The sequence below is a fragment of the Miscanthus floridulus genome, chromosome 7 (genome assembly GCF_019320115.1).
Source record: "Miscanthus floridulus cultivar M001 chromosome 7, ASM1932011v1, whole genome shotgun sequence".
Taxonomy (NCBI): Eukaryota; Viridiplantae; Streptophyta; class Magnoliopsida; order Poales; family Poaceae; genus Miscanthus; species Miscanthus floridulus.
This window is the reverse complement of record NC_089586.1, coordinates 115,645,041-115,717,129: the sequence shown is the minus strand read 5'-3', so window position 1 is coordinate 115,717,129 and position 72,089 is coordinate 115,645,041. Positions and strand designations below refer to the sequence as shown.

Sequence of the window (72,089 nt, the reverse complement as noted above, 5' to 3'; positions counted from 1 at the left end):
TGCTGCACTTAATGTTACTCGGAGCGAGTTCAACGCTGCCCGGTGAAAATTTTGGACCGTCTTTGTTTGCACTCGGTGGATAGAAGATTATCTCACGTCTTTGACAAACTCAAACCAAAGATTTTGTGCGTGTAGCTTGGCCAACAATGCGTTAATGTTCACCAATCGTTTTTGGGTCATGTCCACATGCTCCTTCGTTTATACCTTTTTAAATTTAAAAGAAGTGTAGATAGCGTTTGGGAGAGAAACTACACGAAATCGAAGGAACAAGCACAGGCCACCCTACTCCCAGTCCCAGATCCCGACAGAGCCAGAAATGTATATGTTTACGTATAAAATAAAATCGTTGGAATCGCAGACATAAACGGAGAAAACCAAGCAGGACGCTTCCAGGTAAGATGTATGCCTAGAATCTGATGATGTGGTGCCACATGGTTGGGAGGCAATTAAAATTTTGAAATCCATAGATTAACTCGGCCCCAGAATTGAGTAGTACGTGTAGGCTCGGTTCGCTTCGCTAAAAAAATAAAGTCGAAATACTATTTTGATTAATTTATCGTGAGAGAAAAACACTGTTTTAGCTAAAAAAAAACAAGCTAAAAAATACGGATGATAAGACAAACGAACGGGACCGTAGCACTGTACCACTCCATCAGTGTCCAGTGTACAGCATCTGTCAGAATTTACACGCGGCATCGTACGGACTGCGGAGACGCTCAGAGCTGACGGATATAAGGGGGTGTTTGGTTGCCGCTCCTAAATTTTAGTCGTTGTCCTATCAGATGTTTAGACACATGCATGGAGTATTAAATATAGACTAATTACGAAACTAATTACATAAGTTTGCGACTAATTTGCGAGACGAATCTTTCGAGCCTAATTAGTCAATGATTTGACAAAGTTTGCTATAGTAAACATGTGCTAATGACGGATTACTTAGGCTTAAAAATTCGTCTCGTGGAGTACTAATTTATTTTTTTATTAGTATCCCGAACACCCCATACAACATGTTCCCGACACACCTTCTAAATTTTAGTAGGCGGATCCAAACACCCCATAACTTAAGCGAAGTCTTTGGAGTTGGTGAGCAAGTAATCAAAGACTTCAAATGTATGCACCCAGTTCATCGTCGATTCGTTCTGGATGCCGTGATTTCACGTCTGATGGCAAGTAGGTCGGTACGTGCTTGGATTCGAAGCTTTTACCCTCGGCTGATTCCAAACCCCCTAAGCAAGCTCCCCTGTCAGCCTCTATAACCTCACCGCCTCCTCCTTTTATATGCTTTTAAACCTCCTTTTATTTCTAGAAGAATATGCCATTGCCATCGTTCGTCTACCTAGCACACATTGTTTGGTCGAAAAAGAAACGAGGGGATTGGGAGACCTTGCTTTCGGACCATCGGCTACTATGACCGGACGGGGGCGTCTATGAGCGCGATGCTCCTCCAACTAAAGTCCCGGGAGAAAAACTTGGGACTTGGGAGTGGCCCTCGAACCACCAACCAGGAGAAGATCCTGATGCACCGGTGCTGCATCATCTGTAGCAGTGGACTAAAACTGTGACGGTGCTTTTCGTGTGTTCGTGTGCCTGCTGAAACTTCCACCAAGAAATTTCTGCGTTGCAAACTGCAATCGGGCATCGCTTTCGCTTTCCGAACACCGTATCAGAATTGTGCTCGCATAGTCGCATGGCGGGCGACAGAGTTAAAATAATAATAATAATGTAAGCATGCTTCAGCTTAGCATAAATCTCTGTGGTGACGTGGACTGATGGCCAATAATGAATAATTAACCAGCAGGAGTAAGTAAGTGATTTTGGCGCATCAATCAGTCATGCTGCCGGAGCCGGACCAACCGGAGCCTCCGACGTGCGCAAAAGTTGGGCTCCCGTCACATCCGCTCCCCGGCCGGGCATGGCGACGTCGCTGTCGGCGGCCGGGACCCGTCCGCACAGGACGACGCTGCCGACGCCGGACGGCGGAGGCGGGCGTTGAGCTTTCTTTAAACTTGAATAATCCAGCGTACGGTCGCGGGCGGTGCTGTGCTGGCCGAGAATATCTTCTTCTCCATCGTCTTCTAGCCGCTGGCCGCTGTTCGCTTTAAATGATGGATTATAAGCAGAATTATATTTCAGCCGAAACGAACAGGCTTTTCGTCTTCCCCCGGCAGGCGGCAGGCGCCCATATTCTTGGGCCACAGGTCACACAGCCACTCATTCGTATTACAGTAGGTGTGAGTGTGTGACTTGTGTGCTCGTGCAGAGACCTGTTGTGCTTCCTGTGGCTGCTGACTAACCAACAGTCGGACACTCCGGTAAGCGTAGCTAGGGCTGCTGAGATTTTCGATAAGTTTGATTTCTTGGGTATAAACCACGTCGTCGTCAACTCGTCATGCGTGCGCTCGTGCCCTACGTGTGATTATTTATATTAACCTACTATAATTAGTAGTACGTATATATATGCATGTGCGATTGGCACGTCGGCTTCGCTTCATTTAATTTGCGGAAATTCTGTAAACAAACTGATATTATCAACTCGTGTGAACAGTATCCTGCCTGGTATACTACCTATCCGGTATGCGGTCGACTTTTTCGTTGGTTGGTTCGGTGATCCCCTCGAATAATTAATTGGGGTTAGCTGTTTAGAGCAAGTATAATAAGAATGTTGTAAGCCGGTTGAATGCTGAGGTGGAGGTGAGAGAAAAGGAGAAAGAGGAGAAGCGGACTATAAGCTTACAGCCGATTTAAATACAAGAACCGAGAACTCTGTGAGGAAGACAAGTGAACCATGTATTAATGCTGAAGAGCTAACTATTTACGGATGAACTGAGGGGTAAGCTGTAAGAATCTTTGCGGCCAGCAACCGACTATATTATTATCATTACTCTTATTTGTGGCCAGAGAAAGCTGGACGCGAAACAGGTTTGGTGTATTATTTGGTGGTTTGGGCTGTACTACTAAATGGTATTATGGAGGCTGGGTGATATGATAATGGAGAGAGCATAGAGGTTCGCCCTCACCTTTTTACATAAAACTAGACCGTGTTAAGCCTTTAAGCAGCTATAGCATCTTCGGGTGGTTTTGCGGAAAGAACCCCTAATACATCGCCGGTTGGCCACTAATAACTAAAGACGAGAACCGCGTGTAAAAGGGGCGTTGGCTTCTGGTTAGTGACTGTGATATGCGTTCCGTTGCAACCACGCACCGGAAAGAGTGAGCGCGCGATTCATGATCGTTCTCATGCAACACCCAACAGTTGTCCGTTTGGCCAATCAATATGTGTAAAGGCGTCGAAATTCTACAATGGTTATTTAGTTCGAAAACCACGTGCGCGTGCATGGAAATGGAACACGAATAGTCTCCAGATCTCCGATAATACCAGTCGTGGAAGGAAGCCCATAAATAAAACTCTGCCCGCCTGCAGTTCCTAGGCGCTAGGTCGCCTGTCGGAAAGCCACCGGAACACAGGGAGCTGAACGGACGACTCGTCGGGATCGTGGGGGCTGGCTAGGTCTACTACTGCCAGAGTCTCCGAAGGGGCCACCAGAATCATTGAGCCTTTCCATTCGTTCGCGAGGGTTTGGATTCGGCTTATAAGCCATATCGGAAAGTGTTATTAAGGATTTGATGTATCAGAAAAAAATATTTTCGTTAACATGATTACTAGAGCTTATAAACCAAATACGACCCAGCGAATAGGCGTGCCTATCTCTCGAGCTGTGACCAAACAGCCATGCATGGACTCAACTGGTCTGGGACACTGGATCGGGTTGCTTTGGCTTTTGTTTGATTGCAATCCCAATCCCAAGAACTCGGCTGTTCCCCATCCTGAAGCTAAACGTAGACGTGTACGGGGTACTCCGTACCTGCAACTCATCTGAGCATGGCCGGCCCCCGAATCCCGATTAACACGAGCCACATGCTCCGACGCGTGAAGGACGGAGCGGAGGAGTCCGAATGGATAACTCCCGGGCAAAGCAAGCTTGCCGTTTCATTTCGTCGATCGATCTGCTGGCTAGGCCCACATGCCGGATGGTACTTCCTCCTAGCTGTACTATAACCGGACTGCCGACTTACAGTAGCGAGGACGACTCATTCAGGCAGGGCGGCCAGTCGTCTGCAACGATCAGTCGTTGGTCTACTAACTACTACTCGGGCCATATGGATCGATCGTCCGGTCAATTCTCTTGAACAAAGCGAGAGGTTCTCAGAGGCCCGGCAGATCGCGGCGCTCTTACCCCCCCACGACCGTACCCTGCGTGACTGCATCGCCGATCGCGACGGAGCACGACGACGACCGACGAATTGATGGGCACGTCGATCCCAGCCCCAGTCTTCCGTCCAGTTTGGTACTTGTCGGGGACCTACCAGCATATCCGAACGAGGAGCTAATAACCATAACATTAATTTATTCGATTAGTTAAGAGTATAACTAGAGCTCCAACCGACCTTAGGTGCGCAAGCTCCACCTCGTCCGGTCTCTAGAGGTGGGCTCCGTCTCGCCCGACCGAGGCCACGGGCTCCGTCTCGCCCGACACCGAGGCCACGGGCTCCGTCTCGCCCGACACCGAGGCCGTGGGCTCCGCCTCACCCGACCTCTGAGGGCGGGCTTCACCTCGCTCGACACCGAGGCCGCGGACTCCGCCTCGCTCAACCTCTTAGGGCTGGCTCCGCCTCGCCGGCCTCTGGGGAGGACTCCGCCTCGACCGACCCCAGGCCAGGGGATCCGTCTCGCCCAACAGAGACCCATACCGCCGTCAACTACTCCAGGTCCAAGCGAATGGGCCTAGGTCAAAGCTCTGACACCAGAGAGGTAACCGGCACGCCCCGATATAACTCGTGGCCATGACGGACCATACCTGGGGATTCACATCAGGAACAACGTCGGGCGTACTGGTGCTGTTCTGTCTAACCCTCGTACGAGGACTGACAGGCGCGTCAGTTCACCACGACGTCTGCCAGGACGGAGTGGAGCGCCACGACCGGGAGACGACGCCTGCGCATGGCACCAGTGATGGACAGGGCCGCGACGTGGAGCTGTCCCTGTTAACGTCTATAGGGTCAGCGGGACCCGCATGAAGGAAAAGAAGGACTCAGTGATCCTGGAGGACTTCTTCTTCTTCTCATTCTCCTCTTTTTCCTTTACTGTAACATGTGCTTTCCCTTGGTCTATAAAAGGAAAAACATGACGTTCAATAAGGGGCATCGTAATACATCGCATCGATTCGGATGGGAATTCATCGAACCCCGAACCGATCAGAACACACAAGCACACAACCGGGAAGCGACTGAGCTCTCAGCATCCGTTCGCTCCTTTCACCAGAGACTTGGGACCTGTCCATCTCTTGACCGTTTGTAACCCCTACTATGAACTTTTGGTGCTAGTAACACGAGCAGCAGCAACAAACTGGACATAGGGACATTCTATCCGAACCAGTATAAACCTCGTGTCCTCTTAGCACACCATCCGAGCCAGACGTGCAATATTAGAAATTTACTAGTCGGTGGTAACTCAAAACACCGACGGTTGGCACGTCAGGTAGGGGCCTTTTGCACGTCTCGACATCCACACCAAGCCTCGGATGGCTAGACACAACCTCAGCTAGGTCCCGGGCGTGCACGTACGCTTCGGGGACCTGCACTTCCTCGTCACGACGGAAGAAGAGTTGGCGATGGCTCCCGCCGTCGTCCGACCTCTTCACTCCGCCGGCCTCGACGCGATCGCCGAGGCGCTTGAGGAGCTACAGCTGCACGCATCGGAGGCACGCACCCTCGGAAGCGACCAGCTCATCGACTTCGATTACGGAGGGTTAGAGCGCCAGCTTGGCGCCTTCCTAGGACCCCGACCGTCCTGGGAGGACCTACGCCACCTCACCTTCTCGTTCCCCAATGTCGTGGTGCATCTTGCCGGAGGGGAGCCGCTCTCTCCGGAATACCTCATCCAGAGCATCCCGACAGCGCTCCCGTTCGGTCTCCGCAACGCCATAGAGACCGATGGCCACCTTGTGGCACAACGCACGACTCCGTCCCCCATGAACGACAGGTTCGTGGGGGTGACCGAATATGTCACAGAATCTTTTCATGACCTCCTCGCGAGAGAAACAGAGTCGCCCTCCACTTCTGATTCTAGTAGGGGGAGCCATCACCCCTTTCGTGAGTGTTTCATGGCTGGCACCCCCGAGGGACACGTCAGAAGCATCCACGAGGAAGAGGCTACCCCAACGAACGACCTTGACGACGAAGTTGAGAGGGATGTAGGGGCTCCACCACGCCTGCGGGTGGAGCAGCTGAAGGCCCGGCACCAAGAGCTCGAGGAAGCGCGACTCCAGCTCGAGCAGGAACGTGTGGAGCTCGAGCGCCACGGAGATGGTGGCGCACACGCGCCACGGCCTACGAGGTGAACCGAAGGATCATCGAGGATGATGAAGCGCTCTCACACTTCGCTCGGGCTAGCTAGAACATTGCTGTTGTGTCCGCTTTGCTTTGGGGGCTTCCGGGACCCGCAACGCCCGAAGACCGTCGGGCCCATCACTAGATTCTCACGCTACTCGAGCGAGCGGCGACACAGCAGGCTAGGATCTCGCTGTCTCAGCGATGCGAGCTCGACGCCAGCCAGCCCACGCCCTCGGAGTGACCCGACAAGAACACGCCAGTCCACTAGGTGCCACAAGGCGGTAGGCTGCTCACCGCGATCCTGATACATCAGCGTCTCGGCCGCAACCATGACACGCGTGACACCCTCGACGCCTGCAGGTGTGTCCATGGTGATCCGAGGGAGGGAGCCAGCCACGGCTACCACCCTCATCGTGGCGGATGCTATGACAGCGGCGAGGACCGAAGCCCGAGTCCCAGCCTGCCGAGACCTCAGGCCTACCGACACATCCTCAACGCGAGTCCCTAGTTCACAAGCTAGGACGTAAGGGTCCTCGAACCACCAAGGAGCTCCTTAACATCGCCACCAGCCATGCCTTGAGTGAAGAGGCGGTCAAAGCGATCTTCGACCTCCTCAAAGGCAAGGCGAAGCGGGACGAAGACGCCGGAGAAGGTGCCTCCAACCATCCTAGCAAGAAGAAGAATAGGCAGCGGTGCGAGGGTTTGCTTGTGGCCGCCGCCGACCGTATAAGGGGTCGGAAGCCCGCCGAGGGTACCCCTATCCATTTTGAGGAGCTGCTCGAAGGGCCATGCCTAAACCATTCTTTCCCCGTCGAGCACCTATACAAGGACTATGACCTCTTGAAGCGATTCTTGTCCGAAGGCTCCAACAAGGGGGAGCACAGGAAGGAGCCTAGCTAGATGAAGCGCGCAACGTCGCCCTCCTCCGCTCAGCCAAGTACCAGCAAGCGTTGTACCGGTACCACAGCCGTCGAGTGTGGGGTCAGGCCTTCAACATCGGGGACCTAATGCTCGGCCTCGTCTAGAGCAACAAGAACCACCACAAGCTCTCTCCACCGTGGGAGGGACCATACGTCGTCGTGGAGGTGCTCCGACCAGGCGCCTACAAACTCAAGGCAATCGACGGTGAAGTCTTCGTCAATGCCTAGAACATCGAGCAGCTGTGTCACTTTTACCCTTAATAAACACACACTTTCTCTTATCAGTTTCACTTTCAAACTCCCCGATCTTTAGTGACACCTGACCCCAACAATGAAAAGGGTCAGGCCTCACTCGGAGGCTAATAAGAGCATATCTATCTGGTAGACAGTCTCTATGTCCGACCCTTTCTCACGATTAAGACCCAGAAGCAAAGTTTGCGAAAACAAACGCTGAGTAAAACTGGTCGGACTATGAGAAACCTACGCCTCCGAGTGTAATCAGAGTTTTTTCCGCACCCCGGGCTTTTTGGCCTTAGCTACGGAAAGAGTCGTTACACGTTTAAGAGTCTATCCACCTAGCAAACATTCTCTGTGCCCGACCCTCTCTCATGTTGAGACCTAGAAGCTAGGGTTGCGGAAACGAACACTGAGTAAAATTGGTCGGACTGCAAGAAACCTACGCCTCGGTGGCTACAGTGTTTTTGCTCACCAGCGTGATCAGAGTTTGTTCACCCGCACCCTAGGCTTTACGGCCTTAACAACAAAAGTGGTCAGAACGCACTAACCTTTTTATTCAAAAGGGGAGAAGGGATAAAAAGCTTTTTGGCTATAATGAAATTTAAGAGCTTGTCCATTTATTACAAGTTCACCACCTGGCTTATCTGCCTAACTAAATTCTTGCGTGGGATGTTCTCATCCTCTATCTCCACAAGTAAGTCATGTCCCAGCGGGGCACTACAAGTCAACCGAACAGCATGGCCACTACCGAGGGATGGGTAGGGAGCAGCAGGATGCCCCACGCGGGTTATACCAACCCCGTCATGAACGACGGACCCAGATTCCGCTCGAACATATCCAGTTACGCCAACTCCATCGCGAACGATGGATCCGGATGATGTAGACTAGGCCCGATCTTCTGAAATGTATGATAGCGTCGATTGGTGGAGACTCGACGTTCATGATCTAGGCTTCGAACCAAGATTGATTCGGACCCCCGCAACCGTTATACCACTACTCCGTTGGTTATCAACCACGCGAACGCGATTGACCTCGTCGAGAAGGCTTTCCTGCAAGCGAATCGAGAACACAAGCAAGAACGGGATGAATGCAATCTGAAATTGCAAATAAATATGAGGCTTATGATAATGAGGAGTTCAAGTCTTTATTCAAAAGGACTAATCGCCACAGGCGAACAAGATCAAGAACTGGGGCCCTGGTTCACAGCAAGCGGCCTTGGCGGCGACAGTTGCAGCAAAACGATGTCTGTTTCATGAGGAAATCAAGAACTAAACAAAACACAAACCCTAAGGAGAGCGACGGCTGCTATTTATTGAGTCTTGGGTATCACCCCCTAGACACGCCCCTTAATGGGCCCAAACACGATACACGGACCAAAAGACGGTGTCGCAGCACCCTGGTAGATTCTGGATGCTGACTTATTTTGACGATTCTCATTGATTCCAAAGGTCTTTTGACGTGAAACCACTTGGATTAGCTTCCTTATCAAATTAGCTTTTCAACCATATATGGATCGTCAAAAACGGAGTCCGGATGCATCCTGGGTGACCAGTTTAAGGCAGACTGATCCTGGAACCCGAGATAGACTCGAACTTGAGTTGCTTTGGGCCTCCACCTCGGGGACTCGAACCGAATTAGCCTCGGATCTCCTTCTTGACTTGGACACCCTTGCTGACCTCCTACCCCTCCATGCCATGCACCAAACATGGACATATGCATGGGTGTCATGTCCTCATCATCCCCCCCTTCTTGACGAAAAGCCGTCCTCGGCGTCGATTGTGCATGAAACTGATCCTGCACAACACAAAGGAGAACGGGGTTGCGAAGACAAAGGGAACTAAAATAATTGTGAGAAGGAATGTGACCATATTTCCAAGTTTCTAGCGTGTCATCTCTCATAAAAATTTCAGCAAGCATGTAGACTCCTTGATTCGAATGCACACGATGTATGTCAACACTATCCTGCAAAAGATTAGAACTAACCAAAAACAATGCAGGAATAGATGGTCTAGCAGACATAGGTAACAACCAACAATGCTCTCCTTCTTGGAAGTGAACTTGTTTCTTTGAGGAACATGAGAAAATGTTTGTATTATTATGGCTGCCCTCTAAACGATCATAATCTTATACAACAAAAGGAGAATTCATATTACTACGAATGTATACTCGATGTATCATATATTGTCCTTTGTTATTATATTTGCCAATAACATGATATGTATGTTTAGAAAACCAAGGCAAATCAGCATATTTAAATAGGCTCTCCTCCAAGCAATCTAGGTTACACAAAATATCAAATTTAATGTAACCTAAAGTATGTAAAGAAGACAACAGTTTGAGCTCATCAATTTTAGTAGCAATATGAATAACATGTTTATTTTCAGCATAAGTGGTTGGTTCCAAAACATATAAAACTAAACCATCATCAACCAATTTATTTTTATTATAAGGAACATCAAGCAAATTATCATGGGACAAAGATAAATCAAGAGAGGGTTCCACTAATAATTGCTCTATGATAGCATGGTTTATGGAAAAATTTAGTACATTAAAACAATTCTCACCTTCTGTGAGTGTAGCACCATGGGCATTACCTGTATTTTCAGCAGGAGTAATAGGTGCATTGTGTAATGATAGTTCTGAATTTGCATATGAGGTTGTGAGCCCCTCATTTTCTTTCACGTCATCCTCGCTCTTTTGTACATTGTCCTGCAAAAGGTTAGGCATAGCAGGAGGAATAACAAGAGATTGATCTAGTTGATGCACCTCATCATTTGAATTAATTACAAGAGATGGATTAACAAAATTTTCTCTCATAAGATGTTTCATATCATTCTAAGTTTGAGGTTTATCAGAAGGATCTAAAGACTCCCACCAAGATAAAGCAGAATGTCGTAAAACACTAGCTACATTTTTTACCTTCCTCCTTGGACACATAAAGCGATTAGCAAATATGTTATCTATGGCAATTTCCCACTCCATGTACTCATCAGCACCTATACCATCATAAGTCGGTGGATATGAACAACCTGTCATTGTTAGAAGACAGCAAAAGACAACACAAAAGTATTATCCCTACCAACTACTTAGGTTGTGGACAAGGAAAAACAAGGCACTCAACTCTCAAGCGTCTTACCTCGGTCTTATAAGTGTTCTTACCAAAGCAACAGGTGGTGCAATCGGTCGGTGACTGTGATACCATTGTAGCTTGAGTGTAACAGTTGCAAGACGAACCTGTACTTGTTTAGAAGAAAGTGGAGCTTGGACAGGCACAATATAGTAGCAAGGAATAGCAATAATTTAATTTAGAAATTACAAGATTAAAAAGTAGTCCCAAGCTAGTCTATGTCACTGGCCTAAACTCGTCCTGAACCTAGTTCAAGCAAGCAATACAATACAACTCAGCACAAGGACTCAAAAGGATGCAAGCACTTCTGAACTTTTTTTTCATGTTCTTTTTCTTTCCTTCTTTATTTTTCTCTCTCTTTTTTTAGGTGCGGCTTTTTTCCTTCTTTTGGTTTTTTGCACCTCTTTGCCTTTTTCTTTGTTTTATGTTTTTTTATCTCACAAAAGTGCTGCACATAAGAGATTAGACTTTAGATATTTCCACCGTGGAAGAAAAATACTTAATCGAGGAAGCCGTAGAAGGAATTGCTAGACAAAACAAACTCAATCACGCAACCCACTCCGTGACCATTTCAGATCCAAAGAAAAACTAGAGATCAATCCGATGCAAGCCACACTAGGAAACAAGACTTGACACTAGACCAAGAACAAGATCAGAACACAACGAACACTAAGACGCAGCGAGGGACGACAGTTCAATAAAGCAAACTGAAATTAAAAAAATTGCAAAGGCATAGCGGGGCTATAGGACTAGAGAATATGTGATGATGTATATTTTTTTGGCTTTTTGTGGACTATAGGTAATGCAAAAATAGAAATAATCTAAAGGGAAAAACAAAGTTAAACCTAACGGGCAACAAGGTCTCTGATATCACTTGATGTAGACTAGGCCCGATCTTCCGAAAGGTATGATAGCGTCGATTGGTGGAGACTCGACATTCACGATCTAGGCTTCGAACCAAGATTGATTTGGACCCCCGCAACCATTACACCACTGCTCCATTGGTTATCAACCACGCGAACACGATTGACCTCGCCGAGAAGGTTTTCCTGCAAGCGAATCGAGAACACAAGCAAGAATGGGATGAACACAATCTAAAATTGCAAATAAATATGAGGCTTATGATAATGAGGAGTTCAAGTCTTTATTCGAAAGGACTAATTACCACAGGCGAACAAGATCAAGAACTGGGGCCCTGGTTCACAGCAAGCGGCCTTAGCGGCGATAGTTGCAGCAAAACGATGTCTGTTTCACGAGGAAATTAAGAACTAAACAAAACCCAAACCCTAAGGAGAGCGATGGCTGCTATTTATAGAGTCTTGGGCGTTACCCCCTGGACGCGCCCCTTAATGGGCCTAAACACGATACACGGTCTAACGGACCAAAAAACGGTGTCGCAGCACCCTGACAGATTCTGGATGCTGACTTGTTTTGATGATTCTCATTGATTCTGAAGGTCTTTTGATGTGAAACCACTTGTATTGGCTTCCTTATCAAATTAGCTTTCCAACCATATGTGGATCGTCAAAAACGGAGTCCGGATGCGTCCTGGGTGACCAGTTTAAGGCAGACTGGTCCTGGAACCCGAGACAGACTTGAACTTGAGTTGCTTTGGGCCTCCACCTCGGGGACTCGAACCGAATTAGCCTCGGACCTCCTTCTTGACTTGGACACCCTTGCTGGCCTCCTACCCCTCCATGACATGCACCAAACATGGACATATGCATGGGTGTCATGTCCTCATCACCGGACCCCACACGGACATATCAAGAGCTCCTCTAACCCGTCACTTGAGCCATCGAGGTAACGTTACCAACCCCCACCTTTGTTTTCTAGTGCATGATCATTCATTCATCCATGCTCATGCTTGCATTCATCCATACATTCATTCCATACATCCGAGCATTGCATATGCAATTGCTGGATCATAATGCTTCACATCGTGTCATGAAGTGATAGTCGTCTCATTCGACATGAGCGGCGACCAACCGAGGTTCGAAGGCTGGCTCACGAAGGGATCGAGGCCACCTCGTGTCCACCAGAGCTAGGGGAGAAAAACATTGATGAGCCCCAGTGGCCTTGCCTGACCCCGCTTAGAAGCGGACATGGACATCTAGATCTTTCTCGTTCGATCCTAACCTCGAGCCAAGCCCACAGAATCTCTATCGAGGAGAGGCCAGCGGGCCACTTGAGTCGCTCTCTGAAGTGACATGGGCATCTGCCGGGAGGCGGGTTAAGGAGCAGTGGAATGCCATATAAGGGCTATGCTGACCCTGTTAGCGAATGATGGACCTGGATTCCACTCGGACATGCCCGTTAGTGAGCTCGCCGAGCGCAACACTCGAGCCATCGAGTCAAGTGTCGTTAGCTCAGCCCTTCCGGTTGCGAAAACCATAGACAGGGTGATGCATGAAACATGGCCAACCCCCACCAAGCCCCATGGGGCTCGGGGGCTCGAGCCGCCTGACCTAAACTCAGGATTCCGCCTAACTGGGGTTCGAAGGCCAGCCCACGAAGGGCTCGAGACTGCCTCACATCGAACAGAGCCAGGGGAGAAAATGTAGATGAGCCCTAGCGGCCTTTGCCTGACCCACTCAGAAGCGGACAGGGTCATCTCGACCTTTTCATTCAATCCTAAACTCAAGCCGATCCCATAGAATCTCCATCGAGGAGAGGTTAGTGGGTCACTTGAGTCGCTCTCTGGAGCAACACGGGCATCTACCGGGAGACGAGTTAAGGAGCAGTGGAATGCCACATGAGGGCTATGCTAACCCCGTCATGAACGACAGACCCGGATTTCACTCGAACATGCCCGATAGCGAGCTCACCAAGCGCATCACTCGAGCCATCAAGGCAAGTGACGTTAGCTTAACCCCTCTTGTTGTGGAAACCGCGGATGGGGTGACGATCACAAAGACGAGCTGACCCTCGACCGGACCCCTGCTATGCCCGGGGGCTTAAGGAAAGTTGGACTCATAAGGAGACCGAACGCGTGGTCGCAGAATGATGGCTTAGATCCTAGGGAGGGGGTATGCACAAAAACAAGAAACGCTTTCTCCTACTAGTTTCACTATCCTCTCCTCGATCTTTAGTGACACCCGACCCTAGCAATGGCAAGGGGTTAGGTCTCACTCGGGGGCTGATAAGGGTATACATACATCCTTTCTAAAATAGTTGCCATGCCCAACACCCTTCCTCACGTTAAACCTAGTATCAAGGTCTGTGGAAACGAATGACTCAGTAAGGCTGGTCGGACTATGAGAAACCTATGCCCCAGCGGCTACAGCACTCTTGCTTATCAGCATGATCAGAGTTTCCCTCCTACACCTTGAGCTCTACGGTCTTAACAAATGGATGGGTCGGAACGCATGAACCCATTTTCACACATAAAAGGGTGGAAAAACAAATCCATTCGCACAAAAACAAAAGAACAGACTTGGTCAAACGAAACAAAATAACAAGTTTATTTAAAATGATACACAAGGGTCGGCACTTGTTTGCTGATTACAAGAATGATCGACTGACCTATTGAACTAACTAACCCCTATGGGGGAGAACTATGCCTTCAATCCTGTCTGCTAGGTCCTGCAAAAGGGGAGCCACCGCCGCTTCCATCTCCTCCAGCTCGTGGACTTCATAGCCAGGTGCGAAGACATGGTTCATCATCTCCAGATCGATGTTGTCCCCATAGTGAGAATGAGTAATCATGAAGGATTGATTGACCCTGATGCAAAGGGCATTCCTCTTGAGCTGGCGCACCCGCACCATGATCTCAACGGCGTGGGCCGTGAGCAAGCTGGTCCCCTCTGACCGTACCACCTCAAGGTCATCACAGACCACTCTGACGGTGGTGCTCAGGATACTAAGCTCGTCACTCTTTGCCTGAAGATTCCTTCTTGCCTCACCGAGGTCAACGGCCAGCTCAGCAGAAATGCTCTCGGCCTCCAGCTTCTATATCATCGTATTCCCAAGCTCGGCCTAGAGGGAGCCAGCCTTCTGCTGCGCGTCGTCGCGCTCTTGGTAGGCTTGGTCATGCTCTCAGAAGGCCTGGTCGCGCTCCTCGTGAGCCACGCCATGCTCCGAGCAGAGCCTCTCCATGGTTTGGAGCAGCTCATCCCGCTCCTTGTGTAGCCGAGCGACCGCCGTGGCATCTAGGCTCGCCGTCTTCTCTAGGGCCATGAGCTTCTCCTTGGCCCCCAGCTTCAGCTCCCTTTCCTTCTCAACCTCGGCCAAAAGGTTGAGGATCTACTGGCGGGTCTCGGCATCCTTCTAGAGCAGCTCATCCTGCTCCTTCCTGACCTTGGTGGCTTCCTCGTCATCCCTCCATGACCTCGCCAACAAGGCCTCGAATGCCTTCTCAACCTTGACAGCTTGCCGACGGGCCTTGGCTACCCACGACCAAAGACCGTCCACCTCCTCGGCGAGGGGAGTCAGCTCAGCCACCCTCTGCTAGGTGGCAACAAGCTGAGCGGTCACCTTCCTGCATAGCTCTGCCTCCTCGATGAGGCGGTCCCAGGTTTCCTTCTGTTCATGAAGGAACCGAGACTTTCCCCAGCTGCGAGCGATGAGGGACTGAAGAGAGAGGATGGTTAGTATACAAAAAATATATAGAGAAAGAAAAGGGCGAGAGGCAGGATCAAGCAAATACCTGGCCGGAGGAAATGGCAACGTCGCGTAAGGCACCCCTGGCATGGTCCTGGGCTTCCAGCACGGACGCGATCCCCACGTCGAGGCTCTCCCACTCCATGCTCTCGACGGTGGCGTCGAGGGTGAAGAGCGTCGACGCCGGATCCTATGGATTTGTCCACTAGAGCAGGGGCTCGCCTCGCGCGGGCGAGTCACTACCTACCGACATTAGCGCCAGGGATGACTCCTCACTGGTCCCAAGCACCGTTGACCTCTCTGCCACTACCATGACTCCTGGGGACCCCTCGGCCATGTCCCCCTCCATCCGGCCCATGCTAGGCTCTGACGCTTGGGCCACCGGTGGCGCGGGTCATGCTGGTGCCTCAGGCACTACTGTGGTTGCGCCCGGTCATGACCCGTCTATCACGACCATTGCCACCTCCACCTACATTGGGGGGTCATGATCGGCTAAGTCATGCCTGCCATGGTCGGCGCCAAGAGCGCGGTCGGTAGCCCCGTCCACCCCATCGTCGGTAGCGGTATTCGCGGCCATGGCCAGCTGCTCCACGACCTCCGAAGGTGCCCTTTGAGCCCCTATGTTCATCCGTCCCACCGAGAGCATGGGCACCACCATGGGTAGGGTCCAACTGGCCGATGATGCGGTCACACTGGTGCCGCTCCTACCCGAAACAGGCGCGACACCAGCCAATGGTTGCCGCCTCAATTGGAGGGCGATGCTCTTCTTTGGCGCCAGTGCCAAAGGATTGCGCTACCTGCCAATGCTGCAAGGGATGAAAAGCATAAGTCATGATGAAATTCGACTAAAACAGGAAAAGTAGAGGAACTGATAACTCACCTTAGCGTCATCGGGTGGCATGTACTTTTGGGGGGGTGAACCCCACGACCTCTGCTCCATCTCATCGGGGCGAGGCCATTTTGAGCCCGCCCCCTTCTCCTGGGTAGAGGGGCTCGCTCCCCTTGACTCTTGGGGCATGACGGTGGAGCCGCCCACCTCCACCGACATCTCTGGCGTGGTAGCAGAGCCGCAAGCTCATGTTGACTCCTGAGGGAGGCCGACGGTACGTCCCACTTCCACCGGCTCCCCAGACGTACCCTCCCCTCCATGGAACGGCAAGGGTCCAAACTATTGCAAGGATGAACCAATACCAATCAGTGCATCCTCATTCTCTAGGATGTCCCACTCAATATCGTCAACTACCTCATTGTCATCGCCATCATCATCATCATCATCATCGCTGTTGGTGTCCTCCCCCTATTCCCACGCCTGCAGCTTCCGCTGCCTCTTTCTCTTCTTGTCCTCCTTCGCCTTCCTTAGCCGCTCGCCCTTGGCATGATTCGCCACCCTCACTAATGAATCCCTCAGCAACGGCGCCGGGTGATCCATGAAGATGAGGTCCCTCGGCCAGTCCTACCCCTCTCAAAGTTAGTATCAAGTGGTCGGGAAATCTATTGAAGAGAAGGCATGAGAAGGGTAAACTTACGAAGACGATGTGGCCTGGTTTCGGCCACATCGGAGGATGTCCTAGCATCGGGTAGACGAAATCGAGGAGGGCTCCTGTGTCATCCTGCGAGAGCTCCATTGCCTCCTTGATGCGTTGCGCGATCTTGGAGTTGGGGAGAGCCCCCTCGGCGAGCACCGTTCCATCGAGCGATGCCTCGGGCACCATCACGTATAGCGGGAGCGCGTGCGTCATCAACGACGCCACCCTCCTTGCATGGTAAGCCCCGATGACGCCCGACCCCTTCAAACCGTTCTCCTTGAGGATGTGGATGGCGATGATGTGGTCCCAGATCTTCTTCTTGTCCTTCTCTAGGACGCCCCACGTCCTCCATGACTCTAGGGCCTCTTCGATCAGGTGCCCGGTGAACTCTGGTAGAGGGGCGGTGGTGTTGTTCTTGAGGTAGAACCACTGCGAGTGCCACCCCTTGTTGGACGTTGATAGCCACATCGACAGGTACTCGCTAACCCGATTGTTTCGGAGCTGGATGTCGGTGCACCCCATCAGCATGTGCAGCTCCTGCCTGCCGCTCTTCTCACTCTTCTTCTAGAGGGTGATGACGAAGAAGTACCTCCACAAATCAAAGTGGGGCTGATCCCCAGGAACCCCTCGCATAGGGTGACGAACGTCGCCATGTGCTGGATCCCATTGGGATTGAGATGCTGCACTTCGATCTTGTAGTAGTGCAGCAGCCCCAAAGAAATATGTGGGTGGGGGTCACAAATCCACGCTCATGGAAGTGGGTGAACGACACCACATAGCCATTTGGCAGCGATGGCACATCCACCTCGTCGAGCAGCAGCCACTCCTCGGCCATGGTCCACGCGCGGAGAAGACCGCGACGAACGAGGCCCTCCATGCGCTAGAAGGTGATGTCAGAGCGGCACCACGGATCCATTGGAGATGGGGCGGGTGGATGCGAGCTCAATGGCGCCGGGGATGTAGAGATAGGAAATCTGAGCGATTGCCGGCAACAGTCGTGGCTGTGGAGGCAAGGATGCAAGGTATGGAATCTGGGGGAAGAACCCTTTGGTTTTATAGGGGCGACGGATGCGAGAAAACCAACCGCCTGCCTAGATCTCCGTGCCTGCCATGATCTGCTGCAACATCCCACCGCGGGACGTGCCCACGCAATCGCTGTCCGTTCCCTTAAAAAACTCACCGGACCTTTCACCTCTCCGGACGGGCCACGACTTGTCTTGAGTAAGGGGAATACAGATCTAAAAGCGCCTCTACGGCCCGACTACGCCCAGGAGTTCACAGGTCGGCCCATCGATGGGTTTGACAACCACTCTAGGGACCTTTAGGGTGAGAGGTGGAAAGAGATAGGCCCGCTAGTGGCTAGTACCTAGGCACACGAGCGCTGTGGGCATCCCAGCCCATGTTCAAGTCTCGACCGGTTGCGATCCATGTTTTTTTTTCAAAGAAAGGTACTTAGCCCTCGGGACCGATCGAATGGACCCGAGAACTATATGGATTGATCGCTAAGAATCTGGGGTTAGCCACCAAACTGACCCAAGCTGGATCCCCACGATCGGGATGCCCGGGACCCCACTCAGACTAGCCCATTAATAGCTCATCGGATGCCATGATTCATCCTTAGAGGAAAATCATGGCATGGCTCGACCCCTCCATTTTTATCAGAAAAAACACTTGAGGGAAGACAATCATAAAGATGGACTGATCCTCGACTGGGCCCCTGCTATGGGAGGGGGCTCGAGGAAAGGGAATCACCGCCCCTAGGTCATGCTATGGGCAACAAAAGAAGGCCAAGGCCTTTAGAGTCCTCCCATTCAGAAAAGCCTCCGAAGGAGTGTTCTAGTCCACCGCAGGCTCGGGGGATACTGTCGGGGACCATTACTAGGGTACTGAAGAAGATGAGGTAATAACCATCAACATTGATTCATCCGAGCAGTCAAGAGCACGACTACAGCTCCAATCGACCCCTTGGTGTGCAAGCTCCACCTCGCCCGGCCTCTGGGGGCAGGCTCCGCCTCGCTCGACCCCAAGGCCGCGCGCTCCACCTCACCTGACCTCTGAGGGCTGGCTCCGCCTCACCTGACATTGAGGCCATGGGCTCCACCTCACCTGACCTCTGAGGGCTGGCTCCACCTCACCCGGCCTCTGAGAGCGGGCTTCGCCTCGCCTAACCCTTGGGTTTGCGCCCCATCTCGCTCGACCTCTGAGGATGGGCTCCACCTCGCCCGACACCGCCTAACCTATGAGGGCTAGCTTTGCCTCGCCCAGCCTCTGGGGACGGGCTCCGCCTCGCCCAACCCTTGGGTTTACGCTCTGCCTCACCCGACCTCTGAGGGCGGGCTCTACCTCGCCCAACACCGAGGCCGTGGGCTCTGCCTCGCCCAACCTCTGATGGCTGGCTTCGCCTCGCCCGACCTCTGAGGGTAGACTTTGCCTCCCCCAACACCGAGGCCACAGGCTCTGCCTAGCCTGACCTCTTAGGGCGGGCTCCGTCTCGCCTGACACCGAGGCCACGGGCTCCACCTCGCCCGACCTCTGAGGGCTGGCTCCGCCTCGCCCGACCTCTAGGGAGGACTCCACCTCGACTAACCCCAAGGCCGGGGATCCATCTCGCCTGATGGAGACTCATACCGCCGCCAACCACTTTAGGTCCAAGCGAATATGCCTAGGTCAAAGCTCTGACACCAAGGAGGTGACCTACACACCCCGATATAACCTGTGGCCATAACGGGCCATACCAGGGGATCTACATCAGGAACAGCATCGGGCGTACCAGTGCTATTCTACCAAACCCTCGTACGAGGAGTGATAGGCGCGTCAGTTCACCATGACGTACGCCAGGGGGGAGTGGAGCGCCAGTGATGGATAGGGCCGCAATGTGGAGCTATCCCTATTGACATCTACAGGGTTAGCGGGCCCCGCGTGAAGGAAAAGAAGGACCCAGCGATCCTGGAGGACTTCTTCTCCTTCTCCTTCTCTTTTCCCTCTACTGTAACCCGTGCTTTCCCTTCACCTATAAAAGGGAAAGCAGGGCGTCCCATAAGGAGCATCGCAACACATCGCATCGATTCGGATGGGAACTCATTGAACTCCGAACTGATCAGAACACACAAGCACACAGCCGGGAAGCGACGGAGCTCTCGACACCCGTTCGCTCCTCTCACCAAAGACTTGGGACATATCCCTCTCTCGACCGTTTGTAACCCCTACTATGAACTTTTGGTGCTAGTAACACGAGCAGCAGCAATGAATTAGACATAGGGACATTCTGCCTGAACTAGTATAAACCTCGTGTTCTCTTAGCACACCATCCGAGCTAGACGCATAATATTAGAAATTTACTAGTCGGTGGTAACTCAAAACACCGACAGTACTCGTACTAGTCAAGGGCGATGCGCATGCACGGAGCTGACCCCCGCTCGCCCCCGTGCGTCGACATTGGCATCCCGGGCCAGTGGCCAGTGGGGCGGGCTAGGGTCGTAGTGTGTATGGGCGGTTGAGCGTCGTTGTCCGTTGCCGTACCATGCGATGCGGCCATCGCCATATCTATCTCCCAAATCGATCGGGTCACCCGCACCGATGTGGGAGTGCTATCCTGCCGCTACCGTCATCCCGGGGGGCCGCACCTGGCATCTCCTCGTCTCTAGCACCGATGGCCGATTCCCTCCCTGGCTGTGGGTCGGGCCATCCATGCGTGCGGGAAACGAGAACCCCAATCACAAGGCACCGCTGACGGAGACGAAGAATTATCTTTTTTTGAGTGGACGAAGAATTATCTTTCTTCTCAGCCTGCGTCATACATGGGCCATACGGCCGTGACCTGCGGTTCTGACTTCCTACGGGTTCTGAACTTCTGATTTTGCTTTAGCTGATTGTAGTTTTGTTTGTGGGTTTCCGTTCAATTTACTCGTTGCGGTTGCCCTTGCAAACTACGCGTCACATTAGCGGTGTATGGGAATTGGGGATGAATTAGGGTGTGTAAGAATGATGAATAGTTATGTACCTACTCGCCATGTTTCTGTTATCTGAACGTGTTTTGCTGAATTTGGGAGCGTAAACCCATCGTTTCCAATTTGGATTAAGGTGAGATTGTTCATAATCAAAATAATTCTAGCCTCCTGCAACTTGCTGTTATGAGTAGAAGTAGCTATGGGCTTGTGTCTTGGGCCTCGGCCTCGTAACGAATATGGGCCTCGGCCTGTTAGCTCATGGAGGGCACCATCGACTCCACGTGCGGGCGCTCCATGGATTTGATCCGGGCGGATTAGATTCCACCATATCACGGTTTTCAGTTGGATTTTTTTTATTTCTAACACTTTTTTAAACTATTTTCAAATCTGATACTGTTTAATTTTTTTTTTCAAAACTAACACTTTTAGCCACGCCTATTTCCAAGGCGCGGCCAAACAACACTGATGCGCCATACATGGCAGCGCAGCAGGGGGTGACGTGGCACTGGCCCGGGCCCTGATCGACTGACGTGGCAGGCGCTGTCACGCCGCAGATCTTGGCGCGTCAGTGTCGCGCCACGCTGCATGGCGCGGCAGCGCTGACTACATGTCGCGCCGTGAGCCTCCTTCCCTCTATCTGCCTTACTTCGAAAAGAGGTGGAGGGTGACCACACCGCCCCCTCCCGCCTCTCCCAAGGGCTACCACTGCCCGGCCCTCCCTGCCTCCCTCCCTCCCTCCCTTCCATTCCCCCAGGCTTCTCTTCGGCCTCGGTCATGGTAATGATGCTCTTCTTTGTCGTTTGAATGGTGGATTCAAATATTATGAATGGTAGTTATGGTTTGGAGGAAAATTATATTTGGGAACTATGGGCTAGGGTTTGGAGGAAGATATTAGTTAGAAGTATGTTTACCATATTTAGTGTAAGGTTTATTTTTGTTCCTATAAGTGTTGGTTATATTATTTTAGTTGAAATGCAAATGGTTATCTTTTACATTAATTTGTGATGTATTGATTGATGTTAAATTACAACCATTTTATTAGATGGAAGACATGTTTCGGGAGCAGTTGTGGCGAAAATGGGGTTATCCTAGAGAATTGTACCCCGACGCGTCTAGCAAAGATACCCCCGTCCCTCCTGACCTCCTTGTCCCTAACTGTGACTTTTGTTTCCCGGCCGACGTGTTTCAATCGAGATATCCAGACACAGTGGCGCGTTGCTTCTACACATGAACGAGGCAGAGGAGAACGCGTTCTTGTCTCAGGCCACAGATGAAGCGGATGCTGCTTACTATAGGCGACAGGCATAATAGGGCAATGCAGGTGAGCCTAGCCATAGCAACGAGGTTGTGGTAGAGGATTGGTACTCGAACGACGAGTTGCTTACTCAGTATGTTTCCGACTGAGGATTTGTGATTGCACCGTGTGTTGGTTCCATGCTTTAGATTTGGTAGTTCCATACTTATTAATGAACATTGTTGTTATGTACTAGAACTTTCAATGTGTTGTCTTGTGTATCATGTGAACTATTGATGTATTTGAACTATCAATGAGTAGCCTAAGTGCTTTCGAAGTGGTTAAGAAGAAGAGTGTTTCATTTGAACTATTGTTGTATTGTACCCATCCATTTGTCACCCTCCGATCCATCCAACTATAACCCAAGTTTTTATAATAATAACGTACATGAGTAACTTAGATGTTGGGATGGTAAGCTTAACGATCCATCCAACTATAATTCATGTACTTGTCTTAGCAAGACCTATGAGAAACTACCGTCGATTGTCAACCAGGCATTGTCTGCGCTTAGCCTGGCCCAGGTTCTGCCGTGCCACCGCCAAAGGCGCAGCAAGCTTGACGCGCTAGAGAAAATGGCACGGTAGCCTGACGCGCCATTGCTCACGGCGCGGCAAGGCTATCATGCCATCCATCACGGCACGGCAAGGCCTAGATGTTTCCAGCAGACCGAAGCCGAGCAAGTTCAACGTATGTTCAACATAGGCAGACCAAGACGCGTGAATATAGCAGGCTCGACATAAGTTCAACACATGCACAAGTGTTCAAGTTGCTACGTAAGACTTGATTCGTTCGACATAAGTTGACACGACACATTAGTACATAAGACTTGAAGCAAATTAAGTTCATGACCACATAAGTTCGACCAAATGCACAAGTTGGTACGTAGGTCTTCAATCACAAGTGCAACTAGTACATAATTTGGGTTCTACATGAACTCCAAAATAAGTGCACAAGTTGATGGTCATCTTGCTGACATGATCCTTCAAGATCTTGAGCATCTCAAGGCCTTGGTGAAGGTTTACCTACATTATCATTAGAAGGGTAACTAAGGAGGTAGGACAACAAGTTTTGTAATTTAGGATACTTGGAAAATAAAACATGGGCTATGCTTACCTAGACCTTACGTCCCAGGAGTGTAAGGGTTCCTCGGACGCCTCTGTCTCTTTAGATTTGTAGGCAACATATTAGGAGTGTACCCAACGTCGGTGCGGTCGCGATGGCAGGGCTGACGGCCATACTATTGTGTACGGCTCGTACCCTATAAGTATAAGATAGGCAAGATTAGTTATAATCTTTATCATTGCTAGTTCATACAGGCCAAGCCTTTCCGCACTTCACATCATACTTAACGAATCCGGATATGGACTGTTGTAACGAAGACACCCAAATATCGTTATTATCATCAACGAGTCCTAATATATGACAGACAAGGTAACGTGCAGTGAGCTGCTGATGATTTTCCTTCCCCTTATTTGATAGGCAAGTGTGGGGTTGGACCACTTTACTTATCGTCCACTTGCCATCACTCTGTCTCTTTCGTGCATTTAACCTTCACATACAACAATTTTTGCATATCACGTGGTACCTCAACTCCTGGTCCGAATGAGTGACGGTGTACAGCCTATGGTGATACACAACATAGTCTTAAAGGAACACTTCATCTCCGACATTGTATTAAATATCATCCCCTTGCTAAGGATTTCATTCTCATGGTCATATAATGATTTCCTACACATCTGCAAACTGGTGTCACAAGCTGCCATATCCATCATGCTGATATCCCTATAGTTCGGAACGCCACTGAAAGGTATGTTCATCGACCTCAGTTGCATAAGCTCTATCACTGTGTAAGGTAGTGGTGGGACGTACTGCTATGCTTCGCTAATTCTACCCCATGAATCATAGGGGGTACCACCATCTGGCAAATCTATGGCTAGTCTACCCTGAGCCGGCATAGCATGAAGTACCTTAGTTGGTACTAGTAATGACATAGCATGAACCGGTACTGGCATGGCATGAACTGGTGTTGGCATAGCATCTGTATCTCCTTGGTCATCATTAGAATCATCAGAATCACTGCTAACTACATCACCGATCCTGTCCTCCTCCTCCTGCTCCTCCTCTTCCCGTTCAAACTCATTCACATCGAAGTTATTGTTTATACAACCTACTAGAGTTGAATGAAACTGCTCCTGCATCAACTGACTCTCCAAATCCATGTTACCCTGAGTTGATTCCCCTTCGACCCCCAATTCTTGTTCATTGCCTCCAACACCATCACTGGACGGCCCGTCATGGAGACCCTGCATCCTATATCCATTCTCCACCACCACCTCAGCCATGGGCACATTGGAACCTTGTAGCACCCTATTGTAGCGGAACTAGTGAGCAGGGTCGCGCAAGGGCATCAAGACATAGTGTGCCCTAGTCTTTCCACTATCAAACCTCCCCTTTAGTGTAGAATCATCGCCAAACTTTGTATTCAAACAGACACAAAGGTCGTCGAAGCTAGGAGGTTCATCAAACCATTCCAATTCTTCTTCCATATCCTCAAACATACCATCTTCTTTCCTAACACTTCCTCTGTAAAAAACTCAGGACACAACAATCCATCTATAAAAGTATTTGAGGAAACTTCATCAAGTCGTTGAAATCGTCGTATCACGCACTACTAAGTACCAACACATGAAAACTAGTATCTATACTAACTATCATTACTACTAGAAACTGACTAAACCTTAACTACCTAACCAATCCCTAAACCCAAAGTCCTAACTAACAATAGCCTATACCCTGAACCACTAATCCTAACTAACAAAAACCTAAACCCTAAATTACTAATGAAACCCTAAATCCAAAATCCTAACTAACAAAAACCTAAAGGCTAATTACCTAACCATACCCTAAATCCTAACTACTTAACTATAGCAAATCACTAACAAATAATCAATTGATTCAAAATTTAATCACCAAAATGAGGGTCTTGGAGGGGCAATACCTTAGCAACAACGGGGAGAGCTCCTAGGGGTCAGCCCTGACGACGGAGAGGGCCGCCGGCGTCCTCGCCGGCGGTGACGGTGGCCGAACGACCGCCCACCAAGGGAGGCGGCGCTGGCGGCCAAGGGGCTGACCCCAGTCTATCACCAGGGGAGGTGGCGCGGGCGCAGGTAGGGAGGCACGGCCGGCGGTGGATGAGCCAAGGGAGGGGGGCGACGGCAGCGCGCGGTGGCGGGCACGGGCGACGGCGGCGGGCATGGGCAAACAGGAAGGGAGGGGCGCGGGCGGCTAAGGGGGTGCGGCCTCGCCTGAGCAGGGGAATGGGAAGAGAGAGGGAAGGATGGAGGCGCGGTGGAGGACCCAAGGCCATGGGCGGGTGCGACGGGAGGGTGGCGGCGGTGTCGGGCGACGACGGATGAGACAGAGGAGATAGAGAAAGGGATGGAGAGAAAGGGAAGAAGAGAGGCCTTGCCGCGGGCCTGTGATGGGCCTTGTCGCGCCATGCGGCGTGGAGCGTCAGTGCTGCGTCCAGATCCGCGGCGCGGCAACCCCGGCCACGTCAGCGTTCAGCAGCCCTAGTCGCTGCCACGTCGTAATAGGCGCGACCAAAAGTGTTAGTTTTGAAGAAAAATAAACAGTGTCATATTTGAAAATAGTTTCAAAATAGTGTTAAAAATAAAAAAAATTCTCAATTGAATTGCGCGGTCTTCCGCTCCAGCAATTGCCACGGCTCGAGGACTAGCTATCTTGGAGGGGTGGAGTAGTGTTATGGCAGTGGAAGAGGTCTGCAGGAGCATGCACGGCCACTCATCAGGTCTTCATGGGCATGCACGCCAGGTCCAGAGGCTAAAATAAGAAGGCCCGTGCGGTATCATTGGTTAGAAGGCGCATGCACCATCCTTGGTTAGGAAGGAAGGAGTCGGGAGGATTATTAGGAGTTGGTTTCCTAGTTTGTTAGGAGTGCACATGAGTATAAAGGTTTCCTAGTTTGTTAGGAGTGCACATGAGTATAAAGGTTTCCTAGTTTGTTAGGAGTGCACATGAGTATAAAGGTCACTGGATCTGCTGTGAATAAGGCATCGAAGGAAATAGGACCTCCCAAGGCGGCGGGTCTTCTCCTTCGACCGTGGCTGTCAGCGATTCATCCGTGGCCACCGGCGACAAACCCACCGCGCCATTCCCTCGCTATCTTCTGCGCTCCCCACGCCACCCACGCCATATCACCTTCGTTTCCAATTTGGATTAAGGTGAGATTGTTCATAATCGAAACAATTCTAGCCTCCTGCAACATGCCTTGTAGAATGTGTGATACCAGCCGAGATATTATCACGCGCTTGTGTTTGGTATGCTTGGTTCAAGTGCACTCGTAGTTAGCCTAGTTGGATTCGACTGGTCATGTTATGAGATCTATTTAACCCATCCAGTTTAATAACTTACTTTGGCATTCTGCCATGGTTGCCTTGTTATTATCCTGCATCCTCATGCAGTATTTGGTGATAGTCTTACATTTTTTCTGCTACCAATATGACTGACAAAATTACAAGTTTGCCAATTAATGGCTGCTTCTTCAGGCTAGTGTTGCTGATTCTTTCATGGCGGATCTTGATGAGCTATCGGACAGAGAAGACTATCCTGTGAGTTCATTTCTCTCTTGTGAAGGATTCTTACACTGCAGCACATTTTGTTAGCTGATTACTGACATATTGCGCTTATTTCAGGAAGTTGAAAATGCAGAGGCAGAAAACTTGGAAGAGGATGCTGATGACAATCTCCCTGACCTGAAATCTCTTGATCTTGATAGTGTCTCAAAACTTCAGAAGACACAACGTTATAAAGACATAATGCAGGTAAGCCAGCTATTTCGTGGAAACCCATGTTTTCCCCCTTGCTACATTTCTGGTTAACTGTAATTAAACTAGTATATGGTTGAAGGCACCCTGAGATTTTAAATGGGGCTGCCCATTGTTACCCACCAATGCATAAGCTGAATAAGTTTAAAATTAAAGCTTCTTGTGCAGGTGAATGAATGGATACTAAACGACATAAAACAATTTTTTGTTAACTTAGTCTCTTGTACTAACAGTTCTGTTCACATATTTTATCTTCCCAGTTGAATGGACTTTCCATGATGTAAACAGTTCTTCATCAAATATTAATGGGTGTATATCTTAGAATGTAAGTAAAGTCTAAAATTATCTTCTTTTTGTTGTACTTCAGAGAATTGTGTTTATGTATTTATCTTTTTGTGCTGAAGTATTGATCCTATCGATATTTAATTTAATTGACAACACTGGATAGTCTATTCTGCTTTGTTAAATCATTTTATTACCGATGTAATCCCTAGCATTCTTCATTTCATAAGTCATTTTTCTAAACCCTTTTTACTTGTTGCTCACAGAAAGTTGAAGATGCACTTGAAAGAGGTATAAGTGACTCCAATCAAGGGGCCATCCTGGAAGATCAAGAGTACCAGCTTGTTTTTGATTGCAATGCTTTATCAGTAGATATTGACAATGAGATTACTATAATCCACAATTTCATACGTGACAAGTTCAAGCAAAAGCACCCTCTACTAGAATCCCGTGTTCACCATCCGATTGATTATGCCCGTGTTGTCCGGAAGATTGGAAATGAGATGGACTTAACACTTGTTGATTTGAAAGGTATTTTACCTTCTGCAGACATAATGTGGATCACAATGGCAGAATCAACAACTAGCAGGGAGCCTCTTTCTGAAGATAATTTAGTAAATACTATTGAAGCGTGCGACAGAGCTCTTAACCTTGATGCAACAAAGAAGATGCTACTTGAATTTTTGAAGAGACGAATGGGATACATTGCACCAAACCTTGCTGCCATTGTTGGCAGTGCTGTTGCCTCGAAACTGATGAGTCGGGCTGGTGGTTTGGAAGCACTGGCCAAAATGCCCGCTTGTAATGTGCTGCTTCTCGGTGCAAAGAAGACAAATCTGTCTGGATTCTCTACTGCATCAATGCAGTCTCGTATTGGTTATCTTGAACAAACTGAAGTATTTCAAAGCACACCTCCATCTTTAAGACCTCAGGCTAGTAGACTTCTAGCTGCAAAGGCAACACTAGCAGCAAGGATTGATTCCATAAGAGGTGATCCAACTGGAACAGCTGGGCAGAACTTGTTAGAAGAAATTAGTAAGAAGATTGAAAAGTGGCAACAACTACCACCTGCAAGGCTTCCAAAGCCACTTCCTATTCCAGACTCCATGCCTAAAAAGAAATGAGGGGGTCGTCGGCTCCGGAAAATGAAGGAAAGGTAATGTATTTGAAACTTTTTATGTCCAATTTTTTTTTAAACTATTATACTTCATGTAACAAATTGCTATATAATGCCCATTCACGTGTCTGAGTTCCCTGATTGCATTACCTGTTTGTCTCATTTGCATTTTGCATCTTACTTTATTATATTACTGTGAGTGGCCCTTGCTAATTTCCTCTTACCTTTTTGTATCTGGGAATTCAATTGTGCAGATATGCACAGACCAACACGATGAAGCTTGTGAATCGGATGAAGTTTGGCATGCCAGAGGAGAGCACATTGGGTTAGTTATTAGTCAAAACATGAACACTAGAATGACATTGTTTAGTTTCACCCTGTCAGGAACTGGAATGCTTTTCTCCTTTTTAATTAATACTCTTTAGTATTTCTATTACATAAATGCAAAACTTTGTTATATACTATTACATAATAAAATTGCATATGAATCCGTATACTGGAAAAATATCCATAACTACAATAGCAGTTATCCTTTCCCTTTTTATCTTTTTTTATCTTTTTATTTTCCTGTGCGTGACATTTCTTCACTTGATGATCTGCAAGTACTCGTCTTTGTATAATATATTTTGAAATTGTTTACCAGGAAGCATATGCCATTGCACCGGATACCGTTCCGAATAGAAACTGCTTTATTATGCATGCTGCAATGAACTTGAATACATTCTTCAAGAAAAGCTTATTTGTCTGCATTTCCAATCTTAACAGTCCCTTTTTACAATCTGTCGCTCATCATTAATTATTTTGATATGTTTATATCAGATTCCAAGAGAAGAGTTCTGAAAGTAGTGGATCAAGATTGGGGTTGACATCAAGTTTTGCATTTACGCCAGTTCAAGTAAGTGAGTTTTGGGTTGGAGTTGCAATGTTCCTTTTCTATTATATTTAAGTGATACACTACCTCAGTTTATTTTTGCTTATGATCGCTACAGTTCCCCTTATCTTCCGTCCTATCAGTTTACATACAGCTCAACTTCTGTGGCCCTGTGATCCATCTTTTTGATGATTCTTTCCCACAGGGAATAGAAATGTCAAATCCATTTGCCCAAGGTGGTGACATAACCGAAAGCACCTATTTTTCAGACACCGGAACATTTTCAAAGATCAAGGTCTGAAGGAATCAGTTTATTTGCCCCCCCATCTTCACAGAGTCATCATAGTCCAAAGGGTGTTACATATGAAAATCAGGTTGGTAGCATTCTTGGTCATGGTTTTCACTGTGCAATATTATCCTTAGGTTACCACTTTTTGTTAGCATGTTTTGTATTTCCATGTGGTAGATCTAGTAGATGTATACTTGGCTACTTGCCGTAGCCACCAATAGAAACTTGTTTGGTTTCCTCAGTGATGAACTATGACATGAGAAAATTCTACCCGCGATTCTTGTTCCCCAGAAAAGACAACCAACAGGAGATGATGTGCTGCCTATACAAATCGAATTGTCACTCTTTTCTTTGGACCATTCCTTGCTCTGCTTCCAAAACCATTTGTGATGCTGGCGTGAAAGAATCCGATCTTAATCTGTGAGCGCCCACAGTTTTGGAACAGCGGCCCTGGTGGAGCACTTATCAAGTTGCTCAACGAACCCTGAGGACTGTAGAACGCTGACGCACTGGTTGCAGTGAGCCAGTGATGATGATCAGTTCCGGATGTTGCTTGAGACTGTTGCATCGACTAGAAGCCAACGAACTTTTCTCATCCAGGACCAGGAGGCAGGGGCCAACTTTCCTGTGAACTCTGTGATGGTCCTTGCTTGATGGATTGCCGTTCGTACCGAAGTCTGCTGCGCATAGGCTGCCTGTCTTTCAGATTGGCATTGCGCTTTGTCGAATTATTTGGTCGCATAGACCGATCAGAGTGGGCACGGTTCATTGTAGCTGGACTGCCTCCAGTGAGGCCGTGCAGCCGTGTCCCGGCTTTGTTTTTCACGTGAGCTCATGAAAGGCTGGAACGATCTGTACTGGTTACTCTACGGCTGCACGCAGTACTTATACCGTGACATCCGTCGTCCATCGTAAGTCGTCGAATCGGATTCGTCTTCTCATGCCTCAGGAGTCAGGAGCCACGACAGCCAGAATCATCATCATGAATAAAATCCGGTCTCTCTTACGTATGGAAAGTGGGAAAACACACACACGCCTATGGACTCAAATTGATCCAATAGAGCACAACGTTCCACCTTTTTCCAAGAATGGAAATGACCATCTTTCTTGTAAAACCCTCTACTACTTTGTTTGGTAAAAGAAGAAGACATTTTTCCCTTGTTTGCACTCAAAATGTTATCTAAACTTTGCCCACAAATATATATTTTTATATTTATCCTGAATAATTTGAGGATTTAATGTTTTATTCAACTAGTCGAATGCTCATGCATTAGAGCCTCATGACTCGAGTGGTATATCTGGGTTAGATAGTTTGGTATTCCCGTCATCCCATCATACTCATAATTGCAGAAGAACCTTCGACTCATGCTCTAATCTCTTTGCATCATCATGTTTGCCACTTCCTTCAGCATGTGCGTGTCTTGACGAATATTGTTATACAGTTATACACTATATCGTAAGGATCCCAAATAGAGGCATCATCTATCTCATCTATTTTGACATACTCATCTATGTCCTCTTCTAAAGTTGCAGTTAACAGCATCTTTTTTTTAAAAAAAATTATGCATATAGAGTTTCTATGTGCATCCGAAAAAGAAACAACTTATTTTTATCTATGCAATATGAAAAGAGACCCCAAGAATTACTTGTACAGGTGCAGAAGGTGAATCTTGATTGACAGAGAGGTTGCCAGTGGATGTTCACAGCGTGTGAGGATTATGACGATCGTGAGTGTCAGTGCGAATAACGAGCATTTTGTCTAGGTCACCTATGATTTCTCCACCAGGTTTTAATATAAGGAAAACATAATTAATGGGCCGTTGCAGAAAAAGAGAGAGGGGATATTGCGGAAACGGACGAACATTGGGATGGACAGACAAAACCCAATAGCGATAGAGAGACAGAGAGGATGGTGAGATAGTGATAAAAGATAGAGATTATACATACCCTACACACTTGTGCTCCCGTAATTGCCTAGTACTGGTAGAGCACAATATTGTCATGCTTCTCACTCCCTTTTCTGTTCCTTTATTTATCTTGACGTGCGTCATCAGCAAGATTAGCAACTACACTCGTGCTGTCACGCGACTCTGCTTTCCAACCTCGAGACTGGCCTGATATATAGCCTTGGCGGCTAGGCCCCTCCAAAAGAATCGCAAAGCAGCAGGGCAAGGGAGGCCATTGCTCTCCTATACTGGCCTCAGAGACTTGCCTGACATACATATCCCCCAGAGGCCGGAGCTGATCCTGATCGCGCACGCTCAGCACCTGCTTGAGGGCATGGCTGCAAGGAGGGCTGCTTCCTCCGTCCTCTCTCGCTTCCTCCTCACAAGGCCTTCGCCTGCTTCTCCTGCTTCCCCCGCCGGCAAATCCGCTCTCCTCGGAGCAGGTGACGATCTCTTCATGGACCCTGTTTCTTTCTTGATTCATTTCTGTTAATGATTGCAATCGATCTCTGATACTGGAATTACGAGGGCCGTCTTGCCTTCGCCTATCATTTTCCTGCTGCCGTTTCAATCACCTTATCACGTCGTCAGGCGTAGTGCCTTTGTCTTTTCTCTGTGAAGTTGTTAGACTAGGATCACGCATAGATCTAGCCGGGTACTCGTTGAATGTGTAGTATGTCCTAGTACATGTTCTAGACAGAGATTAGAGGGAGGAGTGGATGAACGTGTTGAACCTGACACCGTAGAGGAGGATCCGCTCGCGTCCGCTATGGAGTAGGTGTCTGCGCTAGAGCAGTGACGGTTGGGGAAGAGGACGGTGATGAGCAGTGGTGACCGGCGGTGAAGACCGGTGGCGGCACAGTGCAGTCCGGCGTCGTGGGAGCCCTTCGGTGTAGATGCAGAGGCGGCGCGGCTGGTGGCTTCCCGTCACTGGCTGCGCCCCTCTAGATCGAATTAGGGTTTAGGTGTTGGTGGAGACTGTAGCTCAGGCGAACCTCGTACTCAGAGCCGTCGGCCCCCACCTCTATATATTGCGCAGTGTGACAGAGACCCTCCAGCCATAGTGAGATGGACGCCCCCGATCAGAAAGCGGATCAAAGGCCCAACTGGGCCGTTGGGCCCAGTTTAGGATTAAAGATCAATCTAACAATCTCCCTCTTGATCTCCTACCATCTTTCAATTTCATATCATTTACTTTTGTTCATTCCATTACAGATTAGCGCATAGAGCATGTTTCATCGTCACGGTCAATTGCCGATAGATTTAACAACTATAACATACCACTCTGTTCTGAAATAGATACTTAACTTTGGGTCTTCTTTTGTCCAGGAATTATAGGCTTTCCCTTAAACCCATGCTGGCTACATATTCTCTGAACACGTTGGGTGGTAAACCTTTTGTAAGCGGACCCGCGAGCATCTTTTCGGTACTTATATGCTCAAAACTTATGACATGATCCCGGATTTTATCTTTCACAACATAATACTTTATGTCAATGTGTTTGGCAGCACCACTTGACTTATTGTTGTGAGCATACTGTACTGCCGGATTATTATCGCAGTATAACTTAAGTGGTCTATAGATGTCATCAACCACCTTCAAACCGGGTATAAACTTCTTTAGTCTGTTCATCTGCCCCGTTGTCTCATAACACGCTACAAACTCGGCATACATTGTGGACGATGTAGTGACGGTTTGCTTTGAGCTTTTTTATGAAATAGCTGCCCCTGCAAAAGTGAATACATATCCAGACGTGGATTTTCTATCATCTCCCGCATAATCAGAATCTGAATATTCTATTATATGGAGTGAATCTGATCTTCTATACGTCATCATGAGGCTTTTCGTTCCTTGCAAATAACGCAAGACTTTCTTTACTAATTTTCAGTGTTCTGTTCCAGGATTGCTCTGGAATCTGCCAAGTAACCCGGTAACAAATGCCAAATCATGACGCGTACATACTTGAGCATATTGCAAGCTTTCGACAGCTGAAGCGTATGGAACCGTTTTCATTTGATCGATCTCATACTGATTCCTGGGGCATTAAAAATTCCCATATCTGTCGCCCTTGACTATAGGAGCAAGTGAGGGACTATATTTGTGCATATTGAATTTCTTTAAGATCTTTTCTATGTATATCTTTTGTGACAGTCCTAATACCCCTTTACTTCTATCTCGGTGAATCTCGATCCTTAGAAAGAACGAAGCTTCACCAAGATCTTTCATATCAAATTTTGAGGACAAAAACTTATTTGTCTCTAGTGGTAGACTGACATCACTACTAGCAAGTAAGATATCATCCACATACAGGATAAGGAAGATAAACTTCTCATTCTTAAACTTTGAATAAATACAATTGTCCTCTACATTCTCTTTAAACCTAAAATTCCTTATTGTCTGATCAAACTTCAAGTACCACTGTCTTGAAGCTTGTTTAATCCATAAATGGATTTTTTTAGGCGGCATCTCATTCGTTCTTTTTCTTCCATGATAAAATCTTTCGGTTGTGCCATGTAAACATGTTCCTCCAAGTCCCCGTCGAAAAATGCCATCTTTACATCCATCTGATGTAATTCTAAATCGTAATGTGCCACTAATGCCATTATGATTCTGAAGGAATCCTTACATGAGACTGGAGAAAAATTCCTTCTCTTTGCGTAAAGCCTTTTGTCGCAAGTCGCGCTTTATATCTCTCTATATTTCCTTGAGAGTCAAGTTTTGTTTTGTAGACCCATTTACATCCTACTGTTTTAGCTCCTTTAGGAATTATTTTCAAGTCTCAAACTTTATTGGCATTCATAGATTTCATTTCATCTTCCATGGCCTCAAGCCACTTTGATGAATGATCACTTCTCATGGCTTCTTCAAATGAGGTGGGATCATCCTCCATTTGAAATTCCTCAGTGTTGTATACTTCACAGTCAGCAGAAATAGCTGATTTTCTAACTCTTTGAGACCTTATAGGGGCCTCCACATTTGGCACTTGTAATACCCGGTTTTAAGGACAAAGCCGAATGCACACCATATGTGAGCCCTGATAATCAAACATCACATATAGCTACAAATGAAGGGGCAGCATCAATTCACAATGCTTAATATATAGCGAACTTAGCAAAAGAGATAACCTTAGAAAACAATCAACGGATAGACAACTCTGATCTCCGGGTGCAGACTTCACTCCACTGGATCCAACTAACTGGTTGACCACAAGCCCAACTTCTCAAGTCTCTGACAGACTGTCATCCAGCCTGAGGTGTGGGGGAAATTGCAAGGGTGAGTCCATGTCGAACTCCGCAAATATAGCAACAAGGTAGTGTATTCCATAACCACATGATCAAGTATAATTGAATAATAAATAGCTCAGAATAACTCAGTTAAGCATAATTAAACAAGTGCTCATCTTTGGCGTAAGAATCCTTTGGCCGCTCGTATCCGTGAGCACGGCTAGTATACCAGTTTATTAAACTCTGCGCAGAGGTGTACACTTTCACTGTGAGTCGTGAATTGCCCTTTCGCCCGAGGTCGTGAGCCTCTTAACCCTCTACAAAGGAAGGCCGGCAGGGTTCACTATGAAGCCTTTCAAAGGTTTTGTCTAACCGGGAAGGGCCGCAGGGTCATCGGATATAAGAACCCCCTTCTAAAAAAAGGCCGCTACCATAGCTAGGCTCAACATGACAGAGGCTGTCCTATACTCAACTCGTAGTATCCTCTAAGCCGGCTAGAAAAAGACCTCATACTGAGCTAAAGCCAGAGCCATATAGCCCTCACAGCTGTACTGTAAGTCCCGGATGATCACTTACAAATAAGACCTTGTGGAGAGGGAATTTAACCCTCCTGTTGTTGCTAACAAGTCATCTTTTATGTTTATAGCATATTCATTAATCAAGTTTCAAGATCATGGTCACAGAAAGAAAACCCAAGCTATACTTGCCTTAAACACCGATCCTTTGGTAAGCTTTAATCTTCAACGTTTTCTTCTTCTTCTTCTTGATCTCCAACTTCTTATAGATCATCAACGCAAAACTCATCGACTGGACAAGACCGAAAAGCACCACACAAGCACCCGAACAAGCATGCATAGCAACATACTAGATTAGAACAATACACCAATCAATGAAAAGATTCGAAATCTAATCTACACATTGCTACGATCACACACACGTGAAAGGCACACTAATCGGAGCTACGGTAAACCAGAAACATCTATAGAAGGATTTACGTTGGAAAGAAAACTATATGCTTTATCTATTTTAATGATCATAAAACATGTATAAGATATCTTAGGGGAATATCTAAAATTGAGTTAAGTCATTTTATACTTGAGTTATTAGATTTAGAAAACTAAGATAAATTAATCATATCTTAATTATAAATATTTTGATATCATTTATGCAAATTAAATTGAAATATAATAACAAATGAGAGTATATATATTCAAAGTATATATGTCACATTTAAACTTGGCAAATTACAATTTAAAGACATACATGTTTATGTCACTAATTAATCATATTTTATTAATCAACATATCTCTTATTATATAAAGTATTTAAACTTTACTTTAAAAATATAGAACATGTGAGAGCAACTAATAGAACAATTATATTATGTCTCATAATTGATCCAAGCAAGTCATAATTAAAAAGGCATTAATGTTGGCATACGTCATATTTTATAATTATAAAAGATTATATATATACTTTTAGTCATTTAATCATCTATAAATTAAAAACATAAATCATGTGAGGGCATCTATTCATACTTAACACATATGCAACATTCAACTAATTATAATCTAAGACTATACTAAAGTTACTGATTAATCAAATTAACAGGTTATGTATAATCACCGAGATATAAAACCTATATTGTTTCTAGTTATAAAACTAATTATAAGCATGTTAACCAATTTAATATTTAGCTATATATGAAAAATCATGTGACATGAAAACCATTAGCGCTACTGCATAGAGCGCTTCGACACGAAACTAACGCAATGAGAACGAGACGAAACGGAGCTAAAATGATGAAACGGCGAAGGATTAAAGATCAATGATAATTACCAGATGGCAATCTTGTAAATACTATCATCTTCCTCCTTGGTCTATCTCCAGCACGTACGTGGCCTCCTTGGTCACGTAAGCTGCTGCTGCATAGCGCACAGGAGGAAGGGGCCGGGGACGGCCGGACCTGGCTGGCCAGCGGCGGCACAGGCCTGCACAGCGCAGGGGCCCACGTGGCTGGACCGGGGCCGGCTTTAGACGGTGGCTGCCGGCCACTACAGGCACGGCCTGCTGCCTGCACGCTGGAGCACGCGACCAGAGGGGCTGGGGGTGCGGCTCGCCTGACCGAGTCGACTGGAGGTGCGCGGGTGAGGGCCAGGGGCGGCGGCGCCAGGCCCTAGGCGAGGAAGGCCGCGGCCATGGCCAGAGATGGCCTGGAACAGAGAAAGCCATGGCGAAGCTCGCCGGAAAACATCAACGAAAAAGGAAAAACGAAGGGAAAACACTCAAACGGTGATGGATTCGAGAAACGGAAGACACGACGGCGTAGAGGACGAAGAGGGCTACCTTCTAGTGGTGGCGGTTTTCGCCGGAGACGTCCGAGGTGGCCGGAAAAGCTCGCCGAAGTTCGCCGGAAACTTAGCTGTGGAGAACTTCGGCGTCCGATCTGCGGGGCTACGAGTGGCGGCTCGAAAAATGGGCTGTACTTCTGGAATCCTCGCATCGAGGGCTACGCCGGCATATATATATACGTAGGGTTTGGATATTTTGGAAATCCGAGATATTTTAGTAAATATTGATTTTCGGAATTAAAATAATTACAGAAAATCGGGAATTACTATTTAGGCTCTGAAAAATATCTCCGAGCTCCGAAAAATTCCATAAAAATTCCTAGGAATAGATGAAAGGATAAGGAACACAACCAAAGTGGTTTAGCTCCCGAAAAAGACTTTTGCATTGATCAAGGAAAAAGATAAAACTCCAAGAAATATGAATTTAATCCCGAAAAAGGTCGAAAAGATTCCCGAAAAGAGAGGCATCGTCCTAACGTGTCTTAAAACCTTTTCCAAGCCTTTAGATTTTAAAAACAAGGCATCTTATCTAACTTTTGTTTTTGCAAATTTTCAAATTCTTTTTAAACCACTACTTGAAAGCAATATTTTAAAGATTGAGATTTGAATTTATTTTCCAAACCACTCATCACAAAAGTATCAATGCAACGGCATGTATGCGCAAACATGTTGTTACCCTTATGTTGGATTTTAATTTAAAGAAAAATTTCTTTTACCTATGTTTTTATGAGCACAAAACTACAAAATAAATCATTGTTACCCTATTTCTAAAAGTGCAAAATTTGGGGTGTTACAATTCTACCCCCCTTAAGATGAATCTCATCCTCGAGATTCGGAAGATGATGATCAAGACACTAGAATACACACTGCCATTGGATCTTCTTCACTTTCTCGAGTAGTTCCACCGTCTTGACAAAGATTCCTCTTGACTTTTACTCCAAATAGCATACTCGTTGATCCCAAGATGTTGATAGGCCCTCTAATTAACTCTCAAGTATCCACAAACCAACTCTCTGATACACTTCCAATTGTTAGGCCTCTTCTCTTTTCTTTTTTTTACAACCTCAATGAACTGTTGCAGCTGGGTGCTAGCTTATTCTTCACACTAACACTCCATATGCTTCTCACAAAGACCACTTTGGAATCCATTAGGTGACAAACTCTTGTCCTCACTAATTCCAAAATGTAACACAATACTTCTCAACATGTCTTGCTAGATTTTTTTAGTCCAAGATATCAAATCGACTACTTCATACATCCATATTCCAATTGATCCTCATGTATTACTCTCTCTTGGTCCAAAATAGATTCCAACTTCAAAACACTATTAACTATATATATGCTCAGGTTGAGTTGTGACTCTTAAACACAAAACTTAATCCATGGTGTCGTCTAATCTTCTTAGCATAGCTCTTCCAATTTGCTAACGGCATTGGCAACGACTTTTATTTCTCCTAAAGATAACACATACTTCTAAACCAAAAACATTTGGTTACTTGAACCCAACACTGATGTCACAATCTCAAACCAACTTACTGAAAATGTCCCTTAGATTCTTATGATTCACATAGATATCACTCTTCATGTCCAAGTAGATAATACCACTATGCTCCACAATGATAACTCCAGATCTCATATGTCAAATAGTCCATCTCAAGCCTCCATAGTTGTCTTGATGCACAATTCACTGCTTTTCTTACATAGAGCACATCCATATCCTTGCCGACCGCTTTATAAAAGAAACTCTTGTGTTCAACACTATAATACCTCTAATAAACGTGTGATAGAATCTTACCATTCTAAGGAACTCTGAATCACTCTTGCATACTTAAGCGGGTTCCAGCTCAACACATCTCTCTTGAGCGATTGTCCGTATAATTCTATCATTAGAGACATCCCACAACCAAAAAGAGAACTCCATCCAAACTAAACTCGCTTAAGTTGCAAAAGAACCAACTGTTGAGAAGTCCAATCATCATATTTTCGTATGCCATCAGTGCCAACTTGTCTTGAGTTGAAGGTTGAACTCCCAAGTGATGATAGCTTGAAGCGAAGACCAATCCTGACAAAATATTTGAGCTCCTTGTAGATGATCCAACCTATTAACAATCTTGAACAAAGATCCTTGTGTCTAATAGTGATTCCTCAACCGTAGGAATAACCGATACTTCCAAGTGAAGCTCTAGATTGTATGAGACCTCCATCTTGCGATTCCTTTATGCCTTGGCTACCCCCCTTAAGAACACATCAACCAGGGGCACCAAAGAATAGCTTGCATCTTCTTCTAAATGAGATAGTTATCATGATGTCATCCTATTATCCCAAAGTGACTCATGTGCATTGGCAAAAACCAGAACCTGTAGTTCCTCGCGAGCATAAAAACAGCAGCGTAGTAAAACTAGTATAACTTCTGTTATGTAAATCCAATGAAGTTGTACTTTATATCGTTGGAAAGCTTATGAAATCTTCTACAACTTTATTTTAGAACACTTTTCCAGATTCGGCAGTTAAGTTGGTCAAACACAGCACACAACCGAAACTGTCCCAGATTACAGACTGGGCTTGTGATGTTTATATCTCCCAAAATATATTAGCTACGATAGTGATTCCAGAGGCATATGAAAGATACAGAGGTCTAGTTGTATCCAGAAAAATTCCATAAACTTTGCACCAACCAAAATTGCGTTATGACTAGAATACCACAGACTGCTCCAGATTTCTGACAGCACAGATACATCCTCTTATGATTTTCATAACTTCATAACCATAATAGCTATCAGGGTGATTCTTGAGGTCAGAGAAACATGTTGAAGTCTAGTATTCTCTAAAAGTTTACCATGATTTTTGATTGCCCGAAAACAGAGATATAAACCAAAGATGACAAGTTGCTCCAGAAAGATAGGATAGGAAAACAGGAGAAAACCAAAACCCAACTATCTATTCATTAATCCTTATGTCTTATGCCTATAAACTAAATGAATTTGTGGAAAATACCACAAAATCATTGCACTCATTACAAAGATTCAAAACAAAACATAATCATAATGACAAGCCAACAAGCAATTAGGGTGCACAATTCAATCATTGACTAACACTTGCGATACTATCGTCTTCTTCATATTATGGGTAAAGATCCTATAGCTTAACTTCGAATTGCGCGAGAAGGTGGTAAGACAAGATTCTAAAAGCATATCAAAGCAAGGAGTAGATGGGAACAAAAAGCTTTTAAAGAAGCATCAAGGAGGGAACGAATATCAAGGGTAAGAATGTAGTAGAGAAGAAAATATCAAGATTTATAGAACAAGGATTTTTGCTGTAACTTGTAAACCTTAGAACGGCCAGTTTCTACTAGGCTCCGTCCTACAGTCAGCATTGCTTTGATACCACTTGTAACACCCGGTTTTAAGGATAAAGCCGAATGCACACCATATGTGAGCCCTGGTAATCAAACCTCACATATAGCTACAAATGAAGGGGCAGTATCAATTCACAATGCTTAATATATAGCGAACTTAGCAAAAGAGATAACCTTAGAAAACAATCAACGGATAGACAACTCTGATCTCCGGGTGCAGACTTCACTCCACTAGATCCAACTGACTGGTTGACCACAAGCCCAACTTCTCAAGTCTTTGACAGACTGTCATCCAGCCTGAGGTGTGGGGGAAATTGCAAGGGTGAGTCCATGTCGAACTCCGCAAATATAGCAACAAGGTAGTGTATTCCATAACCACATGATCAAGTATAATTGAATAATAAATAGCTCAGAATAACTCAGTTAAGCATAATTAAACAAGTGCTCATCTTTGGCGTAAGAATCCCTTGGCCGCTCGTATCCGTGAGCACGGCTAGTATACCAGTTTATTAAACTCTGCGCAGAGGTGTACACTTTCACTGTGAGTCATGAATTGCCCTTTCGCCCGAGGTCGCGAGCCTCTTAACCCTCTACAAAGGAAGGCCGGTAGGGTTCACTATGAAGCCTTTCAAAGGTTCCGTCTAACCGGGAAGGGCCGCAGGGTCATCGGATATAAGAACCCCCCTTCCAAAAAAGGCCGCTACCATAGCTAGGCTCAACAGGACAGAGGCTGTCCTATACCCAACTCGTAGTATCCTCTAAGCCAGCTAGAAAAAGACCTCATAATGAGCTAAAGCCAGAGCCATATAGCCCTTACAGCTGTACTGTAAGTCCCGGATGATCACTTACAAATGAGACCTTGTGGAGAGGGAATTTAACCCTCCTGTTGTTGCTAACAAATCATCTTTTATGTTTATAGCATATTCATTAATCAAGTTTCAAGATCATGGTCACAGAAAGAAAACCCAAGCTATACTTTCCTTAAACACCGATCCTTCGGTAAGCTTTAATCTTCAACGTTTTCTTCTTCTTCTTGATCTCCAACTTCTTATAGATCACCAACGCAAAACTCACCGACTGGACAAGACCGAAAAGCACCACACAAGCACCCGAACAAGCATGCATAGCAACATACTAGATTAGAACAATACACCAATCAATGAAAAGATTCGAAATCTAATCTACACATTGCTACGATCACACACACGTGAAAGGCACACTAATCGGAGCTACGGTAAACCAGAAACATCTATAGAAGGATTTACGTTGGAAAGAAAACTATATGCTTTATCTATTTTAATGATCATAAAACATATATAAGATATCTTAGGGGAATATCTAAAATTGAGTTAAGTCATTTTATACTTGAGTTATTAGATTTAGAAAACTAAGATAAATTAATCATATCTTAATTATAAATATTTTGATATCATTTATGCAAATTAAATTGAAATATAATAACAAATGAGAGTATATATATTCAAAGTATATATGTCACATTTAAACTTGGCAAATTACAATTTAAAGACATACATGTTTATGTCACTAATTAATCATATTTTATTAATCAACATATCTCTTATTATATAAAGTATTTAAACTTTACTTTAGAAATATAGAACATGTGAGAGCAACTAATAGAACAATTATATTATGTCTCATAATTGATCCAAGCAAGTCATAATTAAAAAGGCATTAATGTTGGCATACGTCATATTTTATAATTATAAAAGATTATATATATACTTTTAGTCATTTAATCATCTATAAATTAAAAACATAAATCATGTGAGGGCATCTATTCATACTTAACACATATGCAACATTCAACTAATTATAATCTAAGACTATACTGAAGTTACTGATTAATCAAATTAACAGGTTATGTATAATCACCGAGATATAAAACCTATATTGTTTCTAGTTATAAAACTAATTATAAGCATATTAACCAATTTAATATTTAGCTATATATGAAAAATCATGTGACATGAAAACCATTAGCGCTACTGCATAGAGCGCTTCGACACGAAACTAACGCAATGAGAACGAGACGAAACGGAGCTAAAATGATGAAACGGCGAAGGATTAAAGATCAATGATAATTACCAGATGACAATCTTGTAAATACTATCATCTTCCTCCTTGGTCTATCTACAGAACGTACGTGGCCTCCTTGGTCACGTAAGCTGCTGCTGCACAGCGCACAGGAGGAAGGGGCCGGGGACGGCCGGACCTGGCTGGCCAGCGGCGGCACAGGCCTGCACGGCGCAGGGGCCCACGTGGCTGGACCGGGGCCGGCTTTAGACGGTGGCTGCCGGCCACTACAGGCACGGCCTGCTGCCTGCACGCTGGAGCACGCGACCGGAGGGGCTGGGGGTGCGGCTCGCCTGACCGAGTCGACTGGAGGTGCGCGGGTGAGGGCCAGGGGCGGCGGCGCCAGGCCCTAGGCGAGGAAGGCCGCGGCCATGGCCAGAGATGGCCTGGAACAGAGAAAGCCATGGTGAAGCTCGCCCGAAAACATCAACGAAAAAGGAAAAACGAAGGGAAAACGCTCAAACGGTGATGGATTCGAGAAACGGAAGACACGACGGCGTAGAGGATGAAGAGGGCTACCTTCTAGTGGTGGCGGTTTTCGCCGAAGACGTCCGAGGTGGCCGGAAAAGCTCGCTGAAGTTCGCCGGAAACCTAGCTGTGGAGAACTTCGGCGTCCGATCTACGGGGCTACGAGTGGCGGCTCGAAAAATGGGCTGTACTTCTGGAATCCTCGCATCGAGGGCTACGCCGGCATATATATATATACGTAGGGTTTGGATATTTTGGAAATCCGAGATATTTTAGTAAATATTGATTTTCGGAATTAAAATAATTATAGAAAATTGGGAATTACTATTTAGGCTCTGAAAAATATCTCCGAGCTCCGAAAAATTCCATAAAAATTCCTAGGAATAGATGAAAGGATAAGGAACACAACCAAAGTGGTTTAGCTCCCGAAAAAGACTTTTGCATTGATCAAGGAAAAAGATAAAACTCCAAGAAATATGAATTTAATCCCGAAAAAGGTCGGAAAGATTCCAGGAAAGAGAGGCATCGTCCTAACGTGTCTTAAAACATTTTCCAAGCCTTTAGATTTAAAAAACAAGGCATCTTATCTAACTTTTGTTTTTGCAAATTTTCAAATTCTTTTTAAACCACTACTTGAAAGCAATATTTTAAAGATTGAGATTTGAATTTATTTTCCAAACCACTCATCACAAAAGTATCAATGCAACGGCATGTATGCGCAAACATGTTGTTACCCTTATGTTGGATTTTAATTTAAAGAAAAATTTCTTTTACCTATGTTTTTATGAGCATAAAACTACAAAATAAATCATTTTTACTCTATTTCTAAAAGTGTAAAATTTGGGGTGTTACAGCACATCTTCTGTTTGAGACTGTTGTTGCTCCCCCTACATGTGTGGCAATAGGTTCTACAGGATCTTGAAGAACAGGTTTCTCATCATCATTCATTATAGCCACAGGCGGAATAACAACAGGTGCTGACACCATAGTATCTTGCACTGTCGGTGCAGCGACAACATGTAGTGAGAAAAATGGCTCATGAATCATCAGAGTGGGCGTATACACCCGCTTCTCTTTAAGGTCAATTTCTTGAGCTACCATGCTCCCCCTTATCATTTCATCCTTTAGGAAGACAGCGTGTCTCGTTTCCACAAACTTTGTATGTCTGTCTGGACAGTAGAAACGAAAACCTTTTAACTTTTCTGGGTAGCCAATGAAATAACAACTTACTGTTTTAGAATCTAGCTTCTCAATGTTTGGGTTAAATATTTTAGCCTCAGCAGGACTCCCCCACATGTAAGTGGTTTAGTGAGGGTACTCTTTCTGTCCACAACTCATATGGTGTTTTGAGCACCGACTTACTTGGTACTCTATTGAGAATATGAATGACGGTTTTTAACGTCTCCATCCACAGGCTCAATGGTAAGGTGGAGTAACTTATCATACTGCGCACCATATCCATCAGGGTACGATTGCGTCTTTCAGCTACTCCATTCTGCTGAGGTTCATCCGATGTAGAATACTGGGCTACTATGCCATTCTTCTGTAAAAACCTTGCAAAAGGTTTAGGAACTTGGCCATATGGGGTATGCCGACCGTAGTACTCCCCCCACGGTCGGACCTGACTATCTTAATCTTTTAAATTGTGTTGGTTTTCAACTTTTGCCTTAAATATCTTAAATTTATTCAATGTTTTTGTTCTTTCTTTGATTGGATAAATGTACCTATAACGGGAGTAGTCATCTGTGAATGTTATGAATGAATCATAATCATCCACACTCTTTACAGGAAACAGACCATAAATGTCTATGTGAATAATCTATAAAATTTATGCGCTTCGTTTGATATCTTTCTTATTTTTCTTTACATACTTTTCTTTTATGCATTCTCTGCATTATTCTAAATCTGAGAACTCTAATGGAGGAAGAATATCATTCTTAACTAGTCTTTCTATTCTCTCCCTAGAAATATGGCCTAAACGAAAGTGCTATAATTTCGACGACGCATCGTGAGCTCTCTTTCGTTTTCTGTTTACATCCGCAGACGATGATACATTCTCATTGTCGCACGCAACATTTCCATCATCGCATACAACATTCACATCATCATATAGTGATAACAAATAAAGCTCATTTGTAAGATAGCAAAACCAACACACGCATTATTAAATGTTATCTTATATTTGCCATTTCCAAAATGGCAATCATATCCATCATTGTCTAAGCATGAAACACTAATCAAGTTTCTCTGTACGGAGGGAACATAAAGTACATCTCTCAGTAAAAGTGTGAAACCATCAGCAAGCTATAGAGAAAGATCGTCAACGGCTTCAACATCTGCTCGGACTCCATTTGCAACTTTAATGTGTCTTTCGCTTCTTTGCGTAGTCCTCGTCGAACGGAATCCCTATAAAGAATTAGCAACATAAATAGTTGCACCTGAGTCAATCCATCAAGTAGATTTCGAATACTGTACATACAGGGATTCATTTATGAACGTAATAATGTTCTCACATTTCTTTGTCTTGACCATCTTTAAGTAATCGGGACAATCTTTCTTATAATGTCTCTTCTTCTTGCAATAGAGACACTGGCCTTTCTCCACTGTGCACTTGTTCTGCTGAGGCTGATGCAGCATGGGGTCCTTTCCCTTTGATTTTGAGGAGTTAGGATTAATATTCTTTTTCTTGTTGTCTTTAAGATAATTGATAGTGCTACCATTGACGGCTTTCATTCTCTCCTCCTCTTGCACACACATAGCCATGAGCCTCTCCATGTTCCACTTCTTGGGCTGTATGTTGTAGTTAACAACAAAAGTGTCAAACTCCTTTAGCAAAGAAGCAAAAATCAGATGGATAATGAATTCTTCCTTGAGAGCCAGATCCATTGATTTTAGCTTGGATGTCAAATTGCTCATCCTTAGTATGTGCTCTCTTATGCCATTATTTCTAGAGTAACTCTCTGTCACCGGCTACTTTATCAGCTAGGTAGCATATGTGTTTGAAGAGCCAGTGAACTGACTCTTTATTCTATCGAGGTACTCGGTGACGGTGTCACACTCTGGGATTGAGCCCACAATTGCAGGTTCAATCGTGTTCTTTATCACAATCATATATTTCTTGTTAGCAGTGACCCATTTTCTATGCTCAAGGTCATAGGACATCTTTTGGGATGCAAAATCCCTCTCTCTAGTTGTCCAAGCGGCATCAGCCTCGTTTGTCACCCTCGCCGGTGTCACAAGCTGAGTGGGACACGGTGAGGTGACTACCCAGTGCACCTCAACCAAGATGAAAGCTAGACCAATATTTTTCTTTCACTCCGTGTAGTTATCATTTTTGAAAGTGGGGATCTCTTCGATACAACCCATTAAGTTGTATCCATCTGAAAACACAATTCATATAGAGTGAGAACATAAACATAATAATAACAATTGCATGCTTTAGTTCCAACGTTGGTCAAAATTAAACATACAATTGTCCTCTACACTAATTCTATATCACCGTTGGACAGAAATAGAATTAATGCATGACAAAACTCATTATAAATAACATCATAATATTACCATTAATCAACGTTGATCAAATTAATAACAATATTATAACCAATTAAAAATATATTTATTTTTAAAATTAAATTCTCCCGTGGTAGGCTGATGAGCAGGCCAAGGGAGGCCATTGCTCTCCTATACTGGCCTCAGAGACTTGCCTGACATACATATCCCCCAGAGGCCGGAGCTGATCCTGATCGCGCACGCTCAGCACCTGCTTGAGGGCATGGCTGCAAGGAGGGCTGCTTCCTCCGTCCTCTCTCGCTTCCTCCTCACAAGGCCTTCGCCTGCTTCTCCGGCTTCCCCCGCCAGCAAATCCGCTCTCCTCGGAGCAGGTGACGATCTCTTCATGGACCCTGTTTCTTTCTTGATTCATTTCTGTTAATGATTGCAATCGATCTCTGATACTGGAATTACGAGGGCTGTCTTGCCTTCGCCTATCATTTTCCTGCTGCCGTTTCAATCACCTTATCACGTCGTCAGGCGTAGTGCCTTTGTCTTTTCTCTGTGAAGTTGTTAGACTATAGGATCACGCATAGATCTAGCCGGGTACTTGCTATTGAATATGTAGCATGTCCTAGTGCATGTTCTAGACAGAGATTAGAGGGAGGAGTGGCATGTTTTCTGATAGATCACACGCCTACCATGCGTCAACGAACTAGTTTGAAGCATGTACTAATCAAACGCTAAGAAATTGTTTCGTCAGTCCATGGATTCTGCGTTACCTTTGAGTTGAGCATTTTGTGATTCATGCTCTAGCTGAAACTTTTGGATTTATTGAACACGTTCTGTTGCCAGGGGCTCTTCTTCACAGGTTCAGCACTGCACCGGCAGCCGCTGCTGCCACCGCAGAGGAGCCAATCCAGCCCGCCGTGGAGGTGAAGCACACCCAGCTCCTCATCAATGGCAACTTCGTCGACGCTGCTTCTGGTATGGCAAGCTTAGTACCTTGGACCTGTCGTTGGCGTTCATCAGGGTCTCAGCGACGTGTACCTTTAAATACCAGGGAAGACGTTCCCGACGCTGGACCCCAGCACCGGCGCCGGTGAAGCTCGAAATCAAGGCTTCACCGGCTCCGGCTCTCTCCAGTTCATTTTTTTGCCTCGATTTTCGAAACGGACTGAGAAAAAACACGCGACTTTGACATAGGAATTGTGAAAAAAAAATTATAGGACCTGTCGGCTTACCAATGGCCGACTCCACCGCATAAGTAGGAACCCGTTTCTGCTAGGCTGTTTTGATATTTTATTTTTTTTAAAAAAATTACAAATAAAGTTTCGACCTCTAAAAATATTGTCAGCTTAGATGTTAAAAAGCAAATGCAACCCATTTTACAAGGATATGTCATTAATTTCATAATTTTAAAATTCAAATTCTTCCTATAATCCTATATTTGAATTTTCAGTTAAACTGTTTGTGTTTGATTAATCAAAGAAATTGTTGCGGAGAATTTTCTATTTGATAACCTTGGATTATCTGAGAATATTTACTAGTTTGTACGTTAGTTTAGTTACGTATCGCATGCATGAATGTACAGATAGCTAGCTTAATCATTTCTTCTCTGTTTCTTGACGACGACCGGCACCGCGCTCTGTAGCCACATGGGCGTTGACAAGGTAACTCAACTCAACCCCAGCCTTTCCATGCATGCTTCAGTGCCCAGCACTGATCGGATCCCTGAACAACTTGCACGTTTTTGGTGCAGCTTGCGTTCACCGGATCGACGGGCACGGGGCAGATCGTGCTGGAACTGGCGGCGAGGAGCAACCTGAAGCCAGTGACGCTGGAGCTCGGTGGCAAGTCCCCTTTCGTCGTCATGGACGACGCCGACGACGACCAGGCCGTCGAGCTCGCGCACCACGAGGTCTTCTTCAACCAGGTGCGTGTCCAACTGCAACTGCAAGTCTGCAATGGTGTGGGTGAACTGCTACGACGTGTTCGACGCCACCATCCCGTTCGGCGGCTACAAGATGAGTGGAGTCGGGCGGGAGAAGGGCATCTAAGCCCTCCGCAACTACCTCCAGACCAAGGCCGTTGTCACGCCCATCAAGGACCCCACGTGGCTGTAATCACACCCGTCCTATTCCTCATGGCGCTGCGCCGATTCGCGCCGGTGCTCGACACCGGAGAATCTGACCAATAAAACAACCGTAAAAAACACCCTGGCTTCTTCCTCGAACTATAAATCCGGCGGAAATGATAATCTCAGGGCGTCCAAGCGTCTGGACGCTCCCATTGTCGTCAGCCGCAATGGCCCCAACCCTACTCCAGAAATTTTCAAAAAAAATAATCCACTCCAAAAGCATTTGGATTCTGGCTTCACCTGACTCTACACACATGACTTGCACTCGCTGCTGACCTCCACTGGCCACTTGGTTCCGGCGTGGTCCACGACGACAGCTGCGGCACGCCCGGCCGCCTACCTGGCGCCATCCTTCCTCTCCACCGCGCCCGAGCGCCGCTGCCTGCAGTCCTATCTCTCCACCGCCACTCACTAGTTACCACTCGCCGCCGAGTTCTCTACGTCGATGCGGTGTGGTCCACGGCGACTGCTCCGATGCGGCGTTCTCACTACACCTAGCCGCCAGCCTGCCACCATCGCCCCTCTCCACTGCACCCGAGTGCCGCTTGCTGCCTACCGCAGTTCCCTATCAGGTAGGTCGTAGCCACCGACGATACCGTGTTTGATTTTTTTTTGATATTGTAATGTTTTAATAATTAATTGCAGAACTAAGAGCTAAAATAAAAAAAAGATTTGCTGAATTTTAGTTTGCGACGGTTATTGCATATATTTTATACTAAAATTGTTAATTCTGTTTATTGCAGTTTCTGTAAACGCGATCTGCAATTTTCAGAACAAAAACTACAAACCCGACAAAATTTAATTCGTGTTGGCACAAAGACAATTAACAATTTACGATTATTTTCTATAGAAAGATAAGGGCAAAATTTAATATATTATGACACAAAGGCACAAAACAAAACACAAAAGTAATTATTTACTGTACTTATTTTAGGGATAATATAGGAGAAGTGACTACTGTACTAGTACTACTCAGCACGTCACAGGTTCACCTCGTCTCAACGGACTGAGAAAAACCACACGACTGTGACATAGGAATTGTGAAAAAAAATTATAGGACCCTGTCGGCTTACCAATGGCTGACTCCACCCGATAAGTAGGGACCCGTTTTTGCTAGGCTGTTTTGATATTTTATTTTTTTAAAAAAATTACAAATAAAGTTTCGACCTCTAAAAATATTGTCAGCTTAGATGTTAAAAAGCAAATGCAACCCATTTTACATGGATACGTCATTAATTTCATAATTTTAAAATTAAAATTCTTCCTATAATCCTATATTTGAATTTTTAGTTAAACTGTTTGTGTTTGATTAATCAAAGAAATTGTTGCGGAGAATTTTCTATTTGATAACCTTGGATTATCTGAGCAGATTTATACGTTAGTTTAGTTACGTATCGCATGCATGAATGTGCAGATAGCTAGCTTAATCATTTCTTCTCTGTTTCTTGACGACGACAGGCGCCGCGCTCTGTAGCCACATGGGCGTTGACAAGGTAACACAACTCAACCCCAGCCTTTCCATGCGTGCTTCAGTGCCCAGCACTGATCGGATCCCTGAACAACTTGCACGTTTTTGGTGCAGCTTGCGTTCACCGGATCGACGGGCACGGGGCAGATGGTGCTGGAACTGGCGGCGAGGAGCAACCTGAAGCCGGTGACGCTGGAGCTCGGTGGCAAGTCCCCTTTCGTCGTCATGGACGACGCACGTCGACCAGGCCGTCGAGCTCGCGCACCACGAGGTCTTCTTCAACCAGGTGCGTGTCCAACTGCAACTGCAAGTCTGCAATGGTGTGGGTGAACTGCTACGACGTGTTCGACGCCACCATCCCGTTCGGCGGCTACAAGATGAGCGGAGTCGGGCGGGAGAAGGGCATCTACGCCCTCCGCAACTACCTCCAGACCAAGGCCGTTGTCACGCCCATCAAGGACCCGCGTGGCTGTAATCACACCCGTCCTATTCCTCACGGCGCTGCGCCGATTCGCGTCGGTGCTCGACACCGGAGAATCTGACCAATAAAACAACCGTAAAAAACACCCTGGCTTCTTCCTCGAACTATAAATCCGGCGGAAATGATAATCTCAGGGCGTCCAGGCGTCCGGACGCTCCCATTGTCGTCAGCCGCAATGGCCCCAACCCTACTCCAGAAATTTTCAAAAAAAAAATAATCCACTCCAAAAGCGTTTGGATTCTGGGTTCACCTGACTCTACACACATGACTTGCACTCGCGGCTGACCTCCACTGGCCACTTGGTTCCGGCGTGGTCCACGACGACGGCTGCGGCACGCCCGGCCGCTTGCCTGACGCCATCCTTTCTCTCCACCGCGCCCGAGCGCCGCTGCCTGCATTCCTATCTCTCCACCGCCACTCACTAGTCACCACTCGCCGCCGAGTTCTCTGCGTCGATGCGGTGTGGTCCACGGCAAAACAAAACACAAAAGTAATAATTTACTGTACTTGTTTTAGGGATAATATAGGAGAAGTGACTACTGTTGTTGTAACACGGCCTCCGAGAGTGGCGGAGACCTACGCGGCCAGCAATTCGCAAATACGTCTCCGACCAACTACCTAAGCAAAGGCCCAGCTACCACGGTTTCTCAGACTGCTTGCAGGACGCTGCCGGTGACCCTGGCGCAGCCTCCGCCCGGTTAGCTCGTAGGCGTCTCTGGGCGGAGGGGGCGGAGGCCGCCCTGCTGCAAGGCTAATCAAGTGCCAGCGTTACCTACGTGTGTGTGCAGGTAACTAGAGGAAGGCGCTCGTGGACGGCGTGGGCGCGCCGGTTCGGCCTCCGCTCGTAGGGGCAGAGACCCAAGCAGGAGGGCGGCAATACTGGGCGTCGGGGCTCTACGGCCTCGGCGTCCCAGGGGCAGAGACCGACGGCGGAGGTCCAGAGGCTCGTCGCCGAATCCTGAGGTTTGATGGGCCGGCTGATCGCGCAGGCCCAGTACCTGAGGGCGGCATGACAAGATTACCCCCGAGACGAAAGGCGAGTAGTGGAATATTCCAAGAATGTACTGTAGCAGTTGAAGGGTACTATTATAAACTCTATAAAAGTGGTAGTTGAGCCCTATAAATAGGGAATACTTGTAACAGTACCGGTGGTTGGAAAATGAATGAATGAAACCCTAGTTTTACGTGCCATTTCCCTACACGCCCACTTGTCGTGCTTGTTTCCCGAGCCTCCGCCTGAGGGCAACGCTTAGCGGGCGGAGGCCTCTACCTCCTCCACACTGTCTGAGACCGCTAGTCTCAACATTAGCGCCCATCGTGGTTTAGCCAAGGCAAACCAACGATGGTAGGGAAAAGAAAAACCACAACCAGAGCAGCAACGACCACGGGTCAGAGAGGAAGGCCTAGGCGCACCACTCGTAGCACCTACGCAACCTCGTCAGTGGAGGATGACACCAGAGCAGATGCCCAGGGTCAACCACCGGAACCCCAAGATCCAGAGATTCAAGATCCGGAGGCCCAACCAAATTCAGGCACAACACTCGAGCAAGAACTGCAACAGCTGCAAGCACAGTTGCAAAGAGCGCAACAAGAAAGAGACAGAATGGCAGCAGCATTCGCAGCTAATCAGCAAGCTACTCAAGCGTCAGCACAAGCAGCAGAAATAAGGCAGCAGTTGGCAGTCCTACATGCTGAGATGCTAAGTATGCAGCATGCAGTACCAGCGTCAACCTCCGCAGCAACACCAACTGCAACCATACCTCCGCCAGTGATCAGCCCGACCACGATGCCATCTCAGGTGATGCGGAGGCCTATCGATCCCAAGTCCCCACTCTCTGAAGGCATACAACAATCGCCATGGCTAACGGCATACAAGCCAATCACACTACCAAAGTTCAACAGAAACACAGACCCCCATCAGTTCATTATGAGTTACGAGGCAGCAGTAGCCTCCGCCGGCGGAGACGACGCCGTCCTGGCAAAGTCATTTGTTATTGCTGCCGAAGGTGACGCATTGGCTTGGTATTCCATGCTCAAACCAAGCACGGTCTATTCTTGGAAAAATCTCCGAGACAAGATATTGGCAAATTTCAAGGGGCTAACAGCACAGTCGCTGACATCCACAGATCTGTTCCGGTGCAAGCAAATGTAGGGAGAGACACTACACGACTACTTCCAGAAATTCGTGCAACTAAAGGCGAAGGCACCAGACGTCCCAGACGAGATCGCCATTGAAGCAGCTATCAAAGGCCTCCGAATCGGGCCGTTCATAGCACACCTAGCAAGAAAGAAACCAACTTCCATACATCAGTTGTATGATGAGTTCGAGAAATACTGCAGATCAGACAATGACCTGTGGAAAAGGCTGGAGGAGTAGGGTCAAAACAGACAGCAAAATAGCAGCAAAAACTCCCAGAAGAGCTATACGAACTAGAATGCATCAAATCAGAAACCAGGCCAGGGGCAAGTGCTCAGCATCGAGGGTCAACCTTACCCCGAACAAGGGCAACTGGCAGCACCAGCAGGGCCGAAGACCCAGACTAGGAACCAAGGTCGGCAAGGTTACCAAGGCAAAAACTAGAACAAAAACCAAAAGCAGAAACAACACAGGCCATATTGTGTTTTTCACGGCGAAAGCGCAGGGCACAGCACCAAAGATTGTCCGGAGACAAAAGAAACATAGGAAAGGATGAAGAACAAGCAGACTGCCCAACCTCCGACACAGCAGAGCACAAGAGAGGTCAACACCACCTACACAACTGGCCACCAGCAGTACTGCCCAATGTAGCCAGTGCTAAACGCAAACCAAATACATCCCTCCACACTGGCCTCTGCCTATTACCCAAACTTCCTACCAGCATGGCGGTCAGCGCCTTCGGAGCAGCCTTTAGCGGGCAACTACAGGTCGGAGGCAAGCCTGACCTACATAAACCCAAAACCTCCCCACATAACCTACCTCGAAACAAACCAACCGCCACAAAACCAAAGCAAGTTCGAGCATCCGCCGCAACAGCAGCACATGCAGCAACTGCCTCCGCCGCCACCTCACAACCAACCCCCAACACTAAAAAATGAGCCAAACCTAGAAAACCAAGTCAACCCTCATGGAGCACTACCAACAATAGGCATGATACTACCAATCGCCGAAGGATCATCAATGGAGTTTCAAACAAAAAAGCAGAAAAATGATCACCTCCGCTTGGTAAACAACGTAGCAGTCCAAGGCCTAACAAAATACACAGATTGGTCCAGAGTCCCAATCACCTTCACAGAAGAAGATCTCTAGCTAGAAAGCTACCCTCACACAGACGCAATGGTAATCAAGACAAACATAGCATCATGGGAGATAAGCAGAGTGTTGATTGACACTAGCAGTTCAGCAGACATCATCTTTGCAAATACCTTTGACCAAATGAAGCTCAGCAGGAATCAACTACAGCCCTCCGAATCCCCTTTGATAGGATTCGGAGGCAAGCAGATACAAGCACTAGGAAAGATATCACTCCCAGTGTCATTTGGAATCCAAGCAAATGCTAGAACCGAATACATAACCTTCGACGTTGTCGATCTGTATTACCCATACAATGCTATCTTGGGCAGAGGATTCACAACCAAATTCAACGCAGCCCTACATATGGCCTACCTGTGCATGAAAATACCAGCACTCCATGGTATTATCACAGTCCGTGGCAACCAGAAAGAAGCAAGAAACATAGAAAAAGCAATCTACAGAGCCCAAAAAAACATCAATGCAGTCGAGTCAGCAGACAAAGAACTAGAGCCTCCGGACATGCCCAGAGGAAAAACAGACATGGCAGGTCAAGAAGAGACAAAGGTGACCCCTCTAGAAAAGGAGTTACCAGACAGAAAAGTAACAATCAGCTCAGAATTGAGCAAAGCAGAGGAGGAAGAGCTCATGGAAACTCTAGTAAAAAACAAAGACATCTTCGCCTGGTCAGCCTCCGACCTCCAGGAAGTCAGCAGGGACATCATACAACATGAACTGGATATCAATAAAAACATGAGGCCAAGAAAGCAGAAACAGAGAAAAATGTCGGAGGACAGAATCCTTGTAGCAAAGGCGGATGTGCAAAGATTACCAGATGCAAAAGTCATCAAGGAAGTCAAGTATTCAGAATGGCTTGCAAACATAGTACTGGTACCAAAGAAGAATGACAAAATGAGAATATGCATAGATTTCACAGATCTGAACAAAGCTTGCAAAAAAGACCCTTTCCCACTGCCAAGAATAGATGCCTCCGTCGACAAGGCAGCCAGATGCCAAAGGTTTTCTCTCCTCGACTATTTCTCTGGGTATCACTAAATCTGGATGAAAAAGAAGACAAAGACAAGACAAGTTTCACCACTCCATTCGAGACATATTGCTACACCAGAATGCCAGAGGGCCTAAAAAATGCCGGAGCAACCTTTGCTAGAATGACAAAGGAAGTTTTGGGCTCACAACTAGATAGAAACATCATAGGCTACATCGACAACATAGTGGTCATGAGGAAGAACAAGGATGATCATGTCTCCGACTTACAGGAGACCTTCGCCAACCTCAGGATAGCTGGCCTCCGCCTCAACCTAGAAAAATGTATATTTGGAGTCACAAAAGGGAAGATGCTTGGATACATCATAAGCAGCGAAGTCATCAAAGCGAACCCAGACAAAACCAGAGCAATAATGATAATGGCAGAATCCAAAAACAAGAAAGAAGTGCAAAAGCTGACAGGAAGAATAGCAGCGCTCAATAGATTCATCTCAAAATCAGCAGAACGCAGGCTACCCTTCTTCCAAGCCCTGAGGGGCAGAGACAACTTCGAGTAAAATGTAAAAGAGCATGTACTCTTTTCCTTACAGGGGAACTCTAAGCGGAGGTGAGGTTTTTAACGAGGCGGGCTCAATGTAAAAATCCTCTAGAAGTATAAAGAGGTAATTCACCAAAAGAACGCTTGAAAAGTCCAAAACCGAAAGCGGCCAGCTCTGGCACCACAATATTCGGTGAACCAAAATAAGCACAGGTCCTTTCAAAGCGCCGGCCATAGGCATTGGCAATTTGAAACGACCTCTATGGCTAAATAGGCATTCGACCTTGACAAAGACCTGTCTAGAGTCAGGCGTCAAGGCAGAAACCACCTTGGCCAAACAGGCCTTCGACCTTGACAAAGACCTGTCCAAATTCAGGCATCAAGGCAGAAACCACCTTGGCCAAATAGGCCTTCGACCTTGACAAAGACCTGTCCAAATTAAGGCATCAAGACAGAAACCACCTTGGCCAAACATGCCTCCGACCCTTGACGAAGACCTAAACAAATTCAGGCATCAAGACAGAAACCACCTTGGCCAAATAGGCCTCCGACCCTTGATGAAGACCTGAACAAATTCATGCATCAAGGCAAAAACAACCTCGGCCAAACAGGCCTCCAACCTTAACAAAAACCACCCCAAGCATCAGGGGCAACACCATTATGGCACTAGAACCAGGAGGAAGGTCTCCGCCATTGAAAAAAGCAAAAAGAGGAAAATGTCTGACAAAACACTGTCACCATTATGGCGCTAGGGCTATTTACTTCAAAAGATCTCAAAACAAACGAATAATTCAAGCAAGATATAGGCCATTAAAGCCAAGATACGTTCCAACTAACAACATACCAAAAAGTTAACACCCAAAAACCACCACCCCACTATAAAACGGGCTCCCCCCATGCCCTTAAAACCTCAGTCAGCATAGGGCGCAAGGGGGGAAGAAGGCAGAGCACAAGCACAAGCCACAGCAACAGCCATGGAGGCAGGGGTCTCCTTAGATATCTAAGTCAGCCATAGATATTGTACGAAAACTCGAAAAATCGGAGGCACCAGTAGACGGTCGGAGACAGTGGGAAAAGAGACAGGAACTACGGCACGGTGATGAACAGCGTAGGCCTACGGAAGAAGGGGGATATCGTACGAAATCTCGTAACATCCCCCTGACGCCGGAGACCTAACCTGCCATCTCCACAAATGAAACATGTCCCACGGGTGTGCAGCGTCAGAGGCCCATACCACCAGACAGCTAAAACATCCAGCTAAAGAAATACCAAAAGTCTCCGCCATCTGCACAAGCCGCGCCAAACCTCATATCGGATTACACACCGATTCGGCAAGCCTCGCCAGGCGGACTTCAAGTACGCCTCCGCCAGGCAAAAAACTGCCAACACTTCTGCCCCGGCCATCAAGCAAGCACAGAGAAGGAGAGAACATGGGGCGGAGGTCCTGGCCACCACCTCTGTATCGCGCACGTTCGCCCAAGCAAAGGGCCACGGTGTGTAAGCTCGGGACTAGACGAGATATGTAAATCAGCACAACAGACATAAGCCCCCGCACAAACAATAAAGAAAGTGAACCTGTTTTGTATTCCATAAAACGTCAAGTACCATTCTTATAGAACACAAACTTACAATAAAATCCAAACTATTGTGGCGGAGGTCCGCGCCAAGCAAGCGCGCGAGTAAACCCAGCGCGCTCGTCGTCTATGTTAAACTTAACTGACTCAAACACGTCACACGCAACGCTGCGGGGAAAGGCCGAACGACAATACTCCCAAAGCTCTCCACTCACATAAATACCGTCGTTGTAGAGAGTCAAAGGTGCAACATCTTGCGCAGGCTCCCGATTCGGAACCTACGCAAGATTAAAATTTTCCACAAAATCATTCAGAACAAAAGAAACTTTATTTACAAGAGTCCAACTAGACTACAATATACAAGTCAAAACAGCTAAGTCCTACAAAGAGCCTAGACCTCCGGCGTCCCGGCCACAGCAGAAGTCCCTAGAACGGAGCCCGCATCAACTGTGGGCGGGGACGGCGCCTGCGGCCTCCGACCATCACCACCACCGATCGTAGCGCCCACCGGAGCACCAGCGGTGGCGGAGGCGTCGCCCGTGGTCGCCGAGTGCGGAACTGGCGAAGGCCTGCCCGCAAGACTCTTCTGCGCATCCTATAGCATAGCCTAAAATATCAGGGGCACAGGCAAGGAAAGCCTTCGCAGCTTCGCAAAAAGCAAGGAGACAAAAATAGAGGCTACAAAGACTAGAAATACCTTCGCCCTCTTTTCCTCCGCCAGTTTCCGGGCAGCAGGTCTCCCAAATGGAGCCCAAAAGTACCCAATGAAATTTCTCAAGGTTTTTCGCAAACCAAGAGAAGTCTCACCAAGCTCCTCTAGACCCGGCAGCGCTCCCTCTGGAATACTTTCGGTATGCGTACACCCGCCGCGCACCAAAAGCTTGGCGTAATTCGCTACTCCCGCCAGCGCCCCATAGTCCGTGCAGCCATTGATCAGACCAGGGAGCTTCGCAAGGTGACACTTTAGCCAGGAGGCGAGGGCGTAGACGCTGTCTTCCTCCGGAGGAGCGGAGGTTTCGCCTTCGAACTCGGTGACGATGGCCCGGTAATGGCCAACGGTTGCAGCAAGGCCCCCCTTGACCGAGTCCAAACGCCTCGTCGTCAAAGACAGCTGCTCCCCCACCGCAGCTGCGGATTCCTTCTTAGAGGCCAGCTCTCGCCGGAGACCCTCGGCCAACTCGTTCGCCCTGCGGGCCTGCTCGGTGGACAAAGCTTCTGCATCCTGGGCCTTGGCGAGATCGGCACTCAAAGCATCCTTTTCTTGTTCCTTCTCTGTCAGAGAAAGGCGGAGAGCTGCAAGGGAGTTGGCCAAACCCCCTTTTTCACCTTCCAGGCGCTCGTTTTCCGCCTTGAGCGCTTCAATCGCAGTATCTCGGTCGGAGACCTCGCGAGTGCAGCGCTCTTCCATAACAACAGCCGTGTGATACCCCTGCGATCAGAAAGAAGAAGACCAAGGCGATCAGCAATACAAACAAAAACAAGTCTAAAGGCGAACATACACCAAAAAAGGCAAACCGCCGAAGACGCACCAAGCTCTGGTGTTCTAGATGAACACGAAGAAGTTGGAAGAAATCCATGTCCCTCAGACATTGTTTGAAGCGATCTGTTCAAAGAAGAACAAACAAACACAAAACCATAAGGTGAGAAAAGCAAATCTCACAATACATACACCAACTGCCAGAGACCACCTCCGACGTCTCCAAGAACCCCAAGATAGCACTCTTCCCAACCTGAGATAGAAGTGTCGGAGGAGCCTGCGTAGCAAAAACAACAACAACAACAACTCAGGTCAGAGGGCCTATCAGAAATAGGCAATAACAACATGCCAAAAGACGAGTAAGATAAAAACACTCTATACTCACTCGGACCCGGCGCCATCGGCCCTGGCTGCCCTAGACCAAACCTGACGCTGGTAGCGGCCACTCGCTCCTCTGGGGTGAGGAGTCCAGCCATGACATCACCTACAAAGCAACAAGTACACGGTATTAGCACTTGGTAGAATACATAAACAAATAAACCGGGCGAAGACAGTAAACACAAAAATATGCGCCAAACAAACTTACTCATAAAAAGCCCAGGCTGGGCCGCCTGCCGAGCCCCCTGGGTAGAAGTCTCTGCCATATCATGCGGCGAAGGCCCAAAGGGCCGGCTCTTCTCAGCCAGCGGCCCGACAGGCGGAGGGCTCAAAGAAGACTGAGCCGCCGGGGCCTACTCAGTAAGCACGGCCTCCGGCTGCCTGACGTCGGCCGCTGGCGCGGGGGAAGACGCAACAACGGCGGGAGATGAAGGAGCGTGCTCCTCCGCACCCTCTTCCGAACTTGAATACATCCCGCCAAAAATGTTGGGCATAGGATCGGCGACGCTAGCCTCCGGATGTTCGGTGGCACTTGCAGCATCATGCAAGGAGCGAGCTGGAGCAGCGCTGGCCTCCGGACGCTCTGCACCGCTCACAGCGCCACGCACAGAGCGCACCGGAGCTCCAAGAGAGCCGCAATCCCCACCGCTCGTGACCCACACGTCCACTGATGGGATGGAGGAGCTCTGAACATCTTCACTGCTGGCGGAGGCAACGCCAACACTACCGGACGAAGACGTGGCCGCCGCGATCACCAGAGCACCGGTCTTCTTCTTTTTCGTAGGCGCCTGACCAATAGCGGCGCCCTTCCTCTTCTTGGACTCGGCCTCCGCCGTAACATTCTTCGTGAAGGCCTTCTTCTTCTTCTTCTCAATCGAAGCCAGGACCTCGGCGGGAACCTTGCGCTCCCGGTAGACGATCCCGACCTCCTCAAAAACTCGATTGAGCCGCGGCATGGTGCCTGCCACGGCTCTCCGAGACATGTACTCACGCTCAGAAATTTTGCCAGCCAACCCGACGGCGGCTTCCTCAACCTCGGAGATGAAACTGTCCTCCATCACCCCCTCCCCCAAAGACTGCCCAAAGCGGGGGAACAAAATCCCGGCCTCCGGCCCAAAAATGGGAACCTTCACATTTTCTAGCTGAAAGGCTGGGTTGTCTCTGCCCATGGGCCAGTAGTTGGAGGCCATAATCTCCTCCACCAGGTCGTGGCCCCTGGAGTAGCGGCACGCTGCCGCAAAAGCCCAGTCGCAAGCCTCCCTCGCCGAAGACATCTCCTCCGACGGATCCACACGCGTATGCGGTGCCATCTCCTCCATTCTTGAAGTCAATGGATACTCCGCGACCTTCGCACCATCCTCGGTAGTGCCGCGGACCCCGTAGGTCTTCACGTAGAACCACTGCTCAAGCTAGCCACAGTCCCACTTGCCCTTCTGGCAAAAAGAAATCTCTAGGCGGTCTACGCCTTGGTTCCTCTTCGACATAAAGGTGCAACGACCATACTGGCATATCACCTCCACCTCCTTGCCCTCCCGCATCTCCTTCTTCTTCTTCGGCTGCTTCTGTAGCTCGTAGTATGTGTAGAAGGTGTCCACATCTGGCTCGACGCCATAAGAAACACACGCCCAGCAGAATTTGCTGAGCGTGAGGAAGGCAGTTGGAGTCAGATGATGGAGATGGACATTGAAGGTCTCCAACACCCGATGGAGGAAGGGGATGTAAGGAAGGCGGAGGTCGTAGGTGAAGAAGTCCTGAAACACCACCGCATATCCCTCCTCCGGTTCTGGAACAGTCTGGCCAGGCAGAGGGATTTTTACCCTCGAAGAAGGAAAACACGATTCCTTCAACATCTCCGCGACCACCTCTTTAGTAATGGAGGAGGGGCCGAAATCCCATGACTTTATCACCATGTCTCTGGAATCCATAGCGATAAGGTCTCCGATGGACGCGGAGACACTCCCCAAATCCTCCTCCACTAGCTTTTCAAATTCCAACGCGGAGGCGGAGGCAAGCATGCACTCCAGCCGGCGGCCCTAACGCCGAGAAGGTGGCGATAGGGTCCGAAGAAGGTGGGCCGGCGAGTATGGGCGGAGGCAGAAAAGAAAGCCACCATGGCGGCAGCCTAGGCGGAAGACGCAAGCGGAAAGACAGAACGCGCGAAGGCAGCTCAGGCGAAAGCGAAGAGAGCATAGAGCGATTTCTCAAAGGCAAGGAAAGCGAATGAGCCGTGCGGGGGGGGGGGGGGGGACCCCGCCAACAACCCCGCCCTTATATAGGCCGCGGGCGGGCGGTTCGGCTCCCGCCGTACAACGGTCATCTCCGGAGAATTCGCCTACCGCCCAACGGTCATCTGTGGAGAAGTTGCAAGGTATACAACGGAAAGCAATACGGCGGAAACGGCCACAGCGCAGGGCAGCGACTAGTTTAGAAGCCTAACGGCTACCATGACAAGACCAGCGGCCACGCCAGAGTGGGCCAGGGGGGAACCTACGGGGATCGGTCGGAGACGTGACTACGCGCAGTCTCCGCCCCCGCGGACGTCCTTGCTTAGGGCGTTTTGAGCTCATGACATGCTCAGGCGGACCGTGGTCTGAAAAGGGGGGAACTGTTGTAACACGGCCTCCGAGAGTGGCGGAGACCTACGCGGCCAGCAGTTCGCAAAACGTCTCCGACCAACTACCTAAGCAAAGGCCCAGCTACCACGGTTTCTCAGACTCCTTGCAGGACGCTGCTGGTGACCCTGGCGTAGTCTCCGCCCGGTTAGCTCGTAGGCGTCTCCGGGCGGAGGGGGCGGAGGCCGCCCCGCTGCAAGGCTAATCAAGTGCCAGCGTTACCTACGTGTGTGTGCAGGTAACCAGAGGAAGGTGCTCGTGGACGGCGCGGGCGCGCCGGTTCGGCCTCCGCTCGTAGGGGCAGAGACCCAAGCAGGAGGATGGCAATACTGGGCGTCGGGGGTCTACGGCCTCGGCGTCCCAGGGGCGGAGACCGACGACGGAGGTCTAGAGGCTCGTCGCCGAATCCTGAGGTTTGATGGGCCGGCTGATCGCGCAGGCCCAGTACCTGAGGGCGGCATGACAAGATTACCCCCGAGACGAAATGCGAGTAGTGGAATATTCCGAGAATGTATTGTAGCAGTTGAAGGGTACTATTGTAAACTCTGTAAAAGTGGTAGTTGAGCCCTATAAATAGGAAACACTTGTAACAGTACCGGTGGTTGGAAAATGAATGAATGAAACCCTAGTTTTACGTGCCATTTCCCTACACGCCCACTTGTCGTGCCTGTTTCCCGAGCCTCCGCCTGAGGGCAGCGCTTAGCGGGCGGAGGCCTCTACCTCCTCCACACTGTCTGAGACCGCTAGTCTCAACAATTGTACTAGTACTACTCAGCACGTCACAGGTTCACCTCGCCTCAACGGATTGAGAAAAACCAGGCGACTGTGACATAGGAATTGTGAAAAAAAATTATAGGACCCAGTCGGCTTACCAATGGCCGACATGTGGTGCCACATGTAGCCGCTGCCCGCGCCGTCAGCCGATTCGCCCTATCGGCCCACCACCGGTTCACCTCGCCTCAACGGACTGAGAAAAACCAGGCGACTGTGACATAGAAATTGTGAAAAAAATTATAGGACCCTGTCGGCTTACCAATGGCCGACATGTGGTGCCACATGTAGCCCCTCCCACGCCATCAGCCGATTGGCCCTATCGGCCCACCACCGGCCAATAAGTAGGAACCCGTTTTTGCTAGGCTGTTTTGATATTTTATTTTTTTAAAAAAATTACAAATAAAGTTTCGACCTCTAAAAATATTGTCAACTTAGATGTTAGCTTAATCATTTCTTCTCTGTTTCTTGAGGACGACAGGCGCCGCGCTCTGTAGCCACATGGGCGTTGACAAGGTAACTCAACTCAACCCCAGCCTTTCCATGCGTGCTTCAGTGCCCAGCACTGATCGGATCCCTGAACAACTTGCACGTTTTTGGTGCAGCTTGCGTTCACCGGATCGACGGGCACGGGGCAGATCCTGCTGGAACTGGCAGCGAGGAGCAACCTGAAGCCGGTGACGCTGGAGCTCGGTGGCAAGTCCCCTTTCGTCGTCATGGACGACGCCGACGTCGACCAGGCCGTCGAGCTCGCGCACCACGAGGTCTTCTTCAACCAGGTGCGTGTCCAACTGCAACTGCAAGTCTGCAATGGTGTGGGTGAACTGCTACGACGTGTTCGACGCCACCATCCCGTTCGGCGGCTACAAGATGAGCGGAGTCGGGCGGGAGAAGGGCATCTACGCCCTCCGCAACTACCTCCAGACCAAGGCCGTTTTCACGCCCATCAAGGACCCGCGTGGCTGTAATCACACCCGTCCTATTCCTCACGGCGCTGCGCCGATTCGCGCCGGTGCTCGACACCGGAGAATCTGACCAATAAAACAACCGTAAAAAACACCCTGGCTTCTTTCTCGAACTATAAATCCGGCGGAAATGATAATCTCAGGGCGTCCAAGCATCCGGACGCTCCCTCGTCAGTCGCAACGGCCCCAACCCTACTCTAGAAAATTTCAAAAAAAATAATCCACTCCAAAAGCGTTTGGATTCTGGCTTCACCGGACTCTACACACATGACTTGCACTCGCTGCTGACCTCCACTGGCCACTTGGTTCCGGCGTGGTCCACGACGACGGCTACGGCACGCCCGGCCGCCTGCCTGGCGCCATCCTTCCTCTCCACCGCGCCCGAGCGCCGCTGCCTACATTCCTATCTCTCCACTGCCACCCACTAGTCACCACTCGCCGCCGAGTTCTCTGCGTCGATGCGGTGTGGTCCACGGCGACTGCTCCGATGCGGCGTTCTCACTGCACCTAGCCGCCAGCCTGCCACCATCGCCCCTCTCCACTGCACCCGAGTGCCGCTTGCTGCCTACCGCAGTTCCCTATCAGGTAGGTCGTAGCCACCGACGATGCCGTGTTTGATTTTTTTTATATTGTAATATTTTAATAAATAATTGCAGAACTAAGAGCTAAAATAAAAAAAAGGGATTTGCTGAATTTTAGTTTCCTTTCAGGCGACGGTTATTGCATATATTTTATACTAAAATTGTTAATTCTGTTTATTGCAGTTTCCTTAAACGCAATCTGCAATTTTCAGAACCAAAACCACAAACCCGGCAAAATTTAATTCGTGTTGGCACAAAGACAATTAACAATTTACGATTATTTTCTATAGAAAGATAAGGACAAAATTTAATATATTATGACACAAAGACACAAAACAAAACACAAAAGTAATAATTTACTGTACTTGTTTTAGGGATAATATAGGAGAAGTGACTACTGTACTAGTACTACTCAGCACGTCACAGGTTCACCTCGCCTGAACGGACCGAGAAAAACCACGCGACTGTGACATAGGAATTGTGAAAAAAAAATTATCGGACCCTGTCGACTTACCAATGGCCGACATTTGCTGCCACATATATATCGCGCCGACAGCCGATAGGACCTATGGGCCCTCCACAGGCCGATGACTGGGGACCTATTGGCCCTCCACCGGCCGATAAGTGGGGACCCGTTTTTGCTAGGCTGTTTTGATATTTTATTTTTTTTAAAAAAATTACAAATAAAGTTTTGACCTCTAAAAATATTGTCAGCTTAGATGTTAAAAAGCAAATGCAACCCATTTTACATGGATACGTCATTAATTCCATAATTTTAAAATTAAAATTCTTCCTATAATCCTATATTTGAATTTTCAGTTAAACTGTTTGTGTTTGATTAATCAAAGAAATTGTTGCGGAGAATTTTCTATTTGATAACCTTGGATTATCTGAGCAGATTTACTAGTTTGTACGTTAGTTTAGTTACGATGCATGAATGTGCAGATAGCTAGCTTAATCATTTCTTCTCTGTTTCTTGACGACGACAGGCGCCGCGCTCTGTAGCCACATGGGCGTTGACAAGGTAACTCAACTCAACCCCAGCCTTTCCATGCGTGCTTCAGTGCCCAGCACTGATCGGATCCCTGAACAACTTGCACGTTTTTGGTGCAGCTTGCGTTCACCGGATCGACGGGCACGGGGCAGATCGTGCTGGAACTGGCGGCGAGGAGCAACCTGAAGCCGGTGACGCTGGAGCTCGGTGGCAAGTCCCCTTTCGTCGTCTTGGACGACGCCGACGTCGACCAGGCCGTCGAGCTCGCGCACCACGAGGTCTTCTTCAACCAGGTGCGTGTCCAACTGCAACTGCAAGTCTGCAATGGTGTGGGTGAACTGCTACGATGTGTTCGACGCCACCATCCCGTTCGGCGGCTACAAGATGAGCGGAGTCGGGCGGGAGAAGGGCATCTACGCCCTCCGCAACTACCTCCAGACCAAGGCCGTTGTCACGCCCATCAAGGACCCCGCGTGGCTGTAATCACACCCGTCCTATTCCTCATGGCGCTGCGCCGATTCGCGCCGGTGCTCGACACCGGAGAATCTGACCAATAAAACAACCGTAAAAAACACCCTGGCTTCTTCCTCGAACTATAAATCCGGCGGAAATGATAATCTCAGGGCGTCCAAGCGTCCGGACGCTCCCATTGTCGTCAGCCGCAACGGCCCCAACCCTACTCCAGAAATTTTCAAAAAAAATAATCCACTCCAAAAGCATTTGGATTCTGGCTTCACCTGACTCTACACACATGACTTGCACTCGCCGCTGACCTCTACTGGCCATTTGGTTCCAGTGGATCTGCTACACCTTCCTCTAGCAGCTCTTCTAAAGTAAGTTGTGTGCCACCGCTGTAAGGGCATGTGACATATTGCTAAAGAATGCCCCAGCAAACGCGCATATATTGCTACTGATGATGGTGGGTATGCTAGTGCTATTGATGAAGAGAATGAATTTGCACTTGCAACTGATCTTTATGCAGATAAATTTGTGGATAGTGCTGAAGATCCTGATGAGGTAATTGATAGTGTGATATGCACTGCAAACTACAAATCAATCCTTGTTCAGCGTGTTTTGAGTACATAAGTTGAGCCAGTAGACAGCTACAACGCCACAATTTGTTTCAAATATTCCTCATTGTTAATAATTTCCGTGTTCGTGCTATAATTGATGGAGGGAGCAGCAATAACTTGGTAAGTTCTGAGCTTATCAAGACCCTTGGTTTATCTACACGTGCTCTTCCACATTCATACCATGTTCAGTGGTTCAACAATAGTGGTAAGGCAAAGGTAACACAATCTGCTCGTGTGCATTTTTCTATCGGATCATACCATGATTATGCTGATTTTGATGTCATGTCTATGCAAGCTTGTTCATTTTTGTTAGGCCGCCCTTGACAATATGATAATAATGTTCTACATCATGGTATGCAAAATAGATATACTTTTATATTTAAGGGAAAGACCATTGCTTTACTTTATTTAACTTCTGCTAAAATTGTGCAATATGAAAAGGAACTTGCTGAAAAGAAAAAGAAAGGCCATGATAAATACTTTAGCAAACCAACAAATGAACCATCAAGTAACATGAAATACGTTTTATTTGCTCTTAAATCTGTTCTTGCTGATCATGATGAATCTTGTTATGCTTTAACTTGTATATCGCCTATATGTCCACTTGGTCCTGCTTCTAGTGCTATGCCTCTTGTTGATACTAACCTTTTGCAGGAGGAGGATGAATTCCCAGCAGGGAAGCCACCACGGCAGCCGCCTTTGCGAAGGATTGGGCGCCAAGATGAACGTCTTCTTCCGAAGCCATCGTTGCTGTCATCCAATAGAGGAGACGATCTACTTCAGTCGAGGACGACTTCAATTCAAGAAAGGGAGGATGATGAGGACATCACTTCTTCATCACATACAAGCCAAGAAGAGGAGGAGGTCTAGCATGGGCGTCTAATTCATCTTTCTCATGGTGGAGGCCCAGTCCAACTGTAGTTGGAGCCCATCTCGGGTTCCAGGACTAGTCTGCCTTCAACTGGTCACCCAGGACGCATCCAGACTCTGTTTTTTATGATCCACATATGGTTAGAAAGCTAATTTGATAAGGAAGCCAATCCAAGTAGTCTCATATCAAAAGACCTTAGGAATCAATGGGAAACATCGAAACAAGTTAGTGTCCAGAATCTGTCAGGGTGCTGCAACACCGTCTTTTGGTCCGTTGGACCATGTATCGTGTTTGGGCCCATTAGGGGACGCGTCCAGAGGGTGACACTCAATACTCTATAAATAACAGTCATTGCTCTCCTTAGGGTTTGGGTTTTGTTTAGTTCTTGATTTCCTCGTGAAATAGACATCGTTTTGCTGCAACTATGCCGCCAAGGCTGCTTGCTGTGAACCAGAGCCCCAGTTCTTGATCTTGTTCGTCTGTGGCGATTAGTCCTTTCAAATAAAGACTTGAACTCCTTCTTGTTATCATAAGCCTCATATTTATTTGCAATTTCAGATTGCGTTCATCCCGTTCTTGCTTGTGTTCTCGATTCACTTGCAGGAAAGCCTTCTCGGCGAGGTCAATTGCGTTCACGTGGTTGATAACCAACAGAGCAGTGGTGTAACGGTTACGGTGGTCCGAATCATCCTTGGTTCGAAGCCTAGATCATGAACATTGAGTCTCCACCAATCGACGCTATCATACCTTTCGGAAGATCGGGCCTAGTCTACATCATGAGGCCTTGGCAATGGCGGCGTCGGCTATTAAGATTTGCTCAAGAAAGAATGGGAAAACGAATGGGCTGAGTGAGTTGGAAATGATACTGTTGGGATATTCTATAAAACTCGGGCCGAGAAGCAGGAGTCATGCGCATGTCTCGGAATAAACGATTGCGACATGGTGAATAGTTAAATAGGAATTTTGGAATAAAATCATTTTTATACCAAAATTATGGGGCATGTGTTTACACCAAAATTTGGGAAAAAGAAGAACGCGGGAACTCGAAGCTTCCAAGATTGTGTCATCAAGGAATCGATTGCATAAAGATCAATATCAGTTGGTTCAGATGGGGCACTGGGATCGGCTCTCTTTGGATGACATCAGCAGATAACGTCAATAAGCCATAGTTGGCGTTGGGAAAAGACATGTCGGACTCTACAAAAAGAAAAAGATTATGGTCCAAGTTATCTTAAGTTAGGAATGTTTTCTCGTATGCCAAAGATTGTAATGAGTCGTACTTGAGTAGAATTCGTGCTTAGGTTTCGAGTATAAATATTGGACCCCGGCTATTGTAAAGATTATCCAATCAATCAATACCAATTACTTTTTTTGGCTTTACGCCAACCATTAGGAGTAGGAGTAGTATAGATCTCGGTGAGTTCTTCAACAAGCAGAGCTGCATCGGTCCGACCGACCTCCGGTTGTCTATAAGTACCATCATGGCTTATACTTCTATTCGTAAGGCTGCATTGGTCTGGTCGACCTCTTGCGAGCTCTAGCATAAGCTAGTTATCGATCCTTATCTAGTTTAAGTATGGTTGCATCGGTTAAGTTCGACCTCCACTGCTCGAATTAGATTAAGGTCAAGTTATCGGATCTACCTAAGGGTGGCATCCTTCGGGTAGATTCATTAAGTTACCGATCTTGCTAATGTTCTTATTGTCATTAGCTTTCAGCAATATCAACCTACCCGATCGAGATTGATCTAGATCGGCCTCACATCCTTTTAATTCATCATTTATTTTGTTACATTGCGATGGTTCTTACTTTAAACAACGGATTATGTTTCATCGGTCGTTCTACTTTGATCTTGATCATGCATAGTACGCGGTCAAGGCATGTCTGATCTTGAGAATGTTTACTAGCTAGTTGAATCTGGTCTATACCTCGATATTATGGATGTAACGATCCGGTCGATCCCCACTGTTAGTACTTTAGATCAGAGGATGCTAGCTGGTAGATTTGCTTTCGACCAGACATGACCCTGGCTGTTTGCTATGCCTGCATTGGCTAAATAGCCGATCACCTGTACTTTAATGCTTATAGTGTGTCTTCATTATTCTATTAAATGTGAATAAATTTGTTTATTTTAAAGGTTTGATTTGTTGTCTTTATCATGGTTATCATTGATCTGGTCGAACCCCACTATTAAGGATAGCAGGTTAGGTCTGATGGGTTTATAGATCTGTCCGTGTTAAATAGTCGATTGTTCACATGCTGTAATCCTTCTCCTACCTAAATCGGCTCTTTTAGCCGATTCGCTTGTGCTTTCACATATAGCATGTCTTTCAGAAAATCTATCAATGTTAGATGGTTTTATGGATTCTTCGGTTTTAGTTTGTTATTATCATCATAGCTGCCATCGATCCGATCGAACCTCACTGTTGATGGTAACATATTAGATTCAGAGCGTTTGTAGATCCATTTGTACTAGACAGTCCATTTGTTCGCATGTTATATCTTTTCTCGTTAAACTCATTGGCTCAACGCTTCACACTGGTAATATCCACCTAGCTGATGACGTTACTTATATCTTTTTCTTCTTGCTTCTCCCTTGAGCCTTATTTCTTCTTTCCTTTGCTTCTTCTCCTCTAACCGCTGCTCCTCCTTCTTCTCTCTTGCTTCTCTTTTTAGCTTTCTTTCTTCCTTCCTTTTTCTTCTCTTATTCTCATTGAGAGCTCCTTTGGCATCGGTAGCCTCAAGATGTGTTAGCGTGGTGTTGCATGCTGTCGATGGGTTCAGCTCGCTGCTATCCGTGTTGACATCCACCCGCTTCGTGCCATGAGTTCCTCCTCTGGACTCCATACCTCACGCAGTGTAGCGTATATGAGGTAACCTGCTCTAATACCACTTGTAGGATCTCTGGTTGGCCTAGAGGGGGGGTGAATAGGCCTGTCAAAACAAACACTCAAACTTTTATCAAATTCACCCTGTTGCACTACCGGGCCAGAACAGCGGCACTGCTGCATCTGCAGACAACTTTGAGTCATAGTTCAAAATTCATGAACCAAAACTTAGATCAGAGAAATTCCATAGCTTACTGCAGGTATGACAATCATAGATCAAGAGCTAGAAGTAGTAAGAACACCACACATAAGTAGATTGACTAGAAACCCTAGAAATCACCTCAACCACAATATATCATGCAAGTAATGTAAATCAAGCATAAGTGACACAATAATTTATCCCGTGGTTTGGCTCGCCACCAAGGCTTGCCTACCTCCACATTGTTGAGGTTAGCCACTAAGGCTTAGGGCTTTCCAACCCTTCCTCGTTCTCAAGTCAAGAGACTTAACTCTTGAGATGAGGAGTGAGTTTACTAGCTTCAAGAAATGGTTACAAACCTCCCGGGGCTGCCACACAAGTTGGCAAGCTCCATGGGCGACGCTCTAGCCGGCTAGGAGATAAGCTTCAAGAGTAACAAACACAACCGTCGGCCAAAACATGAACCAAGTGCTCTTTAGAGTTGGGGAATCAATGGAGCTGCTCTCTAATCGAGTTTTGGACCATTTTCCTCAAGGATTGATGGGGAAATCAATGGATTTGCTTGGGGCCTTGAGGTCAACAATAGAGGGAGAGAGAGAGAGCTCCTACTGCTGTTTTGGGTGTGCTAGAGTGAGGAAGAAGAGGTAGAGTACCATTGGAAAGAAAAGGGAAGGGTATAAATACCTCGTAGCCCCCAACGGTCACTTAAGTCACGGTAGTGCCGCGGCTCAAGTGCGAGTGTGTCTTGGCTATGAATCATATGATGCGTGTGTATGTTTGAGCACTTGGTAGAACATATTAGCTTAAGCATTGTGCCCCCCTTTATAGTACGACTTTTCCTATACTCAAATTCAAAATATAAAAGAATTTAAACTTCCTTTGAGTTTGAAGCCATCTACATTTGTAATTGGGGGCTCCTCCATTTCGTGTAGCATCCTCGAACATGAATTCCTTGCTTGTCATCTTGATAAATCTCTAATTGCATGGTCATTATCACCAAAACCCACAATTAGGGCTTGATTGCGCTTTTAGAGGCATCTACCTCTGAGTGCTTTGTTCATCTAGATGTCATCACCTTTGGGCTTCGGCTTCTTTCTACACTTCTATGACATGGTGCATATGCCTTCATCTTAAAGGCCTTCTCCCCCAATATCTTCTTGACGCGAAGGTCTTTAGCTCTGAGGTCTTCTTGGCATGGAGGTCTTATCTCCGAGCTTTCTCGGTGCATAGGTCTTCATCTTTAAGGCCTTCCCAACGCAAAGGTCTTTCCTCCCTAAGCCTTCTTGGCAAGGAGGTCTTCATCTCTGAGCCTTCTAGGCAAGGGGTTCTTCATCTTCAGGTCCCTTCTCGGCGTGGGGGTCTTCATCTCCAAGCCATATCATCATGGAGGTCTTCATCTTCAAGGCCTTCTCACGAGTGCTGGGAAAAAGACTTCATGTTCCAAACTTGCTGGTCCTCCAGTATGCTCCCCTAGCCCCTCTTGGCCGGTGCTCGTGACCAAATCCTCCATCTCCCTTGGTGTAGTCGACGTAGTCGTAGTAGTGGCAGTAGATATTTGGACTGGAGTTGATGATGAGTCCCTTGAGTCAAAGTGGTTGATGAAGGTGTGGTAGACCATGGTGTCAAAAAGAGTTGATGTAACCCCTCATGTTTGGCGATGGGAGCGAGCCACCGTAGGAGTTGATGCCAAAGGAGTTGGAGAAGGCTCTTGAACCATTGTAGTGGGCGAGGATGATGGCAGAGCCCCTCCTACCAAAGACCCTCCTGCAAAGGTGTTTAGTGGAGTAGATATTGGTGTGGACGACGAAGGTGTCGGTGTAGCCCCCTCGTGCCGATGTATTGGCAGAGGCGAGTCGTCCTGGCTTGCCATGACTATTGGCGAAGACCCTGCAAAGGTGTTTGGCGGAGGCGAGGTTGGTGTAGATGCCAAAGGTGCTGGCGAAGGCCCTCCTGAAAAAAGTGTTTTGGCGGAGGTGATGTTGGTGAAGTCACCGAAAATGGTGGCGAAGCCCATCGGGAAAGGCGATGCCGATGTAGGCGTCGACGCCGCATGCCGAAGGCCGGAGAAGTCACGTGAAAATGCACCTAAGTTGATCTCCTGCATTTTTTAGGGACTTAGGTTAGGCATTATAGCTTTGTCGAATATCGACTTGCTTGCAAGTCTTTCGACACTTAGAAAGACACTAGCTTTCTACTTGCTACAAAAGATGGTTAGTCATTTATATGATATGTGAGGGGTGAAGTTTTTGAAAGTTGTGAGAGAGCAAAGGTCCTGATGCCTGCGCAGATAAGTCTTTGTCGGGTAAAGCTTTTTGAAGCTTTTGAGAGTAACGGCCCCGATGCCTGATCGTGGGCAGGTCTTTATCGGGGTTACCACGGTGCAATACATTTATGTAATGCATGTATGTATGTGATGATGCAAGTAAGTGCATTTGCATGAAAATATTAAAGAGGGTAAACATATCATGCGTCCTGCAAAAATAATGG

At 47.3% G+C, this 72,089-nt stretch overlaps 2 protein-coding genes across 2 annotated transcripts; both read left to right on the top strand.

Annotated features, from left to right (window-relative positions):
• Nucleotides 1–26,092: 26,092 nt before the first annotated feature.
• LOC136467661 (U4/U6 small nuclear ribonucleoprotein Prp31 homolog) lies at nt 26,093–48,313 on the top strand. Its single transcript, XM_066466428.1, has 10 exons — nt 26,093–26,287; nt 26,612–26,674; nt 26,759–26,887; nt 27,439–28,328; nt 28,544–28,614; nt 29,109–29,184; nt 29,366–29,455; nt 47,235–47,366; nt 48,034–48,052; nt 48,142–48,313. The coding sequence occupies exons 2-4, from the start codon at nt 26,633–26,635 to the stop codon at nt 28,294–28,296; spliced, it is 1,029 nt and encodes a 342-aa protein (XP_066322525.1). The 5' UTR covers nt 26,093–26,287; nt 26,612–26,632; the 3' UTR covers nt 28,297–28,328; nt 28,544–28,614; nt 29,109–29,184; nt 29,366–29,455; nt 47,235–47,366; nt 48,034–48,052; nt 48,142–48,313.
• Nucleotides 48,314–62,592: 14,279 nt separating this feature from the next.
• On the top strand, nt 62,593–65,114 carry LOC136466113 (benzaldehyde dehydrogenase, mitochondrial-like). Its single transcript, XM_066464579.1, has 4 exons — nt 62,593–62,607; nt 62,697–62,870; nt 64,751–64,909; nt 64,950–65,114. The coding sequence occupies exons 1-4, from the start codon at nt 62,593–62,595 to the stop codon at nt 65,112–65,114; spliced, it is 513 nt and encodes a 170-aa protein (XP_066320676.1).
• Nucleotides 65,115–72,089: the final 6,975 nt, after the last annotated feature.

Bases quoted from the DNA above. Each gene is read 5' to 3' on its own strand.
- LOC136466113 (XM_066464579.1), top strand. The intron at 62,871-64,750 runs GTGCGTGTCCAA...TTTTTGGTGCAG, and splicing joins ACGAGGTCTTCTTCAACCAG to CTTGCGTTCACCGGATCGAC. The intron at 64,910-64,949 runs GTCTTCTTCAAC...TGCAACTGCAAG, and splicing joins TCGAGCTCGCGCACCACGAG to TCTGCAATGGTGTGGGTGAA.
- LOC136467661 (XM_066466428.1), top strand. From the start codon at position 26,633: ATGGCGGATCTTGATGAGCTATCGGACAGAGAAGACTATCCT. The intron at 26,675-26,758 runs GTGAGTTCATTT...CGCTTATTTCAG, and splicing joins CGGACAGAGAAGACTATCCT to GAAGTTGAAAATGCAGAGGC. The intron at 26,888-27,438 runs GTAAGCCAGCTA...TGTTGCTCACAG, and splicing joins GTTATAAAGACATAATGCAG to AAAGTTGAAGATGCACTTGA.